The 70,430-nt window shown below is 36.4% G+C and overlaps 6 protein-coding genes across 11 annotated transcripts; 4 read left to right on the top strand and 2 right to left on the bottom strand.

Moving 5' to 3' along the window:
• Positions 1-14,474: 14,474 nt before the first annotated feature.
• LOC117635335 lies at positions 14,475-17,877 on the top strand. Its single transcript, XM_034369668.1, has 3 exons — positions 14,475-14,543; positions 16,786-17,013; positions 17,209-17,877. Exons 1-3 carry the CDS (start codon positions 14,475-14,477, stop codon positions 17,875-17,877), a joined length of 966 nt encoding a protein of 321 aa, XP_034225559.1.
• Positions 17,878-22,000: 4,123 nt separating this feature from the next.
• Positions 22,001-25,719, top strand: LOC117634472 (asparagine--tRNA ligase, cytoplasmic 1-like). Its single transcript, XM_034368605.1, has 7 exons — positions 22,001-22,068; positions 23,192-23,661; positions 23,740-24,330; positions 24,408-24,664; positions 24,754-24,883; positions 25,000-25,058; positions 25,393-25,719. The coding sequence occupies exons 2-7, from the start codon at positions 23,227-23,229 to the stop codon at positions 25,574-25,576; spliced, it is 1,656 nt and encodes a 551-aa protein (XP_034224496.1). The 5' UTR covers positions 22,001-22,068; positions 23,192-23,226; the 3' UTR covers positions 25,577-25,719.
• A 1,437-nt stretch (positions 25,720-27,156) lies between these two features.
• LOC117633991 (serine/threonine-protein kinase Nek6) lies at positions 27,157-32,817 on the bottom strand. Of its 5 annotated transcripts, none has more exons than XM_034367880.1 (14): positions 32,802-32,817; positions 31,882-32,016; positions 31,473-31,539; positions 30,718-30,783; positions 30,537-30,583; positions 29,955-30,000; positions 29,784-29,864; positions 29,664-29,706; positions 29,506-29,555; positions 29,124-29,205; positions 28,983-29,032; positions 28,792-28,865; positions 28,616-28,667; positions 27,157-28,529 (listed from the first exon to the last, which is right to left on the bottom strand). In XM_034367880.1, the coding sequence occupies exons 2-14, from the start codon at positions 31,998-32,000 to the stop codon at positions 27,363-27,365; spliced, it is 1,944 nt and encodes a 647-aa protein (XP_034223771.1). In that variant the 5' UTR covers positions 32,001-32,016; positions 32,802-32,817; the 3' UTR covers positions 27,157-27,362. The 5 variants fall into 5 exon arrangements, with proteins under 5 accessions (XP_034223771.1, XP_034223769.1, XP_034223772.1 ...); XM_034367878.1 differs by lacking the exon at positions 32,802-32,817 and adding an exon at positions 32,522-32,784; XM_034367881.1 differs by lacking the exon at positions 32,802-32,817 and adding an exon at positions 32,649-32,773 and having other exon boundaries at positions 31,882-32,006.
• A 7,373-nt stretch (positions 32,818-40,190) lies between these two features.
• Positions 40,191-43,162, bottom strand: LOC117634455 (chaperone protein dnaJ 6). Of its 2 annotated transcripts, XM_034368582.1 has the most exons (8): positions 42,825-43,158; positions 42,572-42,670; positions 42,371-42,472; positions 42,035-42,094; positions 41,825-41,931; positions 41,662-41,744; positions 40,726-40,816; positions 40,191-40,632 (listed from the first exon to the last, which is right to left on the bottom strand). In XM_034368582.1, the coding sequence occupies exons 1-8, from the start codon at positions 42,951-42,953 to the stop codon at positions 40,428-40,430; spliced, it is 876 nt and encodes a 291-aa protein (XP_034224473.1). In that variant the 5' UTR covers positions 42,954-43,158; the 3' UTR covers positions 40,191-40,427. The 2 variants fall into 2 exon arrangements, with proteins under 2 accessions (XP_034224473.1, XP_034224474.1); XM_034368583.1 differs by lacking the exon at positions 42,035-42,094 and having other exon boundaries at positions 42,825-43,162.
• A 13,500-nt stretch (positions 43,163-56,662) lies between these two features.
• Positions 56,663-58,701, top strand: LOC117633794 (zinc finger A20 and AN1 domain-containing stress-associated protein 8-like). Its single transcript, XM_034367574.1, has 3 exons — positions 56,663-56,853; positions 56,988-57,035; positions 57,836-58,701. Exon 3 carries the CDS (start codon positions 57,849-57,851, stop codon positions 58,365-58,367), a length of 519 nt encoding a protein of 172 aa, XP_034223465.1. The 5' UTR covers positions 56,663-56,853; positions 56,988-57,035; positions 57,836-57,848; the 3' UTR covers positions 58,368-58,701.
• Positions 58,702-65,746: 7,045 nt separating this feature from the next.
• On the top strand, positions 65,747-68,742 carry LOC117633795 (probably inactive leucine-rich repeat receptor-like protein kinase At5g06940). Its single transcript, XM_034367575.1, has 2 exons — positions 65,747-68,059; positions 68,235-68,742. Exons 1-2 carry the CDS (start codon positions 65,776-65,778, stop codon positions 68,594-68,596), a joined length of 2,646 nt encoding a protein of 881 aa, XP_034223466.1. The 5' UTR covers positions 65,747-65,775; the 3' UTR covers positions 68,597-68,742.
• Positions 68,743-70,430: the final 1,688 nt, after the last annotated feature.

Genomic DNA, 70,430 nt, shown 5'->3' on the forward strand with positions numbered 1-70,430 from the left:
GTTTGGGGCAAAAAACGATTCCAGCAGCAAAAGTCCAGCCCGGGCAGCGTGGGGACCACCAAAACTGGGCTGGCCCGAAGGCGGAATTGGCCCGAAGGCTGGCCCGAGGCGTGGGACAAAACAGCTGACGCCAGCATGGTGTCAGCCCTGAATTTTTGAAATTTTTTTTACCGTTGACGCGTGCATTGCACGCGCCAACGTTAAAAAAAATTTCAAAAATGCGCTACAGTGCCGCCAACGGCTCTTTGACACGTGGCGGCCTCTGGTCGCTCCGATTGCAATTTTTTGTTCAATCCAACGGCAGCCAATATTTCTGCCCAAAAAAATTGAAAAAAAATCGAATTTTTTTTTAAAAAATACACAAAAATTACAGAATTTTTTGTGTATAAATACCAACCAATACTCTTCACTTTCAACACCAAATCCTCATATATTTTCTTCTCCTTCTACTATTGTTCACTTTCTCCTCAAAATTTTTTCACTTTCTATTCAATATTTTTTCACTTTGAAGTTGTAATTTTTTTTCTAGCATATTATGGGTTCTTCTAATGAAAATGGAGGGGCATGGAGCATGATAGAAGATGTTAGCTTGTGTGAGGCTTGGGTCCAAGTTAGTCATTGTCCAGTAACGGGCAATGAGATTAAATTTTCTCATATGTGGAAAAAAATTCATCAAGAATTTTGTGAAAGGGCAATTGGTTCTACACGTACAGAAATGGCATTATCCAGTAGGTGGAAAGTTCTTAATAAAGAGTTGGGAAAATGGAGAAATGCTTTAGCAAAAGCGATTGACAACCATCGAAGCGGAGAAAATCTTAGCAGTGAGGTAAATTATTTGTCATTTTTCTTCTATTAATTTATATGTCATATTAATTTTTATTTAAATGTTTCTTGCAATTTATATATTTTGTTAATATGTCTCTATTTTTTGTTAATACATGTTGCATTTTTTTTATTATTTCTTTAATTTCCATTAGTTTTTTTTTGTACATGTTGTATTGCCAATATTTTAAAAATTCTCTTGTATTTCCATTTAATTTTTTTTTATAGATTATACAAGCACAAATGTGGTTTGGTGCTACCGGCCAAGGGGAAAAAAAGTTGCAACCATACCCATTGTTGGGAGGTGGTGAAGACTTGTAAGAGATTCCAAATTATTCCAACCGGTCCGACGGTAGTCTTGAACGAGACTCCACTTCATGAGACGCCGGCATCGGATTCACCTATGGATTCTCCGATGAGTACCGACTCACCCATTGAAAATAATCCAAGGCCTATTGGGAGGAAGGCGGCGAAGGCGAAGAGAGGGAGTAATTCTAGTAAGAATGCATCTAAATTTTTGGAGGAACTTTCAAAGCACCAAGCCATGAGAATTGAAATGGACTTGAAACAACAAGAGCACGATATGGCAGTTCAAGTAGAATATGCAAAAGAAAGGGAGTATGTACGCAAAGAAAGGGAGTATGTACGTGAACAAAACATTGAAAAAAAAGATCGAGAAACCATGGCCATGGATACAAGCCATATGTCTCCTGAAACAAAATAATTTTGGAAGCTAGAACGAAGGGATGTTATGAGACGAAGACTTTTTCGTGACGATGGACCTAGCAACACCGATTGGTTAAATGATGGAAACCATTAAAATAGTTTGTTTGCCTTTAATGTCTTAGTTTACTTTCCTTTGATTTCATTGTATTTTTTTGTTTTGTTTAATTCATGTACCTTTGATTTCATTGTATTTTTTGTTTTGTTTCATTCATGTATTTAATTTTATTATTAGTTGTATTGCTTTTCTTTTAGTCAATAAAGAAAATATTCAACAAAATTCCTTTTTATTCAAAACATTGCATACATAAAAAACAAACCACAACCAAAGCATAAAAAAATAAAACAAACCACAACCAAAGCATATAAAAAAATAACCCACAACCAAAGCATAATAAAATAAAACAAACCACAACCAAAGCATAATAAAATAAAACAAACCACAACCAAAGCATAAAAAATAAACAACCCACAACCAAAGCATAATAAAATAAAAACAACTTCTTCACTTCACTTTATTCACCTTCATTTCATTCATTGCCTTTCACCGCCCATAAATGCTCCATCAAGTCAACTTGACGGTGTTCATGAATATAGGACGATTGCATCTCCGTGTAGCGATCAATCATACGGGGCATGAAACTACCGTCTCTAACCAACGGTTCATGCTGCACTACTTCTCCATTTGGCCCCACTGGTTTTTCATAAATTCGTGTTAGGGCCGTGTCCATGGGATTTGGTTCATACACTTCATCAGCATCGTAATCATATTCATCTTCCACAATCATGTTATGAAGGATGATACAAGTCATCATTATACTCCTAAGCACCTCCTCGTCAAATAGAAGTGCCGCGCCCCTGATAATAGCCCACCTAGCTTGGAGGATACCAAAACACCTCTCAACATCTTTTCTGTACCCCTCTTGATAGCGAGCAAAAAAATTTTGCTTATGGGATCGGGGATGAGGAATTGTTTTCACAAATGTTGTCCACCTCGGGTATATGCCATCAGCTAGATAATCCCCGTTCTGGTAGATGGTATTGTTAATTTCATATGTGATATTTGGGGCTTTACCTCTCAAAACATCATTGAACACCGGGGATTGACCTAGGACATTCAAATCGTTTTGAGATCCGGCAACTCCGAAGAAGGCGTGCCAAACCCATGTATCAAACCCAGCAACTGCTTCCAGGATGATACTTTTCTGCCCTTTTCTATTTCCGTAATCCCCTTGCCAAGCAGTTGGACAATTTTTCCACTGCCAGTACATGCAATCAATGCTACCAATCATGCCAGGAAATCCTCGAGACTCAGCTTTTTGGAGAAGCCGTTGCAGGTCCCTGGGCGTAGGTCTGCGGAGGTAGTCTCTGGTGTACAGAGTTTCCACTGCATCACAAAATCGCACCAAGCTCTCCAAAGCAGTGGACTTCCCCATCCGAGCAATCTCATCCACCTGATCAGTAGATGACCCATACGCCAACATTCATATCACAGCTGTGAACTTCTGCTCTGGAAGAAGTCCCAAATTTCCAGCACAATTTCTCTTTTGAACAAAATATTCATCATAATTGCAAATATCATGCATGATTTTTTTGAACAAATGGGGTTGCATTCTATATCTCCTCGAAAATGAACATCAGAGTATAGAGATTGTGGGATAAAATAATCTTCCATAAGATTCTTACCCCGGGAATGTCTATGTCTGTCCACATTTGGGCGACGGCCTTCTCGTGAACCACGGAGACCCTGGTTTTCTTCCTCCAACAAAGCAACTGCTATGCCAAGTTGCTCATCTAGTTCTCTCTGCGCCCTTTTGCTTGTAGCTCGTCTACGCATTCTCTCTCTAGTTTCTCTCTCTTGCCTCTCCAAAATCTCTTCCATGTCTGCCATTGAGAATGGAGAATGAAATCTAAAATTTGAGAAATGGAAATGTAGAGAAGAACTGGTGTGGGAGGTATGAGCTGAACCTCTGATTTTATAGAAAAATGTACACATATAGATATGACACGTGGCGCAATCTTAGAGGGTGAAAATCTTATCTGAAATTTGAAATTCAAATGAAATTTCAAATTTCAAATTTCAAATTTATCTGAAATTTGAATTCCGAAATGTATCTGAAATTTGACATTTTGAATTTATCTGAAATTTGAATTTTGAAATGTATCTGAAATTTGAAATTTATCTGAAATTTATCTGAAATTTGAAACCGAAAATCTTATCCGATATGAATAGTATTGACACGTAGGAACCCAAAAATCTTATTTATCTTGCCATGGCAAGGGGCAACTGGTGGAAATGCTCTAAGGACCCAAGTAAATGAAAAAGAAAGTAATTATACCATATCCACCAACCACTCTATATCCATCTTAAAATTATCATCTCTCATATTCAATTCTCTGATTGTTTGCTTTTCGACAATGGATAAGAAAATTGTTGATTGAGTAAACTTCCCTAGTGAAATAGGTAAGAAATACAGTCACCTTTCATCATGTTTTCACAATTTTTCATGCACAATATTACTTAATCTCAGAATTATGAATTAGACGTACGAAACCTAAACGAAATGCATGAATCAAATAGTGCCCTAGATTGATGGCACCGCCACACTATCACCATTAACACATCTACCAACCACCACCACACATTTATAGATGAAAATTAAGTTATGTGTTTTAGTGGCATTTCTAGAATTCGAAAGCCGATCGGACAAAATTTATATATTAAATTCTACGGTACGAGTGAATTTCATTAATAAACTTAAAAAGATACACATAGTGAAGGGAGACGTAATGAGCCTTAACCTCAAATGCATCTATATCTACAAATACAAAAACTAAAATCCAAATCAAAAGTAAAATTAAAAGAAAAAAAAAAGAAAAAAATATTTCACATTAAAAAAAAGGAGAAAACATGGGACCACATTAATTTTTTAAAAAAACAACAACAACATCATGGCGCGCTTCCTGATTCCACAATAGGAGACTTCAGTTTAGCCCTCTGGATCTCATCTCTTGGGGTTTGTGTGAGACAAAAAAAATTAATAATCATAATTTTTAATTTAATTTGAAAAGAAGGAAAAAAAAAAAGAGAGAGAGGAGAGAAGAGAGAAGGAAAAGAAAGAAAAAAGAAAGACAGAGAGAGGAGAGAAGATAGAAGGAAAAGAACGAAGAAAAAAAAAGAGGAGAGATGAAAGAAGGAAAAGAAAGAAAAAAAAAAGAGAAGGAAAATAACGAAGAGAGAGAGAGAGAGAGAGGAGAGAAGGAAAAGAAAAGAAAAGAAAAAGGTTTGTATAGGTTTAATTTAAGTAGGCTGGACATATGTAGTGTAGGTAATATTTTTTTGATAAACATTTGAGCCGGGCATAAGCCCAGCCTGCCATAGGCTAGAAACGCCCCTGATGTATTTAATCCTACTTTATTTGAAGGTTAGTCAAACAAGAAACTTAACAAATTGTGCAACATTAACTCCTACTATTTTCACAAAGTAGTCTTAGATTTCCTCATCCAAACGTAGTGTAATGTTGTGCATAATGTTTTCCTTACTTTCTATTAGTTCTTTAATGTTTTCTGGGATTCATTTGTGATTATTTGAGTGTGTTTAGGTATCGTTTAGTATATTTTAGGGTTTATAGGTTTAAGATTCAAAATCTTAAACCTATTTGTTTTAGTTGTATGGGCTATAGCCCATGCCTTTTTTTTTAGTGGTCAATACCCATGTAGTCTCTCTCTCTAGCCCATGCTTTTTTTTTAAATTTTCAAATCCATGTTCTCTCTTTTTCTTATTTTCTTCATCTCTCTCTCTCTCTCTCTCTCTCTCTCTCTCTCTTCCTTTCCTCCTTTCTCTCTTCTTCTTCCTATTTCTTTTTTTTTTTCCCGCCTTTCTCTTGTTTTTTTTCCCCTTCATTTCTCCATTTTTTAATGGTCTGGATCTACTACGAATTGAGCTTTTTCCCCCAGTTTCTTCTTCCTTCTTTTTTTTTTTTTTTGCTTTTCTCTTGTTTTTTTTCCTTTGTTTCTCTTTTTTTCTTATGCGTTTCGCTTTTTTCTCTCAAACGTGTTGTAAAGTCCATTTTGGTGCGATATGGCCCTCATTGCTGAAATTTCCTACGTACGTAAAGTAAATTTAGCCCATGGAGTTTTGAAATCCTGAATTCATCCCTACTTTAATTCAAATTATTTTTGTGTTGTGTAAATCTCAAAAATAATATGAAGTGAGTTTGAGTCGATAGTATCTTGAAAAAAATTTGTTTTAAACTCTTTTTGCACAAAGGAAGAGCGATAAATTAGCCTTAAAGAAAGCAAATTCAATTCGTGCTTTGGCTCAAAATTTTCATTTTCATCTTAGTTATTGCCTTCATATATCTTCATAATTTCCAACACAGTATGATCGCTCAATGTTTATAACGATCAATCTACACTGGCCAAGGACTTATTCTTTCAAACGAAATATGGTGCACATTTTCCAATAAATTACAAAGTGTATGTCCTTATTAGTGACGAGCACTTTCTTCTTCAAGTTTCTTTTAACCTTTGGATGTAAGTAAGGTAAATTTCTTGTTCTCTTGCCAGACATGTTATAATATCCAGAGATTTTCGTTTAAACGCAAATATAATCATTAATTTATTTTACACTAATAAACAAACAACATAATATATAAATTTGTCATGTGTAATCAAGCCATAGATAACTTGTAGAACTTTACAATAATATTCAAATTATGTGATGGTTAATACCAATTAACCATCAAATACAGAGAAAGTAGGATATCGCGATGGTGTTCATATGCCTCAAAATTCAAAAACAGTATATCTTTTCTCCGGATTTAAAGCATACCACTCACCTTATCATTATCATATAGTTTACATATATAAAAAAACATCCCAAAACACACATAATAAGGAAAATGTGTCAAATCCAACAATGTCCATGTATCACAACAGCTCCGCTGCACATCCAAAACTCAGAACTCCACATCCATCCATCCATTCTAGCAAAAAGAAAAAGCAGCTGTAAGAGAGACCAACATAGAAGAACAGATCAACGCCATGGAAACCGGAGAAGCAAACCCGGCTCCGGTCACCGGTAACGGGGCAGGTGGTGTGGCGGTATTCTGTGCCATAGTTTTGGTCACATAAAATAATGCAGCAACCATGACCATAAGAAGTCTAGCTGAAGATGTGCCAAACCGTGCCATTTCTCTGTAAAAAAAAAATTGGCACAGAAACTGAAAGATTTAGACAAAGGTAAAGAAAGGGAATGAGGAATTGATTAATTGAGTTTGTGTTTTTGTTGAGAGCAATGTGGTGCATGAATTTATAGGAGACTGGTTTGTATGTGACCAATTTCTTGGCCTGCCTTTTTGGACACGGCTAATGGGACCAATTAAAGCAATGGCTGGCTCGCTTCACCACTACATGGACATGGGAACTACAGACATTTCTTGATGAATGATAAGAAAGTTGGTATGCAATCACCTTCATGCACTCAATCCTTTTTGCCGTGCCTTAAATTAATTTTAGTACAGACTTGTGAGTGCACACACACAAGTTTATTTTATATATTCTCAAATCAAATCCCCTATGAATTTCAAAGAAAATGGTACCATGTATTAATACAAATTTAGTGTTTAGTTGCGTCAGTCTTAAATCATTTTGTCCATTTTTTTTCTTTCAAACAATCATTTTATACACTTGCAATTATTAGAATTAGTTAAGGCAAGCAGCAATAAGCTTGTAGCTCAATTAATTAGTTACCATTTGCACTCGAGGTCCTGTGTTTAAATACCCCTCCCTAGATATTGATTGTATTATAAAAATAAAAATAAAAGTTAACATATAGCATATACTATGCAATGTTTTGCCATTTGTTGGTAAAGTGATGCTATCATAAAGAGCTGTGGTGATTCGTGGTGTGCATCTAAAAAAGGTTAAGCTGTCCTTGTAAAAGAGCAAACTTGTGCAGAGAGATAATGAACCTAAAAATAATTTCAACCAGATGAGACTTGGAAAATAGAAAACTTGAAATTAACTAAAGCGTGATTTGAGATTTGGGATACGATTAGTGATTTTTCACTTTGCAAATGTTACATTATTAAAAAGTGAAAGATATATGGGCTCAAGTGGATGAGCAGCCGGTTAAGGGGAAAGTCTTGGGCTTGCATTGCTAGGCCTAGACTTGTTTGTTGGTAGTTTTTGTTCAAATTAAAACTAGGATTTTGTGTTTATAAAATGCACCCTACTCTTTTGAAAACCTTAAAACTAAGAATCTGTACCTGGGATGATTTGGTATTATAAAATGCTTTTTTTTTATAAAATTGATATGAGATTTGATATATTTGGACATGATAAGATAACGAGTCGAAAATATGCTTGAAATAATTTCATATTACATGAAACTAATGCACGCTATATATTGAGACACGACAGGTTGCCACGTCTATGGACACACCCATCCTAAAAATTCACAGTATCCCAAAGCAAACCTTAAAATTTTGTCCCGAAAAAACTATTTGCCTAAAAGAATTTTAATTTTATTAATCTCAAAACTTGGAAAAAAGAAAAGTAAAACCTAACAAAATTGAAGAAATACAGACATGAATAAGAATATTTGTATTCTCTCTTACAATGATGATTTTGTGTTTTTTCCCCTTGAAAACACTAGGCTATTGAGATCTAATCAAGAGAAGATTGAGAATCAAAAAGTAAAAAACACCATTCAAATTCCTAATGTCATGCAAAGCCAAACACGCAAGTACGTAGCTAGCTATTCGTCAACTACAACACTTACTTGACCACAAGTGTTTCATATTCTAATAATAACCAAAATTCTCCCTATAAAATTGTTCATAATTGATTTGATCAGTACTACTACTAATCAGCCTTAATCAGTTGCTTGAACCAAAGCAAAACTAGCAAAGTGTTCTCATTATTTTCATCTCTAAGCCAATCAACTCAAAGCTCATATTCATCAAACACCAACCATGGACATGAAGATCAAGATCTCCCTTGCCATCCTTCTATTTGCTGCCTTGATGAGTGTGGTCTTGGCTGATAATAAGGAAGCTCATCCCCCGAAGCACTCAGGCGGCGCACATGCCCCAAAGCACTCAGGCGGTGCCCATGCCCCAAAGCACTCAGGCGGTGGCGCGCATGCCCCGAAGGGCGCAGCTTCTGCCCCAGAGGGCACAGCTTCAGTCTCAGCTGAAGCTCCTGCCGCGGCCAAGGACTCCGCTCCGGCCCCGCAAGCATCAAGCAGTACTATCCCCACTACATTGTCCCTTGTTGGCTCTTTGGCTGGTGCCTTCCTTTCATTTTTCGTTGTCTATTACTTGCAATACTAATTAAGCTCAGAGAATAGGAGATTGTTTTTAGCTATATATATGAAGGAGAATGAGGTAATGACGAGATTTTTATGTACTTGGAAGAACATGATGGTCTATATCTTTGTTTTAGATATATTCACCATTAGATAATCATGGAGTGAAGTTTGCACGACAATCACCTTCTCATTTTAGTTACATTAAGCAATTTACACTTTATTTTCTTCAAATGTTCTTTCCATTTCAGAATTATTTTATGGCTAAATGTCCCTTTTGGTCCCTATAGTTTGGCACTTCAACCATTTTTGACCATGTAGTTTCAATTCTGTCAATTTTGACCCTGTAGTTTCGTATAGTATTCCTGCCAATTTCTTTGACGGTGCAAGGGGCAGTTTCGTCAATCCAAAATCCTTGAGCATAAAAGCTCATCTGAAACTCCCCTCATTTCATATTAGGGCTTCAAATCAGTCATTTGGGTTTATGGTTCTTTAAAAATTGGGATTAGTGGTAAAATTTCGAGCCCTAATATGAAATAAGGAGAATTTCATACAAGCTTTTAAGCTAAAGAGTTTTGGGTTGACGAAATTACCCCTTGCATCGTTAAAAAAATTGATAAGAATACTAACGTGTCCTTAAATTGCTACAAATATGAAACTACAATAGCAAAATTGACAAAACTGAAACTACAAGGTCAAAAGTGGTTGAAGTGCTAAACTACAAGGACCAAAAATGATTTTTGGCCTTATTTTATTATATTGTATATATGTTGAAAGATTGTACAAATTAATTTAATGTTTAACGAATTTATATGGGACCTTTGCATCGATGGGTTTCAAAATTAAGTTTGATCAAGGTTGATCATTAAGTAAACTTGATACTATCGCAAGTGATATTCAATTTTGACAGTGGATGAAATAATACGTGTATCTACTTGGTGATTCTTCATCATCTTGATGAATAGTACGGGAAGTCTACTTGATTGTTTTATTTTTGGCCAAATGCTTGGCTGCTTTTTCTCTAGTATGAAGGTCTCCTCTTTTGAATAAGGATCGAGTATCTCTTAATATGAAGGATTCAACACTGTTAGCTTCTGTTTAGCTAATGTTTTTAGCTTTTCTTGACAAATTTGTAATCTTGTATGTAATCAATTAAGCTCAAGAAATTTAGGGTAGTTTAAGTTTGCATTTCAAGATGATTACAGAAGTTGAGATCAACCTTGTCATGGCTCAAATGGAATCAAGATCCTTGAAGGTAAAAATCATACATTAATGCATTGCATGCATTATAGTGTTCTTATGTATGACTAGTCAAATATGCATGTGTATTCATCTTTAGTTGTCATGTATGTAATTCCTCTTAGTTCATCTTTAGAAATTAGGAATTGGATATTTGCTAGAAAGTTGAAGTACATTAAAGAGCTTTTGAGGCTACAAAACAAAGATAATTTGTGCATTCATTTATAATGGGCATTCTTAGGAAAATTAGCATCTACATCACAATACTTTGTCTAGATGACTATATAGGCCAAATATTTCCAGCACAATATTTTTAATCAAGGCACGTGATTTTGCTTATAATAAGTCCAATAATTGGCTCCCAAGTGTCCCTTTGACCTACTTAAAATGCTGAGGCTGGTATGGACTCATCAATTCTCTCATTTTACATTTTGCATATGGATTTTTAGAGAGAGAGAGAGAGAGAGAGAGAGAGAGAGAGAGAGTGTGTGTGTGTGTGTGTGTGTGTGTGTGTGTGTGTGTGTGTGTGTGTGTGTGTGATGCTGAGGCTGGTATGGACTCACCAATTCTCTCATTTTACATTTTGCATATGGATTTTGAGAGAGAGAGAGAGAGAGAGAGAGAGTGTGTGTGTGTGTGTGTGTGAGAGAGAGAGAGAGAGAGAGAGAGAGAGAGAGAGAAAGAGAGAGAGATTGTGCATAAATTAGGTTAGCGTGTGTGTGCGTGTGCGTGTGAGAGATTGTGCATAAATTCATAAATTAGGTTTTTCCTTTTGGAAGAAAAGTTCATGGGTTCTTGAATTTCTTTTGGGGCTTTCATTGTGTTAGGTTAGCTTTTGCTACTTGTTTAATTTTTGGCTTCCTTAAACAACATTATATTTGCTATTGTAAAATCACCATGCTCAAGCTTAATTAGTCCAGAATAGATTAGGATTGAAGAGGTCTACTATGACTAAGACAAATTATGACTCAGTGCAAATAAAGAGAAAAAATAAAAATCATGCATTGCATATTTTAGCTTAGTTGAGTAAATGTGATGACTAGTCATCCATTTACTGCCAGTTTAGCCAGTTGTGGTCTTTCTATCATAACGATTTCGTATGTCTTATTATTATGCCAATCATTAGTTGACATCTGATTTCCTTTTCTCACCTAGTTTTTGGGGATAAAATGTATTTTTGGCTCCAGTAGCCGTCACAGACTCAGTGTGGAATATTGCGTGCTTCATCGTTCTTCCTTTCTCCGAGGTCTGCATATTTTCCAAAAAAATGAGGTTTTTGAAAATCTACTTTGGTTATCTTATGTCTACATCTAGTCTGTAGGTTATATCATATCATTCTAGTTAGATCAGATTCCTTGTTGGTTTCTTCAAGAGGATTGTTTCTTGAAGAAATCAACAGTTTCTTTTTGAATTTATATCGCATTCATTCTCCGAGCTCTTCTTACAGCTAGAGCTGGCAAACAGGTCGTTTTTACGGGTTACGGGTCGTGTTCGGGTCAACCCATTTTCTTAACGGGTTGACACGAACATGACCCGTTAAACTAACGGGTCATAAATACTAGACCCAAACACGACCCGCATAAATTCGCGAATAACACGACACGAACCCTTATGACTAATGGGTTTGTTTTTCACCCGTTTCGTGAAATGGTCACCGATTTAAAAAATAAACAATATTTTTCAAAAAATCATTAAATGAAAACACCTCAAATTAATCAAACAAAGAAAATAGGAAAGTAGAAAATGCTGAAGTTGGGATTTTGGCTCAGCATGTTTATGGCTTTAAGCCAATTCCTAAAGGATCATCAAATTCTGTAGAGATTGAAACAGATAGAGAAAATGCTGCATCACTTGCCAGAGCTGGAAACAGATTGTTCCAGTTTTTAGGAGAAGAATACTCCAAAGTTCATGTTTCAAAATCAAAAGTGCTGAATGGAATCAGAAAAGCAAAATTGACATAGAATATGGATTGGAGGAGAGCATTGACTTGGATGATAATGACAAGAGAAGTCCCTGCTTTCCCGTCAGAAAGCAATCCTTCCAACTCACTTTGGTATTAATATAATGCATAGATAACAATTAAAACTCTCAAATGACTTGAGATTTTCATACCTTTTCGTTGGAGAAGAAGAAGAAAGGTAGTTGATGCTTGATAGTTTGGTTTGGATCTAGAGAGAGAGAGAGGACAGAGTGAGTGGTGGCGTGCTCAGACTCAGACAGGAGGGCTCCAATTCAAGGTAGGTTAATTTTAGAATTAAAATTACAAAAATGCCCTTGCTCTTAATGGGTTAACGGGTGATTCGCGAATAATACTGATCCAACTCTTTAGCTTAACGGGTGACTAACGGGTCCACCTGTTTTCAACCCGACCCATTAAGCTCAATCCAAATACTGTTATTTTCGTGCGAATTCGTGTCGTGTTAACAGGTCGTGTCCGATATTGCCGGGTCTACTTACAACACTTGTTCTTTCAATTTCAGTTGTATTTCAAGGTTTGCTGGTTTACGAACATAGGGTTTTTGCTATGGGTTCCTAGGTTTGTTCCAAAGGGTTGTGTTGTCCATTCTGTTTTTCAAGGTTGCTGGTTTACAAACATGGGGTTTTTGCAATTGTACACTTTTATCGTACCTATTATGCAAATGAAATGTAGTTGTTAGCTTTTAGTAAGTGGTATAAACAGTTGTTATATTGTTCATACCCTACAACTGAGTTGATTTCTATGACATAGTATTAACACTGTACTTCTATGACATAGTATTAACAAATTTTCAATAACAAAGCATACTCTATATATAGCTGTGCACTTGAAGTTTATGATATGCAGAATGTGATTTTTACTAGAAAGATAGTTCTATGACATAGTATTAACAATGTACTTTTATTTTTATTTTTTTGTAGAAGTATTTCTTTTTGCCTTTGCGATTGTTTCTGGTGAAACTGTAGACAATTGAAGGTGGTTTTTGAAAAGGATATCGGATGTCTTGCTAGGTTTTTTTTGAGTTTTTTTAATGAAATGGTATGAACAATGTTTTTCTATGAAATGATATTAACATTGTACTTCTATGACATTATATTAACAATGTATTTCTATGACATGAAATTAACAATGTACTTCTATGACATGGTATTAACAATGTACTTCGAACTCGCTGGGCTTTTTTTTTTGGTCAAATATGGGCTGGGCTTACTGGTTATATTTTGGGTTTTTTTTTTTTTTTTTTTGGTTGAGTTTTTTGTATTGGGCTTGTTTTAAGTTAATCAATGGCAAATATGTAATTTATAGGAACTTCAACACTCATTTTTTAGGTAGTAAATGGTTTTTGGGTATGTTTCTAAAGTGTATTCCATATAGGGTTTTTTTTTTTTTTTTTTAAATAATAATTTCAGGTCCTATTTTAGGTATATTACTAAGGCTCCCTAAAAAATAATGTACCTACTTTTAAATAATTTACTGATACAATGTAATTAAATTAGCATACCTATTTTTAAAAAATAACATATAGGTAAATTAGTATGATATTTTTGAACTAGTATACCTACAAAATATAAGTAAATTAGTAGGTGAATTTTGTACTTAGTATTGCTGCAAAATATAGGTAAACAATCTTTACAAGTGTAGGTAAATAAACCTAAGTATTCCTACAAATTACTATAGATAAATTAGTGGGATCTTTTGTATGCAGTAAGTGTATTATGATCTTATTTATGTGGGTGTATTGCTATTGCTTGTATATGTAATTACTGCTTACGTCTTTTACAAATTTCATGGTTGGCATTAGTATTGATTAGGGGTGGCATTTTAGACCGAAAAACCGCAAAAACCAACCGACATTTAACCGCAATCGCAGGAAACCGAACCGCATTGGAACCGAACCGCATTTGCGGTTGCGGTATTTTATTTTCACAAATTGCAGTTACCGCAAACCGCGATTATAGTTTTAAAAAAATAAACATTGCATTTTAATGTTTAATCGTAGCCGTTGTATAACAAGACCACTTATCCTGTAAGTGTTCACCCGTTTTCGCGTTTACTCCTGTGACGGAATGGCGTTTTTTGCTTGGGTTCCATGTTTGTTCAAAAAGGGTTGTGTTGTCCATTCTGTTTTCAAGGTTGCTGGTTTTAAAACAAACATGGGGTTTTTTAGAATAGATAACTTGCGCCCCAAGTTACTGACTCCTAAAACAAACGATTGTGAATTTGGGTGAGGAATATCTCCCAAGTAAGTTCTTTTCTTGCCTCAGACTGGTAAGGACTTTCATAATTTATCTCAGTATCAATCTGGCCAGAAATATTTGATAGAAGTTGGGCTGTTTCAGGCAGAACTGCCTTTTACAAAACAATAAATATGCATATCGACTCTAGGAAGGTTAAAAGATGGCTGGAACTTCGTTTCTGCTTGGATGGGAGGTTCCAGTTTGGGCTGGACTGGACGTGCCTGGGCCGGTCCGTACTGCTTCGTGACTTCAGATGCTAGGCTGACCTATGAATCGATACCAAAGTTTGATTTTGGCAGAGCTTTATGTTTACTTCACGCTTTGTGAGGCCTTTGAGTGGGCAGAACTGTAGCTTCTTCAATTTGAAGGGGGCAGAAGTGGCTGTTCTTGAGGGTTTGATGAGCTAGGGATTGCACTACGAGCGTTGTTCTGCTTGGGCAGGACTCTTCATGAGATCGCTGAGGTCTCCACGTCTGTGAAAACTCAAACTCTGCTTGTCTTGGCTTTTGCTGAACCAAATTTGTAACGAGGGATCTCGTTTTAGAAGACTTATTTTCTAAGTTTGAACTTTGGAATTCTGATCTAAAGCTGGTTTCTCTTGGAATCCAAGTGAGCTTTTGGTTGTTTTCTTGTTGTTGTTTTTTTTGATTGATTGATGAATTGAGTGTCCTTTTCTTTCTTGCCTACTTCTGTTTTTATAAGAGACCTTCTTGGGGAGGTGGTTTTAATTTTAATAATGGGCGGCAAAAAGATCTCCTAAAATGTAAAGTAGAAAGGATTTTTATCAATTATGGCAGATAGGCTCTCAGTAGTCACCTCCTAAAGCAATCCCTTCCCTGGTTTCCTGGGTGGCAGCTTTCTATTTCAATGCCATCGTTTGTGTGGGCTGATTTTATGGCGGTTTGGTTTTTCTTTTGTATTTTCTGAACAACTCCCTGTTTCTTGCTTTTGAAAGCGTGACCCATAAATTCCTTGGAAGATGGTGTATTGCTTTGGAGCAAAATCTCTGAATACATATGAGGTTTTGATCTTCTGTTGGCAGTGTTTCAGAGACGTCTCTTCTCATATAAAAATTTTAGTTGGAATTCCTGACTTTTCAAAGCTGAGGTAGCCACGTGGGTGTGTTTTTAATCTCTTGGGTTTGAGCCCAATCAAAATTTGTGGGCTGATCCTTGAAGCCTTAATGACAACTTCCATGTTTGGTCTTTCTTGGGCTGGGCAAGTAACTTCACCATGGGCCCGTTTTTGGATTTCTTTGGCGTGCTAAATTTAGGCCCAAACAGTAAGTAATTAGTTTATTTATGCTTATGTTATTTATGCTTCTTTTATAATAAAATGTACTAAACTTATGTTGTTTTATTTGTAGATAGCATTGGTGCTCAAACAACACAATGGGGTCCTTCAAATCCACTCACCACCACCAACACTTGAGTTTGTAACTTTAGTTTGTAACATTGGTGCATTGCATTTTCCTTTTAGTTTGTAACTTTAATTAACTTTGAATTGGATTTTTCCTTTGGGTTGTAACTTTAATTCATTTTGCATTGCATTTTCCTTTTGGTTTGTAACTTTAAAGTATTTGGAATTGGAATGCTTGAGAAGTTGAGGTTGTGAATGCTTGAGAAGTTTAACTTTAATTGGAATGCTTGGAATTGTAACTTTAATTTTCTTTAGGTTGTAAATGTTTGAGAAGTTGAGGAGGTTGTGAATTTATATATGCTTGAGAAGTTGAGGTTGTGAATTTATATTTTTGGGTTAAAGTATGTTTGAACTCAAAAGGCTTCAAAAAAAATCATCAAAACTAGGCCTAAAATGTGGAAGATTGGATTTTTATGACACAAAAAGAACTTGCGGTTTTAAATCGCTAATTCACGGTAACCGACCGTTTTTTTTCGGTTTCAAAAATCACCATACTGCAAATAGTCGGTCGATTTGCGGTTTGAGCAAAAATTTGCGGTTACCCGACCGCAACCACCCCTAGCATTGATTAAGTCCATTATATATTTATTTTATTTATTTATTTATTTATTTTTTTTGCAATTGCTAATAATTTACATTCATTACTAATTAAGATGGTAAAAATTTACGTTTAAATACCATCTATAGTTGGATGGCATCAATTGTAAAATAGTTAAAAATAATAGGATAGCCTATTTTAAATTTGGGTTTTGTTTGGAGATTATAAAATGGGTGGGTTATTGTTTAGAATATATGAATTATACGGGCTTTTCACCTAACATCTTTTTAAATTATAAGGCTATTTGGTTGTTAATTTTGTTTAAAGCTTTTAGCCTTTCAAAATTGCACCTCTGTCGAAAAATTCTTGGATTTGTCAGTGCCTACGGCAGCAGCTCCGATTCCAGGCAAACGCTGCCTTTGTTACCTTTCCCACTGTGGGGTCTTTTGGTGCCTCCCTTTTGTCTTTCTTTGCCTATTGCTTGCAATACTAAGCTCTTTATTGCGTTGTACAGGGAAATGTGATTATGGAAATGAAGTATATGTGTACCTGGAAAGAAAAATCATGGACTGTATCTTTATTCTGGCATTATACTGTGACTGGGAAGTATAGTGTCAAAAGTGGTTATTGGTTATCTCAAAGTAAAATCTCGAGACAACATGGAGATGTAAGTGGGTCAGCTAATTCAATGGATTTGCTATGGTCGTCCATCTGGTCATTGCGAGTTCCTAATAAATTGAAGGTATTTTTATGGAGAGCGGTACATGATATTATTCCATGTAAGGTGAACCTTTTTAAGCGTCAAATTATTCATGATTCATTATGTTTTAGATGCTCTCAACAGTCTGAAACTTTAGTGCATGCTCTCTAGTTTTGTCGATTGTCAAGGGAGGTTTGGCAGCATTCACCTATTCATGACTTGACTGTTCCCCTACAGGTTGGTACTTTTAAGGAGTTATATCGATATGTTTCCTCGGTTTTGACTAATGACGAGCTAGTCTTCTTTGTTTTTTTGAGTTGGGGATTATGGAGCTCTCGTAATGATCTTTTACATTCTGGTCAAATTACTTCATATCTTAGTTTGTTGGCTCATACCCGAAAGCTTGTTTTGAAATATCAACGGGCTATTGTTTTAATGTCTTCTCATGTTCCGGCAACTAATATTGTGCGGTATTGGTCTCCACCTAATGATAATTTTGTGAAGATAAATGTTGATGGTGCTGTCAATTTGCTTATTGGTTTTAGAGGTTTGGGGGTTGTCATACGAGATAGTATGGGTGATTTAATGCTAGCTGCCTGTAAAGGTCTTCATGGCGTGTTTTCTCCTAAAGCTACTCAACTTTATGCAACAATTATGAGATTACTGATTGCAAGTCAAATGGGACATCGTTCTATCATTTTGGAAATGGATACCAAAGAGATTATTATGAATCTTCAAACTTATGAGCAAAGTTGGTCGGTGGAGGGTGCTTTAGTGAATGAAGTCCGGGGCCTATTTAATCGTTTTGATCATATTTCTTGTTACTTGCTCCTCAGGAGTGTAACCAAGTTGCTCATCTATTGGCTAAGCAGGCGCTCCTGTCTCAGGACTTTCAAGTGTGGTTAGAGGATGGTCCTTTATGGATTTCTGATGTTTTGGCCAATGACAAATTATTTACTTAATTTTATATTAGATGTGATGTAGTGGTACTCTTTTTCCTTGACTGGATTTTCCTCCGTTTGGGGGTTTTTAAAGGCAAGGTTTTAATGAGGTCACACTTGTTACATTACTAAAGTCCAGTCTTCTTCTTGTACTTTGACATTGTTGTTTCAATGAAATTATCTCACTTTGATAAATTAAAAATTTTTATAAAAAAAATCCTAAATGTGCAAAGTCCTAAAGTGACTCTATTTCGAAACCTTTCAGTTTCATTGTGGGGATCAAAGTGTTGTCCTAAACTGACCCTAGTATAAGTATCAAATATCGATAACTTAAAATGTAATACAAAAAGATAAGAACAACATGGCTTTCGACCAATTTCAAAATAGTCATCTTGCACTCCTTAACGGAAAAAAGATATCAGAGAAAGATGAGTAAATGATGACTATTTTAGAGTACTAATAACAATAAATCCTTTAATATTTTCTAAGTCTTAAAGTGAATCTCATCGTATCCCAATATTATCCAAATATGATGCTTGTTTGATATGGTTTGATACAAGTTCAATTCAATAATTTGAATAGGATTAGAATACGATAATCTGCTTATAATGGGATTCAAATTTGGATATATAGGCTTATTTGTTGATAGTTGAGTCATGACCAGTTTTGTGTTTCCCAAATATCAAGGAATGCTTAGTTGCGTCATAAATCTTTATCGCCTTCTCTCTCTCTCTCTCTCTCCCTCCTTCTTCTTCGTCTTTTTTTATGAATCCATACAGTTGTTTATGCTTGTGTCCATATATTAGCCTAAGTGTTACGAAACCATACAACTGTTTATACTAGAATCCATATAGCAGCAACATGGTAGATCTAACCAACCCCATAAAACTAGAGAAATTGTAAAAACGTTTGGCCCAAAAAGAAGTAAGAATGTGTAAAAACGAGATTGATTTGGATATGTTTCATACCACTCGAATGAAATAAAAAATAAAAAACAAGTGTTAACAAAATTCCTGATGACATGCAAAACCAGACACGTAAAGACTTATTCCTAACTAATAGCACAACTGAAGACAAGTGTTTCATTCTAAAAATAACCGAAGTGCTCCCTATAAACCTCTCCAGTATTTCCTCACTATTCCTCACACTTACAACAACTGGATCAAAGCAGAGCTGTAAACAAACAACTTCTTCCATATTCGTCTCCAGGAACTCTAGATTTATTTTCACTTCAAAGTTCACATTCAACATTTATCAATATTCAACATGGACATGAAGAAGATCTCAATTGCTATCATCTTCATTGCTGCCTTGATGAGTGTTGTCTTGGCAGCTGAGAAGAAGGAATCCCCCAAGGCCGCTGCCCCCAAGGCTGCTACCCCTGCCCCGGCAAGCGGCGCCACCGCCACCACCTTTTCGGTTGTTGGGTCTTCGGTTGGTGCCTTGATTTTTGCTTTCTTTGGCTATTACCTTCAGTAATGGTTCAGATCAGAGAATAAGTCATTCTTGTAAGGGAAATTAGGAAAATGAGATTCATGAGATCGTGATGGATTAATTTCCAAGAGAAGAAAGGATCACGTTTATTTCATGTATTTTGACTAGCTATGCTAGTTTCGTTAATTGAATTGCCTCTATTCTTTTAATTGAATTGCCAATCTTATTGAAAACAAAAGTGATTATTGTCCAAAAAGAAATTCTAATTTGGGTCAAGTGGTATCAAAAACATCAGGTGATTTATGGTCTTAACTCGTGGCCCAAAAACTTGTAGGTCCTTGGCCTTTGGAATACGTTTGAATTGAAAATAAAAATAAAAATTGAGGATCAAGTCGTGAGATCTTAAGGGCTCTATCTTACGGGAGTATTTTTGCTCACCTCTTTAATTATGCACTCTCATCACCTTTTTTAAAAGTTGATTCTTATTTTTTATTTATTTGATGACATTATTATGATGAGAGAGAAACAATGTTTTAATAAAAATTTTCCTGATTTACCCTTATTCTATTAATTAACTCAACAAACTTTCTACTTTTCTTGATTAATTTAATTTTTTTTTTTAAAAAAAATCAAAACAATGGAAACTAAAAAGGCAGAACATACGTTCTTATTCCCAAACATGAAGAAGAGAAACACAGAAGTCCCTTCATTTTTTTTTTATGAAGGAAAGTTCATGAGTTTATATATGCTCACTAGAAGTTTTTCATTTTTTTTCTTTTCTTTGTTTGTTCAATCAGTTTTGTTTTTTTGGGTAAATTACTCAAATGGTCCTCAAATTTGTACGCGATTTACATTTTGGTTCCTAAATTAAATTATTAGTCTAAATGGTACATAAATTCTATTTTAATCGCCCATTTGATCCAACCGTTACATTCTGTCAATATTGCTGTTAAATATGAGGGCAAATTGGTCATTTCGTACGTTAAAATAAAAAAATAATAAAAATAAAATAAAAACTCAGTAATTGGAATAGGGGAGAAGAAATCGAAGGGAGGGGGTTTGGGTCTCATGATTTTTCCCTCTCTTTTTCTTCAATTATTTTCTAATTTTGTATTTATTTTAACCCTATTTTATTTGTTAATTATGAAAAGTCGTATTTACCCCTAAATTTTGGTTACATTTAACAGAAAATGTAACGGTTGGATCAAATGAGCGATTAAAATAGAGTTTATGTACCATTTGGACTAATAATTAATTTAGGGACCAAAATGTAAATCGCGTACAAGTTTGAGGACTATTTGAGTAATTTACCCTTGTTTTTTTGGTTCAATGATCAAAGTATTTGATTTTTTTGGGGGTTATGAAGGAGGAGTGGCGTTCAAGAGTTTTGTTTTTGTCAAAGTATTCAACAATGTTGAATTAAAGCCTCTTCAGTGGTAATTAATAGAAAATTAATTAATAGAATAAGAAAATTTTTATTAAAGCATTGTTTCTCTCTCATCATAATGTCATCAAATAAATAAAAAATACTAAAAACTTTCTGCAGCGTCTCTCTTCTCTCTTCTTCTTCAACGTTTCTCTTCTTCTTTTTCTTCTAATTTTTCTTTTCAGTGTCTTCTAATTACGCCCGATAACTAATTCTACCCCTTTAATCATATAATCTTTCCTTTTTCATATACTGATTCTGATATGGGATGAAAAAGAAACTGTGAGGTGCTGTTTACATACTGAGAGACTTGGTTTCCTTCCCCTTATTGACCAAAAAACAAGAAGATTTTCCAGAAAAGGGAGATGATTCTTGTGGAGTCGTGAAAAGAAATTTTTTTATAAAAAAAGGGAAGTTGCCTCTTCCAAAATCTTTCCTTTCCAACACATGAATGATCTAGAAATTCCCAATCAATGGTTGTACGCTTTTTGAAATCAACCCTTGTTTTCGCCTTGGGATGATTTCAGACCACCTTGTTTTTGCTCTGTATCCCTGACATAGCCATGGGCTTTTGAACGCGAAAAAAGAAAAACATTGAATTGCCTTCAATTGTTTGTGGCCCCCTCACAATAAGAAAGGATGCGTTTCTCTTTTCTTTTTTTAATGAAATAGGAAGTAAAAAGACAGGCCAGTTTGGCATTGCTGTGCTGTGAAAATAATCGCTGTCAAATTTGCTGTGAGAGAAATCAACTGTGAGAGAAAGCAGTTTGGCGTTTGGTAAAATTTTTGTTAAAAGTGTTGTTGGTATTGATTTTATGCATAATCAGAAAATGATTGCTGCATAATCATTAAACCCAGCACCTCTTCGAAACTGATTCATGTATAATCAGAAAATGAAAGCACCTCATTAGCTGCTTTCTTTTATAGCTTTCTCTCACAGCAATTTTTTACAATAAGTGATTTTCTCACAGTTTACCAAACGGGTTGAGCTTCTCAAAATTTTTAAAAAATCACTTATTACCCCAAATAAGCAATGCCAAACGGGCACTAAGTGATTTTGGGGCCATCAATATATTAATAAAAAATAAAAACAGTCAATTAAATAAAATTTCAAAAAATCTCCTTTATTAAATAGGATATAGAATTTTAATCAAATAAAAAAGGATTGAGATTTGAATTTTTATTCCTATATAAAGTGACATGAAATTAGCATAAATCAGTCGCACACATCAAAAGAAAATAATTGAATTTGGTTGTTTGCTCTCCAAGCTCTTGCTTCAAAAATTTTAATTCCAGGTTAGATAATTTTACATAGTCATAGTTTTTTTCCTTTGTTTATTTATTTTTTATGAGAATATATTTGTATATGTTTATATGAGTGAAATTTTTTTGCATGGAATATGAGAATATAGTTATATGTTTCGTATCTTATATGAATCACGTCCTTAATAAAATTTGTAATTGGTTTGTAGATGAAAAAACAACCTAGAATTGATAGATTTTGACGACGGCGAATACAAACAAAATTGGATCTTGTAAACTGTACGATTCTTACATGGTGGAAAAGCGAGGTCGGAGAGGGAGAGAGGGTGAGGGGGTAGGCAAAGCCACTTGGGGTTGCTGTGGGGATGATGGTTGGGTTTGTCGTTGTCGGAGAGTGGGTATGGTGGTCCGGTTGCGTGGGTTATGCTTTTCTCTAATCCTAGCACCCATTAAAAACACTAGCCTCGAATTTAATTCCAAATGGTGTGATTAAAACAATGTAGCAATTTTGTGTTTCATATTTTGCCTTTAAATAACAAGGAAAAAAATAGTAAGAAGAAAGAAAAGTTATGATAATAAAAGATGACAGGAAATCAACCAAGGTGTGAATTCGAATTCAAAATTTTGGGAGGGGGGGCAGAAAAGGGGAGGGGAGAAGAAAACGGCGGGGGAGTAGGGGGAGGATGGGTTTGGATCTGTGATGGGGGAGGGGGGTGGGTCTCTGGGTTCTGGGTTCGTTTGGGGGTTGGAGCTTGCTGGTGGTGGTTATGGGGGAATTGGGGGAGAAGACATCCGCCGGGGGGGGAGGGGGGGTTTGGGTAATCTGGGTTTCTTATTTTTGGGGTTACCTTTTTTTTAATTTTTTTTTTTTTTTTGGGTTTTAGTTAATTTTTTGGTTACTTTTGTTTTTTGACCAAATGTCCCTCAATAACTAACAACAAGTTACTCTATTTTGATAGAAATAGAAATTAGAATTTGTCATTGAATTGCTTAAATTAAATTGATCAAATTGAAACGACAGGGATCAAAGTTATAAAAATGGCAAACTATAAAGATCAAAAATAACTTTTTGTCATTTTTTAATGTCTTGTTTGGTTTATTTGTTATTAATATGCAAATAATGTGATACCAAGTTAAAAGTTTGAGCTATATTTAGGGGCCTCTGTCATCTGTCAATCTGCAAGTAGCAAGATGACTACCGCAGTGGAAAGAATGCAATTTTCCGATAGAGTCCTCATCCGATCCATCATTTTGAGGCCTGATGGAGGGTCTGGGTTAGCCGGGCAGCAGGCCCGGGTTGGTGGGTGGGTGAAGACTGGCCGGAAGGCAGACAAGGATGCATTTGCATTCCTAGAGCTGAATGATGGGTCATGCACTAGCAATCTTCAGGTCATTGTGGAAGCAGACAAGGGTGACCTTGGGCAGCTTGTGCTGACGGGTACATGCTTGCAAGTGGATGGCATGCTCAAGCTACCCCCAGATGGGAAAAAGCAGAAGGTGGAGCTTCAAGTCGAGAAGGTGATCCATGTGAGTGTGGTTGACGCGTCGAAGTACCCGTTGCCGAAGACCAGGCTCCCCCTTGAGCTTCTGAGGGACTATGTCCATTTGCGTGCCAGAACCAGCACGGTAAGTAACCCTGTTTGCATTGTAGGACCTGTTGTGCTTTTGATAACTAGTGTTTGATTGTAGTGTATCTGCTTTCAGATGGGCGCGGTTGCTAGAATAAGAGATGAACTGTCATATGCAACCAAGATATTTTTCCACGAGCATGGATTCTGTTACGTGAACACTCCAAATATCACCACCAGTGATTGTGAGGGTGCTGGTGAGATGTTTCAAGTCACTACCTTGATTAGTGAAGCTGAAAAATTGGAAAAGAATCTGATTAAGAACCCTCCTCCGTCAGAAGTAGACGTAGAATCTGCCAAGCTTATTATCAAGCAGAGAGGAAATGATGTTGCTCAACTCAAATCTGTTAAAGCAAGTAAGCAGGAAATTGGCACTGCTGTGGCTGAGCTTCAAAAGGCAAAGGATAATGTCTTGAAGATGGAGGAGAGATCTAAGCTTCAACCCGGTATCCCTCAAAAGGATGGGAAGATTGATTATAGCCAAGATTTCTTTGCCCGTCAAGCCTTTTTGACTGTTTCTGGCCAACTACAACTCGAATCTTACGCATGCGCTCTTAGTACCGTCTACACATTTGGGCCAACTTTTCGAGCTGAGAAGTCACATACTTCAAGGCATTTGGCAGAATTCTGGATGGTGGAGTCAGAAATGGCATTTGCAGAGCTTGAGGTACGTGAAGCTTAAATTTAGTGTAGTTTTCTCCATATATATTTATGATTTTAATGTTTAGTTTTGTGCATATGCAGCATGATATGGATTGTGCAGAGGATTATGTGAAATTTATGTGTCAGTGGTTACTTGACCATTGTATGGAAGATATGGAATTTTTTGCTAACAAGATTGATAAAAGTTGCATCGACCGTATAACAATGTCTGCTAAAACACCATTTGCACGGATTACTTATACAGAAGCAGTGGAGCTGCTAACTGAGGCTGTAAAAAATGGTAAAAAGTTTGAGAACCATGTAGAGTGGGGGATTGATTTGGCATCTGAGCATGAAAGGTAGTTTCATAGCTTTATTCTGTTGTTCTGTATTGTTACAGTTTCTGATTAAATCAGCTTACCAATTTATCTTTTTTGGTTTCGTGCAGATACTTGACTGAGGTGAAGTTTCAGAAGCCTGTTATTGTTTACAATTACCCTAAAGAGATCAAAGCATTCTACATGAGGCTCAATGATGACTCAAAGACAGTGGCTGCTATGGATGTCCTGGTACCAAAGGTGGGCATTATACTCTGAACATTAAATTTATATCATTGACTTCATTGCTCTGTTGTATATACTTGAGCATTGTGTTTAATTTGTGTGTTTTTTTTAATGCTTTTCTTGTATTTCAGGTGGGTGAGTTGATAGGGGGAAGCCAAAGGGAAGAGCGGTATGATGTTATGCTGAGCAGGTATGAGTGGTTTTTGTCTGTTTTAAGTGATTTTTATCTGCTTCTGTTTTTTTTTTTTTTTTTTTTTTTTTTTTTTGGGGATTTCTTGTGCACAATGTGTTTTCTTTTTTTAATATATATACGCGATATTGGGGGGTTTCTCACACATACACTGCTAAGGTACTATGAGAGTTCGAATATAAGACCATTGGCGTTTTCCACTGAGCTAGACCCGTTGGCTTGTGCACAACGTTTTTTTTTTCCATAGCAGCTGTTTTGCCCCTCCCCATAATTTGAGTAATGGATAGTTTGAACTGAGAAATGTATGTATTGTTTGATGAAACTATTATTGCAGGATGAAGGAGATGGGGCTGCCAATTGAGCCATACGAGTGGTACCTTGACTTGCGGCGCTATGGGACTGTAAAGCATTGTGGTTTTGGTTTGGGTTTTGAACGAATGGTTCAATTTGCTACTGGGCTCGACAATATTAAGGATTGCGTGCCATTCCCTAGATCTGCTGGAAGAGCAGATCTTTGAATTAATTACTAGTCTATGTGCATCAAAATTTTTAATTTTTATTTTAGGCGAATTTTGTACCTATATTTTTGGTGTACTTAATCAAACCAATTCTTTTTTCATGTAACTATGTATGGAAGGCCTATGCCAACTGTTTAGCTTAAGTTCTGAATTTTTCATAAGCGACTATGAGTATGCGCTTTTAAAGGTGATAAATGGTCAAAGATATGATTCAATCTGAAGATTTATAAGAATTGTTGATGAAACAGGTAATCCCACATTGGATAATTTATTATCCTATCTAAATATATGATTAAGTTGTCAACGGGTTCTAGCCAAGTGAAAAAGGATATTGATTTACAGGTTAGTAGTCTCATGTTCGAGCCCCCATGATAATGTGATAGTGTGTGAGTGAACAAAATTCGTGCACAAAAAATAAACTCGTATATGATGATGCTAAAAATATAAAGGCATAAACTCCTATAGAAATTCTCAGCCGTAAATAGATGATTTGGAAATTTTTGACATGGTAGAAGAAAAGAAACATTTGTTAACTTTGGATACATCAAATTTGAACAATCGAACATAATCACATCACATTATAGGATGTTCCATGTTTAATCCTTGATAAGTATATATTGAACAGATAATGTAGAAATGCTTTTAGAAAAATGCCCCAAGTGACATTTTTTGTTGTGAAGATTAATAGGGTGCAGGGCCAACATTACACCAAACAAATTAAAATGGTTGTTTCTTAATTTGGTTCCATTTTTCTTGTTTATTTCATGCAAATTAAGACATTTGAATTCGTTTCTGACCACTAATATGCAAAAATACCGTTCAATAATTTCTTATACCGTGCAAAACCAAGCACGTAATGACCCATTTTTAACCAACAACAACTGTTTGATTCTAATAATAACCTAAAATGCTCCCTATATATTGAACTCTCCAATTCATCTACATTCATCAGCACCTGCAGTAAACAAAGAAGAAATAAGAAGTTACTTCATATTCATCTCTAAGGCAGCTGTTGTTGATCAACTTATTCTCACTTCAAACAATTCATCATGGAAATGAAGAAGATCGCCCTTGCCATCATCGTCGTCGCTGCCTTCGTGAGCGTTGTCTTGGCAGCTGACCTCCCCAAAGACCCACTAGCAGCTGCTGCTGCTGCTGTTGGTGCTGCTACCCCCAAGGCCTCAGCAGCCCCCGTGGGCTCAGCTGGTACCACCACAAGCTCAGCAGCCTCCCCAACTCCTTCCTCTGCAACCGGCACACCACTCTCAGCTCATGCCCCCAGCCCATCAGGCGCTGCCTCTGCCATGCCCGTTGTCGGCTCTTTGGCTGGTGCCTTCCTGATGTCCTTCTTTGGCTATTACCTGCAGTAAGCTCAGGGAATACAAAATTCTTGATGAGACTATGAGAGTTAAATAAGTACTTGGAAGATGGGATTCCCAAGAGAAGTAAGGATGTTTATTCATGTTATCAATGTTGTTGAATCTTAATGATTTATTTTGCTTAAATTCAGTTGCCTGTATTCTTTCAGGCCAAAACTAAAAGAATAAATGTAGCATGCAATTACAATGTATATTTAGACAGCAGTAAAAGTTTTCACATCCAATTTCTATTACGGCCAATGTTCAGTTACATTCAGCAATATGTTATTTCCGACTCTAATCTTCAATGTTCAAACACCACTCTGGTTGACAAACAAATTTATGTCAAGAAGATGAAACAAATACCTTTTCTTTTCTTTCTTTTTTAAACAAGATTGAATAAATTACAGACAAATGTCCATCAAAAATTAGGATCCTCCATTAGATTTTTGTGCAGACATGAGACTCTTTGTCAACCAGATGGCTGTTTCTCTAGACGAGACAGCATCTTCTCCGAATGGTCTTAGCACCCCAGCAAGCTCTTCAAGTTTGTCCTGCTTTAATAGCCGCGCGCATACCTCTAACAGAGACTCCAGGGCGTCAGCTCTTTGCTGACTTGGATTTTCCCAGTCACTCTTGGAATCATCACCACCTATTGCAGTTAGTGTGCTCAAGGAGATGTCACTTGGTGCCTGATTAACCACATGAGCATTATCTTTTTCTGTCTGCGTGGAGCAATTATTATTGTCTGCCTTTGCTCCCACTTCATCTTTTTCTTTCTGTATGGAGCAATCATTTTTGCTTTCAGATGACAAGTAATCCAGGTGACCACCTACAGGATATCCATTGGAACTTTCCTTTGGTAAACAGCTTCCAGGTTCCACCTCAGATTTAGCTGATGACGAGCATTTATCATCAGGGGATCCAACTTTGTTGGCACAGCCTACACTGGGCACCACCAATTCCCTACAATTCTCTTCTTTAGCACCCTCTCCTTCTGTTCTAGCTCCTTCAGGAACTTGTTGGTCTCTACATGCCTTTCCATCTTCATTGTTTGGAGTCTTGACATCAACCTCTGGCAACTGTTTGGAATTTGTAGCAGCAGGTTCTTCTCGTTCTTCATTTTGAGAATTTGGTGTGCTCTCTGATGTAATATCAATGTCAGACTCGGTATTTTCCTTTTGGTGTATACTGTTAGTGTCAGCTTGCTTATCTCCATTGCAAACAGATGCTTCTGAATCAGTTGGTCCATCTTTTGAAGCATCAGTGGCATTGGATAATTCCATAGAACAGCCAACCCTCTTCATTTCAAGCTCTTCTGCACTAACTTTGAATACAGGGTTATCAATGTTTGTTATATACCTTTGCGTCACATCAGCACTGCTCTCAAATGGATGGACCTTTTCCAGGTGGTTCAGTGTTCCAGCCTCTTTGTCTCTGTTGTCTTTGCCGCTGCTGGGTTTGCTAGGCGGTGATTTTCTAGTAGTTTTATCTTTCAAGTTGTTTACTGGCTTTACTGGAAGAAAAACAGATGATGCATTGCGACATTGAAGAAGGTATGGTTGTAAGTGCGGATGCCTTAATAACTCTGCAGCCTAACGTAATAGATTATGGGAGTATTAGAAAAAATAATGGTCCTCAAATTCTTTACATCATGCAAGTCAGGGGTTAGCTAACTCACTGTTGGTCTGTGTTCTGGACTCTTCCTGAGCATGCTCTTTATGATTTGTTTCCTGTGATCCGGAGGCCATACCATATAAGTTGATAAATTAGAAAAGAAAAGACAGGAAATATGCAGTTAGAATATTCATTTAAAATAGCACCATTATGTCTGATGATTTTGAAGATATTACTCACAGTGTGGAAGAATACACGATTGGTAGAGGAGAAATGGTGGATCTGTTAATTTTATTGATAAGCCCAGCCATGTCCTGTTTAATCAGGTAATTTATAGGATTTATTTACTCAAAAATATGCCAACAGGTTTAGACGCATCTTTGGCAGCCAATAATATCAATGCAACATCAAATGCTCAAGCTTATACTTACAGGAGCTCTAAATGCAGGCTGATGTGCAGCAATCTCAAACATACAACAACCTAAAAACCAATAGAAAATAAAAATTATATCTATTCAAAATCATGGGCATGAGCCTGTAAAAATATAACTATAAGATTCTAGAGTTCTTACCAAGCGACCATATATCGGATTTATAGCCATAAGGTATATCTGCGAGGAGCTCAGGACACATGTAGTTTGGAGTTCCAACAACCTATGTTGAAAATATAGCGATTGAAAATGAACAGACATAAGTGGATTTAGTGAAGTAGTTGCAGGTTTTAACAGACATTCTAGAAGTTCAGCCACAAATACTGAGGAACTATCCTCTCTAAGATAGGGTGGCCTTGTCAAATGTGGAATGTTTGAATATAGTGCTTGGTGGTGGGGAAGCAAGAGAAGTTTGTAACTATTCTATGGAAGTTTTCATGAAAGAAGATACATACAAAGTTTTAAGAGACAGTTCTGTAGGTGGGCATAAAGACAATTAAATAATGTAAATGCGAGTTCATACCGAAGAAGTAAGATCTTCTGTGTTGAGTAGTTTTGCGAGTCCAAAGTCACCTACAAGGTCCATGTAAGAAATACATATCTTTAAAAAAATCAATACATGGAAGCCAAACCTTATGCAGCAAAACATCGCTTCTCTTAGCAATCATTATGTCTACATACCAAGTCTGATGTCATTGTCCTTTGTAAGGAATATGTTGGAGCACTGCAAACATTATATTTGTATTAAAACAAACATCATTAGTATTTATCTTCACTGCAACTACAGGTACACTATATTACCTTAAGATCCCTGTGAAGTACACGATTGGAGTGCAAGTAGTCCACAGCAAGCAACAATTGAGTCAGCCATTTGCAGAGCTTCTGCAGGGCAAAACAGAATGGCAACAGAGAGCAGTTGGTTTCTACCCTTTACATAGGTACATATACAGGACGTGAAGTTTCACTGATTACCTCCTCTGGAAAAAATTGTCCTCTGGCTTTCTTTACCATCTCAGCTCTGTTAAGAAATGAGTTGTTTCTCATTCATTAATCATGGGAAGTATTGTGATTGATTCTCTAATTCTTATGTAATATTGAAAAGGAAAAATCAATACTCTCTGAAGTTCCTTAAATGAGATCTTAATTCTCATCTATTAGATTGGATATAGACGGTTGAGATGCATCATGGCTGTCCAATATCTGGTCTAAGGACTGAGAAACAAGACTTCATTGAAGGACCCTATTTATGGACTTTAGAAGAACAGGACTGAACAGTATATATACTTAGTTTAACATGTTGACTACGAAAAATATGATACTAAACTTCCTCCTATATTTCGTCCAAAAATCATGTGGATTATCAATGAGTTTCAAGCTAATATTTGGATGAGAATTAAGGACTGAAATAAGTGTTTTAACTCTTTACAGAAGCAAAAGATGTTTTAAAAAATGGCTGTTTCAAATCAATTCCTCATTTAAAGAAGAAAAAGGGCATTCTAGCATACCAGAGAAAACATATCTAGAACAGCAATGATCCACATTGTTGTTACTTACATGTCACCTCCTTCGCAATAGCCTGTAACAATGCATACGCAGTCTCCCTACAGAAAATATAAACGTTTAAGCATGCGTGTATGAAGTGAAATATTGTTACAACAGCTAAAGACTTCTCCAAATTTATACTCTCAAGCCGTATTCAAATATAAAGAACTTTATAAAAGAATCACAGATTTACCTTGTCAACCCAAGCATCTTTATAATCCACAATATATGGATTGTTTAGCTTTGCAATTAAATTCATCTACAAAAGAAATTGAGGGAACACATCTTTCAGTCTCACTTCAAGGACATTGACAATTAAGCTTTTCTTCATATTTGGTGGGTGGAAAACTAGATACAATATCAGAAACACATTAATGAAAAGAAAAAAAAAAAACACTAGTGATACAGTATGGAGCTGGAGGACAAAACAAGTCGTCTTTTCTAAGTGGATATAACAGGGGATTATCCAACCAGAAGGTTACAATCCAGGATCATTGTAGTTATGAGATACATATTTCAAATGTCTGTGCAAAAGCATGCTTGTTTCTTCTGTTTTCATATGCATATCGTTTCAAGAACCCACTTCCCAGTAGATTGTTACATAAACAGATCTTGGTATTTGTACAGAATGAATTGTAGCCCAAGAGGCAGAAATGACAGTACTGATATGGACAAGCAAAGAATAAAGTTGGAGCTTATTGATGCAGGACGCTCATATATCCTATTTTGACTGCCAAGAAAACAGGAAAGATGGATATTTGATGCTACATTTGATTCATTCTCAGAGTACAGCTGATATGTAAAGAGGGAGAGAACAACAAAACAAAACCTAACCCTTTGATTGGTAATGTATCATGTTGAAAAATGGAACAAGTTGAAAAATAAAAAATTGTAGCTGACAGCCAGTTCTACATTTAACAATATGCAAACAGTTTTCGAGAAAGCAACCTCTTGGTGAGCTGTGCGTTTGAACTTCTCTGTTTGCTTAGCCAAACGAATCTTTTTCAACACATACCTATCAAAAGAAAAACTCAATAATTATTAATTAAAAGCAGTTGGCAAAACATAGGTTTAATCAAGTTGAGCTGAGTACCAATTGTACTATCAATCAAATACAGAATTTTGGATTCTCGATTACCTTTCTTGTGAAAATTCATAACCTGAGATGTAAACTTTGATAAAGTGTATAGAAAAAATCAGACAGTTCCTATTACCCCATTATTCAGTTTTCTTGCTAAATTCTGTCTTTAATTACATAATTGTCTAGCAGATTACAAGAATTACATTATTTAAGAAAAGATCCCTTTAAAAGTACACAAAATTATTTAAAAAAAAGGTTTGTAGAAAATACTCTTACTTCTTTTTCTGAGTCTTATGAAGAACAAGAAAAGCAGCTCCAAATGCCCCTCTCCCAATCTGCTCTATCACTTCATAATCCTCCATCTTTGACTTCATCTCACCATCATCAGTCTCCATAGTCACCTAATAAGACCTTCAAAACCCAGAAGATACACAGTTCAGTAAGTCAACCCAGCTTCGATGGTCGAGTCAAAATTGCTACATTCACCCAATTTGGATCAATTTCATAAACTTCAATTCATATAGTACCAAGAAAATTTGCTGCTTTATAGCAAAATTCGACCCAAAATTTAAAAACCCAGAAAAGAAAAACTTGCAGAATTACCAACAAACAAAAAAAAACCGCAATAATCAGCTTGTAAAGCACCAACAGCTCTGTAATGCTCCTCAAAGGGAGAGTCTTGAGACTTTGAGGCTACTAAATTTCCCAAAAACTAGAGAGATCTTATAGGTAAGAGAGAGAGAGAGAGAGAGAGAGAGAGAGAGATAAATGAGTAAAGCTAAATTCCAGAATAATAATGAGTATCACAACAATACATGAGACTGAGACAAAGATAGAAGGAAAGAGAGGTGGAAGGACAAACTCAAGTAAAAGCAACAAGAGCACTGAAATGATGATTAAGAGTGTGATGACTTACCAAAAAAAAAGAGTAGAGAGAGTTAGAGATGAGAGGGTGGAAGGGCAGTCTCAAAGTAAAACCAAATGAGGCAGCTAATTGTGTAATCTTTAATAAAACTATACTTAATTGGAAGTTGATTATCTACCAAATAGAAAGTTGGGTTTGTGGGGAAGAGAGAGAAAGGAGAGGGCTTGGGAAGCCAAAAGCTAAAGTGACAGGTATTGAAGAGAATGAAGACTTAAAAGAGAAAAGCAAAGCATTGCTTGCATTTTCAGATTCATGGGAGAGAGAGTCTCACCAGGAATGTTTTTCCAGCGCGTAGTTATGATGTCACTGTCCTTGGAACTTAAAAATCTATTTGTTTTTTGTTTTTTGGGTTTCTATTTTGGGTTTTCTACAATTCGTGCTGGTCCACTTTAGTCGCTGTGGTTCCATTTAATACTCGGCCTTTAAATTATTTATTACTGAAATTATTCTTTTAATATCTCATGAGTTGTCTCTATAATTCTTTAAGAAATTTGGAGATGTTGTAAACTAAAGAGAAATTGGAGAGGAAATTGAGATAGAGAAAGTAGAGAAACTGATCTCATTATTGAATGTTTTGATCTCAGTAATCAAATAATTGTTACAATGAGAAGGAATCCTTTTGTAGGCAAAGTTTTCTTCCAACGTGTGGGGGCCCCCTTCCAACATGTGGGCTCCACACCTAATTATTTACAACACTCCCCCTTGGAGACCACAAATGGTATGAAATATGTCTCTTTAAAAACCTTGCCAGTAAAAACCCAGTGGGACAAAAACTGGTCGAAGGAAAAAAGAGTACATAACCATGAGTAAAATAAAATTCTGTGTATATGGACATGCGTGCGACACTGCCTCGTTAAAACCTTGCCAGGAAAAACCCAGTGGGATAAAAAACCTGGACGAAGGAAAAAGAGTACAGTGTGGAAAGGTCTGTTTGGATGGCACGCTCCCCCTGATGCTTGGCATAATATCTTGAAGCCATACTGTTGATCATCTGTCTGAATATCATAGTTGACACTGCTTCTGTGAGTCAATCTTTGAGCGACACTGCCTCGTTAAAACCTTATCAGGAAAAACTCCAGTGGGATAAAAACCTGATGAAGGAAAAAGAGTACAGTGTATGAAAGTCTTTATGAATACCATGCTCCCCCTGATGAATATCTCCCCCTGAAAACTTCATGACTAGCTGTTTCTAGTAAGCGTCCATAGAGATTTCCAGAGTCCGCATATCTAATAACACTTGGGCTATTTATAATTTCACCCAAAAATATGCCAGTATATGGTGTTATGCTTAGATAGCATCAAATATGCCTCACATCATCCAAAATGATGGAGTTGAGCTCTATCTGGAAAATACGATGTCCGGTCCAATATACTTCCGGAAAATCCTTCAAGTGTCCAACGAATAATACGCTTAAAAATGCTTCAATACTTTCTTAGTATAAGCAATAATCTCGTTGGCATAATGCTCGATCTTTTAGTCGAGACAAATATTTCTGGAACTCTTGAGAAGCTTTAATGTGTTTACAAACATATTAATGTACTCATTGAGGCAATTTATGCATATTAGTATTGAGTACGGATTTTGTGCTTCAGGCACATGTCATTCAGGGACTTGCTTCATGCAATTTCAATCCTTTCAAGGATTTTATTTAAAGGGATTAAACTTTATGACACATTATATAGCTTTAACCCAGCTATTTATACATCTTTAGGGAATCACTTCAGGTGATATGCTTTGTGCATTTAATAACCCTTAAGGATAACATGTTGGTCTCCGTAAATGTGCAATAAAGGGGGGCACAATTGAATTTTGAAAATATGGAGAAAACCCAACATTCCTTGTTTCTGCCAGAAACATTGTGTCATACAAAGTAGGTATATTCCCTTTTATTCCGAACACCCAAGTATAACTTTCAGTATTAACAAATTTTGGGGTTCGTACTGTGGGTTTGTTCTTTCACGTTCATTCTCATCTATAATGGAATTGCCTCATTCCATTTTGGCCAATGATATTGTCGACATTTAATAATTGAACGTGGTTCCAATCAACACAGCCCATTGATGATTTGAGTAGCTACTCCAAAATCAAAATTTGTCATTCATCAATTCATGATCCACCATTCTCATGTGCATGCGCATGCATCAATTATAAGCATTTCTTTGCTTTTGGGTACCCAAGCCACTGCAGGGGGCTTTTATTATGTGAGAATGTGGATTATAACCTCCAATGGAGCGTTATTTTATAGTAGGGCGTGGATAATCTCCATTTAGGGAGTTGGAACATTTAGAACCATATATCTGGCATGCTGCAGGCATGCCACAGATTAATATATACATGTCAATTAATTTCTGGGACTTTAACCCATACAATTTGCAACGCATTAGGCGTGCACAATATCAATATTGACATGTCAAGGGATTGTCCTTTCGGGACTTCAATCCACATCATTTGCTACGCAACAGGCGTGCATCATATTGATCACTGCTATACCCATATTCTGTTCTTATGGGACTTTAATCTGTGCAGTGTATTATCAATGTATCCAACTTGCAATTTGTAAAATTTGCATTAATAATTCATGGATACATACAAGCCATTCTTTTGGAACAGACTTATCTCCCCATTTGGTTACCTTTCAAGATAAAATATCAAATAAGTATATAAGCATAAAATAACACAAGTATTGCTTACATCCTTAGGTGGGAGAAACTTTTCTCAAGTATCATTCAAGCTTGTATCGGCCCAGTAAATGTAGTGCTTGATGATCTAGTTATATCCTGCAAGAGCAAAATCACAATTCTTTTCTCTGTCAATAACTCTCAGAGTTAGGATCACTTCATGGATTCTTTCTTCAGATGTTCATTCTAAAGAAATAAAATCTCTTATGAACAGAGAGCTGCAAAAGAGAAAAAATGCAAAAAAAAATTGTGATATTGATTGCAAGATAAGGTAAGCAATCAGGGAAGGAAGCTGGTGGGAGCAGACAAGCAGCTCATCAATCAAGGAAGGAAGCTGGTGGGAGCAGAAAACAAGCTCTCAATTCTCCTAGTCTAGAAGGACCTCAGGAGATTAGAGCACAAGGCCGCCTTCACAATTCCCTGATCTTGCAGAAACATGATCAGGGATAGTCTTGCTTCCTGAATGGATGATCAGAGATAGTCTTGCTTCTCAGGCATATTAAGTGCTTAATGATAAGAAAAACAAGTAGATATAGCATCATTTTGTATGGGAAAACTGGATGTCTTCTGCAAAGAAAATTTCGTTAGTAACACATTTATACACAAATACAATGAATAGATAGAACCGGTGAATTTCAAATTAACCATAGGAAAATTGCGAGATTCTCGGGATACTTTTGAAAAAGTAGCTCCGTGAAATCCGTAAAGCAAGATCGGCTTTGAAAATAATACTTGAAAGTGCCGAAAGTGCCGACAGGCATTATCAGAGGCCACGTGAAGTTTTGGACTCTTGCAAAAGAAAAAGATAATGTGGGGATTCGAGAAGATATTGGAATCCTGAAAAGTTGCCACATTTTCGTCTATAGATATTGCCTTTGCAAAACTTGATTGAGCAACTGCGTTTCAACTCAACTTCCTTCATTTTCTGAAACTTTAGTTTTTGTAAGACTTTCTTCGAAACCTTCTTAAAATGGCTTCCTCTTCTTCCTGCCCAAATAATTTCAATTTAAATGATGCTCCCACAACAACCAGTGACGCCCAAGTTTGGCGTCCATCCTTTGTATCCCAAAATCGTCATCTCACAGTTAATGATTCTGTGATGATGAATGATGCTACTGCTGTCACAGTAGCTATGAATTTCATTATTCCAATGGATGAAATGTTGTTGACAGGGAGGTCTGAGGAAGAGGCTATTGAGGACTCAATGGCTTTTAGCATTCAGAGTGCTGCTTCTGTTTCTAACATGGCTGATCGTTTGCGTGCTAGAGCAAACGAGGTTCAGAAGCTAACAACTGAAAATTATTCTCTTCAAAGAATGCTTCATGAGTCTCAAAAAGAGGTTGAGAAACTCAAAGGAGAGAATAATTCCTTGTTGAAACTGGTGAGTTCGTACTCTGCTGATACACTGAGAAAGCTAGACATGCTGCAGGTCTCAAATGAAAGAATTTTGGGAGACCATGAGAGGCTCATGGCTAGGCTTAAGAAGCGCCGTCCTCTTCCTTCAGAGGCTTCCAGAACATAATGTAATTTTATAGATTTTACAGGGCCTGCACTTTCATTGCAGGTGTAAAAATCTATCTGTTGTATGTTCCTTTCCTTTTATAATAATAATTGCGCACATTCTTAAACTTGCATATGTGGTTTTTACGTCTTTTCAAAATGACGGTCTGGAACCTTGTGCCTTATAGGTTCAAATAACCACATCAAATCTCTCATATTTCCATGCATGTGAGCCCAGAACTTTTGGTCTGGGTTAAACCCAAACTCATAATTTATTAGCCATTTTCAAATGGACATGAAATATGAATTGAATAAAAGCTACGATAATATCTCAATATAGTAGTGAAGAGCATTAACTACTATATACCCACAACTTCAAGTTTTAGGATCTCTCATATATTTGGATCCATGGGCTTCCGGCCCAGATATAACAAAATATGTGGGGAGCCTCAATTCATCATTTGAAGTTTATACTGATATTATCCATTTCACGGTGTATTCTTAACAACCGGATTCACAAAATATATTTCTTCCTTGAGGTGTCGATTATAACAAAATCGAACTTTATTAAATTCATCATTCTCTTATGCCAAAGAAATATGTGGTGTACCACAATTTGCAATAATACCTCAAGGGTTGTCCATTTAATTGTTGGAACTTTAGGTTCTCAACACTGTTAGATTTTGAACTTCAGGCCAAAATCACATATTCTCATGGTATGGACATTTTTACAATTTTCTATACATATTTCGGGACTTCAAGCCCTTACATAATTGTCCATATTTTGAGGAACTTCTGGCATCTCATTTAATTGTTTATCCATGAGTTTAAGGAACTGCAGGTTCCATTTTGTATATAGTGACGGTTTACCCAAAATGGTTAATATTTATGCATACGTCACTATTCATGTGAATAGTACTATTCATCAAGTCATGAATACATATCTATTCATATGTGCAGTACATTTGCCAGTACAGTTATTATTCATGTGTACGGCACTTTTAACCAATACGGTACTGTTACATCATTAAGGAAACCAGGTCCTTATTCACATGTCAGGGATCAAGGACTCTTAAGTCCGATCACATGTTTACAAATATAGTACCGGAGAGACTGTCAGCTCTCATATTAATATCATCATCAAGGATCTTCAAGTCCTGATGTAAATGTATGATGAGGATCAAGGAACTTCTGGTCCTGATCTGTATACTGTAAAAACTCATCATACAACACAATTAATCCATAAAATAAATTTACTGTTAAATAAATTACTTGTATGGACGTTAATCCCGCACCATACTTTAAATGTGCGGTAAAGTAAATTCATAAATTAAATTGTTGTATGGACGTTAATCCCGCACCATACTTTAAATGTGCGGTAAAGTAAACGTGCTTGTATGGGCACTAATTCTGCTCCATACATTTAAATGACAGTAAAGGCGTGGACGATAAACCCGCACCACCCTTTAAAGTAAATTTATGATAAAGTAAATGTGCTTGTATGGGCACTAATTCTGCTCCATACATGTAAATGACAGTAAAGGCGTGGACGATAAACCCGCACCACCCTTTAAAGTAAATTTATGATAAAGTAAATGTTGTCGTATGGGTAATAAACCTACACCATACCATAAATAAAATAAATGTGGAGATAAAACCACCACCAAATAAAATAAGAAAAGTGTTAGTATTACTAATGGTCTCCCATTGATAATATCTTTAGTATTACCAAGGGTCCATTTTTTGTTAAGGGTTAGTAATAGAATGGCAAATAAATATAGCATATTATATTACCATCAACTTTTCATATATATATATATATATATATTATAGAAGTATGGCCATCTGCAACTTGAACGTAAGATGAAATACGCACTGAGAGGAAATAATATATATAATTAGAAAGTGGGGACAAACCATAGGGCTAGTCTTCCTATAATTTTGTAAATAAAGTGGATGAATGTGAATCTGCACAAGTTCCTCCTGTACACCTTTAATTAATATAATTATATAATATTAAAATAATAGAGAAGATAAAGGAGCAGAGATCTTATCGCTTATTCTTTCGGTGGGTTTTGCTGTTCTCATCAAAAGATGCTTTAGCACTTTTCCTCCTGTACACTCAAGTGTAGTAATATTGGTGAGCCAGTGAAAGCCCGAGTCTGGTACCATGGAACTGTTGAGGGGATCCAAGCCTGAATTTGATGAGTTACCACTACTGCTCAGTGTGGCAGAAGGGGTCCAAGCATGCTTGGTTCCAACTGCATAGCAAGATGGGGTAGCTGCTAAAGAAGAAGACCCAACAAGATTCTCTTGGAGCTGGTGATGTTGGTGATGGAGATTTGCAAACTCCATATATAATGATATAATTGTTTTCGAAAAAGCTTTGGTGGTTGCTTTTAGCTAAGCTAGCAACTTTTCTCAGTTTCCTCTTTCTTTTATGCATTATCTTCAGGCAGGGGAAAATAGGAGGTTCTGTGAAACCAGCCTTACGCAGTGCCCACCACTCTGTAATTGCAGAGGAGGACGACTCGTTTTTCAAGCTCATTAACCATTACAGGGAGCTGAACAGGACGAGTCGAAAACCCAGTTCGGGTTTCTTTGAAGATAGGAGTTTGCAGAGGTTCATCATCAGTGAATTCAGCTGGTATATTTTTGAGAGCGAATTCGTGCTGATAACGTGTTGTAAACTAAAGAGAAATTGGAGAGGAAATTGAGATAGAGAAAGTAGAGAAACTGATCTCATTATTGAATGTTTTGATCTCAGTAATCAAATAATTGTTACAATGAGAAGGAATCCTTTTGTAGGCAAAGTTTTCTTCCAACGTGTGGGGGCCCCCTTCCAACATGTGGGCTCCACACCTAATTATTTACAACAGGAGAAGAAAAATAAAAACTCACCAAGATGTTTGAAGTTGACCATGATGGCTCGTGTCTTGCAAGATAAATAAAGGGACTTACAATTCAAGTGATTAAGAGTATTTACTCATACACCTAAAGTCCTAAATTCGATTCTCCATTCCCTCAATATCGCTTGTTAAAATAAAAAATTAATCACGTAAACATCCTCAATTACAGTCCAAAAACTAAACTTTGGTGATATTTCACTTTGATCTATGACTCTAATCTAGCATTTTGAAAACCTTGTATTGCGTTCATTAGGTTGACTATCAAGTCAATTGACGTGAACGTAAAATTTGTGAAAAAAGGAAATGGGACAGATAAAAATTTATCTTCTCTTTAAAGAATACTGAAAAATAAAATAATGTTACCAATATTTTGGGTTCAAAGCTTCAAAGCTACACCTAAAACCCCTCTAAAAACTAAAGCTATTGAGAGATGTATCGTTCATCCCAAATTGACGGGTGATAGATACTCCGTGGTTTACCAACTAACACAGAAAAGGAATCAATATCTTCAAAATTTTCAACTGGCTAAGAAAGACTTTCAAGGAGCAATTGGCCATGTAGAAAGTTGCAGCTACCCAACAACACCCGAAACTTTCATTGTAACGCAAAATTCCAACACCACCTAAAACCATCTTTGAAAAAGATAAATTAACTGACTGGTCACAAGCACATTAGCATTGAGAAAATGCATCTAAAACCATGAACAGAAGAAAACTTCACATACAATTTCCATGCGCATTTAGATATCTAACAAAAGGGCATTACATTGTTTACGAAAAGAAATTTGTGCACGTTATCAGAAGGTCAAGTTACTTGTGCTTTGATTTTCTGGAGGACATTTTCCTTTCAAGTTTTTTCTGTGTTGCCTCAAATTCTTCTTCTGAGGGTTCTGAAGCAGCACTACACCCGCCGTATTTGGAAATTAGAGAAGAGAACATAGAATCAAACTGGTTTTTCCTCTCATTTCGGCGCTGAGATATGATTGCATACAGATCCTCTGACTGTTTCTTTGGTCTGTAAAATATTTAACCATAAAGGTTTTTCATTTCTTGATTGAGCTAAACATTAAATTTAAGCAATTAAATAAACTTGTAGCAAAGTACTCACTTGTCCTTCCTCCTTAAAGGACTAGTAGGAGGTTTTGCTTCAGATACTTTCTTTGCCCATTTCGTGTAGGCTTTGGTTGATTTCAGTTCTCCTGTGACACAGAGAGAGAGTTAGCAACATGAAAGATACTCCAGCACACCCTTAAATCCAGGAAAATTCAGTATGCCAAGTACATCAATGTTGTTAACATTACTTGCATAGAAAGTTTGATTTCTGTGACTAAGGATGTGCCAATAACACCCATTGGAGATAAAATGAGAGACCCAACCATGACAGTTAGGCATGTTCAACAATGATTCATACATGCACCAATCAGTAGTGACTTAATCAAGATAGATGATAGAGCTTAGATGAGTAAAAGTAATTATTAAATATATGACAGGATGTGAATTACATGAAATGATTTGTCATAGGACAAAATGGAGGACCAAGATTCATGTAGCCGACTCAAAATGATTGGAACAAGACTCTTATAAAGGTTCATTCGTTGAACCCAAAAAAACTGAAGCACTGTCAAGAGGAAAGAATCCAAATGGCAAGACCACACTAAGGAGCTAACTAAAGGGGGAATCTGAGTGTCTGCTCTTGTATTGTGGACGTCTATAATTTGAAACAATCAAACCATGTCCAACCCCAGATTAAATGACTCTACACAAAGACTATGATGTAAGTTTTGTGGTAGGGCATCTATAAGTTGAAGCAAGCAAACCTGGTCTAAGACATCATTTAAAACAATAAATTAGGATCTTGAATTTGACAATAAGCTTATATTCAGTAATATCATGAATTTGAAATTACTAGGTTTGATGAATCATTAAACCCATGTACTCCTTCAATCACATAGATAAATTTGCATTGTCAACAATATATTCAAGTAATTAAACTAGAAACAACTGAAAACCCTGTTTTGAGATTTAGCTTAAAAGACATCCACACCTGCAGCAATTGCCTCATCAAGAATATCCTTGAAACGGTGTGAATCAAGTTTAGGGTCTGAACAAAGCATTGAACAGAAGAGTCTGCAAGGGAAACACCTGTCAGCACCAAACAGGAAAACAAAAGGAAAAAAGGATAAACACAATGCTACTACTACCAATACCTGTTCATATTACCCTTGTACTTGCTATACAGATCAATCAAATCTTTCTTCTCTGAATCGGATCCTCTATAGTTTGCTTCAAACTCTTCAATATCAGCTTCAGTGACCTGCAATTGATGTATATGTTGTCACAAATCTAAAGAAGGCAGAGAGTGTACAAACAACATTATTACATCAAAAGACAGCATGAAGAGGTGAAAACATTGTGACCTTTTTATATATGACTCGGAAATATTCACGCAGATTTTGAACAACATCACCAGCAAGGTCCTGCTCATGAAAAAAGCACAACCAAAATAAGCACCATTTGATTAGCAAGGCAACGCTGGATTTCCCAAGTATCTAAACCCCAATTTGATCTTCCAAAGTAGTTGAGTGAGGACGAAGTAGTTATTCTAATTAAAGAACACCAGGTTGACACATTTACTTGTCATTTCTAGTAATGCATCCAATTCATCACGCTGCACGCAGCATTGTCTAGAAATGAACGAGTTACAAAGGATGGGTTTTTCTTTAAATTGCAAAACAAAGAAATTACACACTCACATCATCGTCAATGCAACCAGTCTGGTCATAGAGTGCTCGTTTCTCCTCATCCCCAAGAATTGATATCACTTTTTGCAATTGCTGAAACTTCTCTTTAGCTTCCTATAAAACAAAACTGACAAATTATACTTGCAAAAAATCCACAGTTCACAGTTGAGAGAAAATCATCAAACAAAAACACGATTTTTTTTCGACTTTCACCTCATCGCCCGGATTTTTATCAGGATGGAGTCGTAACGCTAACTTATAATACGCCTTCTTTATTTCCTGTTGAGAGGCGCTTCTATCGACGCCAAGAACCTACAAAACAAGAATAACCTAATGCCTTAAAAGCCCCAATTTTCCAAATTAGGGCAATGAAAGCTCGAAAAATCTAATTTTTCTAGCATAAAGAAAGAGATCAATAGGTTAATCAAATCACATCACGCAAATTCTGAATATAATTCTTAATCACCTCGTAGAGGGTCTTCTCGTTGGTGGAAGTGGGGTTGTGATCCACGTCGCTTTGTTGTTGTTCTTCTTCTTCTTCGACTTGTCGTGCTTGCTTTTGCTCAGAAACCCTAGCTCTCTTTCTTTTCCCCATTTTCGAATCAGAAGTTTTGAAATTTGGAGAAATGGTTTATCAGAAGTAGGGGCTGTATTTATATGTGAACTTTCGGGGCTTCGATTTGTTCCCGCCAATTCGATCTCCAATTTACCCTTTTCCCGCCGCGAGAATATGGTGGAAGAATTCCTTAACTCTACTGAAGTTAGTGGACCGAACCCAGTGCCCGTGGGCGGGCAAAAACCCGATCCAACTGCCCACACCAACCAAACCAACTGAGTGGGGTCCGCTTGATTTGTCAAAGAAAATAAATTGTTTCGAACTGGCTACACCATTCAAACTGGCTATTGGCTTAAGTTACGATTTTACGCTAAAAGTATAATATTTGACTGAATCAAGCCAAACTATGATTAGTTTAGTTTGTTTCAGTTTAGAAACTGCACAAACGAACCAAAACCACCTATATTAATTTAGTATCTCCTTTTCTTTTTTCTTTTTTCCAGGAAAAATTTAGTATCTCTTATTGGTTATTATAATTTTCTAATCCTCCACATTGATAACAACCATTTAATGCCAATTGAAATCTGTAACCTATTCAAATTTTACATAATTTGTCAATCTTCAAGCAAATGAGGTCTAACCCAGTGGAAAAAGAATTTGCATATCAATGGTCTCATGTTCGAACCCCTATGGCACTTTAGTAGTGTGTGTGTGTGAAAAACCCTCTCCCCTTATAGTTTAAATTGTCGCTTGTATTAATATATAAAAATTATAAATCTTCAATAATAATAAGTTTTCTCACATGTACAGTTTATGAGTCACTTTGGCATATGTAAGAGGATATAAAATATTTGCTTTAAGGGAAATACATGAACCCAACCAAACACTAAATGATTTGGTTTTGCATTAGTTATGCTACTAACTTGGGGCCTAAACTAAATCAGTTTGAATTGTGATATTGTGTTGCTTTGAAGTTTAAACCGAACCAACAAAACTAGGTCCACCACAATTACAAAGCAAAAAGTCACTTTCGGTTCATGTGGTTTACCAATTTTAGCACTAAGGTCCTTTTGATTTCAATTTGGTCATTTTCACCAATGTGGTTTTCAATTCCAAGCAATTTTAGGACAATGTCCAATTTCTGTCAAATTCTTCTAACTCCGTTACTTATTGAATATGTGCCTCTCACGTGGAGGTGCATTTCGGTCCAAGCTGACTCTCATAATTCACGAGAAATATTGCACTTATCTCTTGGAAGTGAATCACGTGGGCTTCCTTTTGGATTGAAAGTCGTGCAAGCCATGAAAAGCGATTGAACGTTGGGTTGCTTTGGGCAATACATGTCTTCGACATGTTGGTGCCTTGAGGCCTTGCTGTGGTTTCGGCAACGATGGTGTCTTCAAGTGCCTTGATGATTCATGATTTCTTTAGCACGGGTATTGCGAATGGAAAATTAAGAGGTGCTAATCGGAGGAGTGCCGAAGGGCACTGAAGAAGGGGAGAATGATTGAAGCATTTTGTGTCGATCCCCACAAATGACGCCACTGTTGATAACTCTATATTTGTGCTTATTTTCTATACCCTATTCTTATGCTCTGCATTAGTTTCTTTTGTAAAATTGGTTATTTTGATGTGTTTAGTGTGAGTTTTGTAGGAAATCATCCTTAAAGTTGAGTTGGAGTTAAAAAGAGAAAATTATTTTGAAAAATAGCAAAGAAGGCAGAAATTTGGAATTATCAACTTGAAACTCAAGAAACTGAATGTGGAGATGGGTCAACCTTACGGATTTAACTGTATGTGCTCAAGAATAATTACATAACATGCTGTATATTCTTGGAAAGCTCTGGAAGTCTAGTTTCTGGAGAATTTTACGGTTCGTGATTTCGAGTTTTCTGGAGAAAGTTACATCAATTTTAGTACCAGTGGGTCAGTGCTGGAATTTTGCGCGAGTTTTGACAACTTTGCATCACAAGTTAACATTCTTGGTAAGCAGGCTTTTGGACGTACTTGGGCAGTTAGGAGGCACCTAATCTTGCGTTAGGTCAATTATAAATCAACTATAATTGCCTAGATCAGTTGGCGTTTGATCTGGTCAAAGAAGTGCATCAAAAGTCAAGGACTAACTCAACTAGGAAAACAAACTCTCTATTCTAATTGGATTTTATTCGTATTTTTCTCTCCTATCCCGCGCTGACCTATTCCCCAACATCCGTAATGATATTTCTTTTGTTCTTGTTAGGTCAATTGACCTCAACCATGTTGGTAGGACAATGATTATTGTTTACTGTCATGCTCTCAGGCTTATCCATAAGGGTTTGCCATCTACTATCAAATCTTGAATTTGATCTCTAAATTGCACGCAATTAACAATGACATGAGAGAAAGAGTTGTGTCACTTATAGTATGAATTCCCCTTGACTTCCTCAGGCTTTGTGAAAACATGCTTATCATCAAACTGAATCATCTTGGCTCTCATTAGCTCATCAAAAATACTCTCAACCTTGGACAAGTCAAAAGAATATGACTTATACTTCTGCTTATAAGACAATGGCCATGTTAGTATTTATGTGCTCGAGCCCTTTTTCAACCAGTCCCTCTACGATTTCCATATCATGAATTGGATTCTGAGTCTTCAAGTAAGTAGATTTGGAAGTGTTTTTCCTTTGAATTTCTTCTTTTAGCAACAGTTCATACGTCCCTGCCCTCTGAGCTATATCTTGAAGGCCCAGAAACTTAGCATCATCAAACTTCTTCATGGGATAAATTTTGAGTGCATTTTGAGCAAGTTTAATGAAATGTTTTTCCTCCATTGGAATCTTACATTTCATCTTGATCTTCTTGAATCGGGCAATAAAATCAGGATCTGTCTCATGCTTATGTTACTTTAAACAAGTAAGATCATTAATAGTGATTTCGGGCTCGGACCTATAGTACTGGTCTATGAAAACTGTCTCCATTTCATTCCAGTCTTGAATAGAATTTTGAGGCAAATTTAAATACCAAGTAAAAGCTTGGCCCGATAATGAACTTCCAACCAACCTTAACTTCATTAGGGGCTGAGTCTCAATAGCAACACAATGAGCTAAGAAACACCTAATGTGTTCTAGAGCTGAAGGGTAGAGATCTTCGCCGTTGAATAAGTTGAAATTTGGAACTTTGAATCCCCTTGGGAAAGGAATATCATTAATATGAGCTGGATAAGGTTTTTGGTAAATAGACCTCAAGCAACTGGAGCTGCTACTGCAAAAACAGGTAGCATCAGAATCTTGGATTGGTTCAGTTTGTTGTACGTTATTCCCTGTACCTCTATCATTGCCTCTAATATTGCCATTGTTGTTGGCAATATGAGTATTAAAAGCAGGGGGTTGCCTCCATCTCTCAGCATTCACATTTCTCCTTGGTGGCTCTGGTGGCAAAGCTGCTTCACCATGTCTCTGAGCTTGATACCTTGGTGGAGGAATAACAGCAGGCACCTCCACAGCCATAGCTTGATTATTGTTGGTCTCATCTTCAGCAGTTACCACAGGCGCAACTGGTATTATGACCGGGGCCATAATTGCTAGTATAATTAGTGGCATAGGTACATCAAATGGACCTTTCACATGAACCTATGAAGATGGAGAGTTGGCATGACCACTGGTTTGCCCTTCAGTAAGTCTCGTTATCTATATACCAAATGCTCTTGAAGCCATTTCATCACTTTGTGGGCTTCGACTACCCTGTGCTATCTATGTTGATAGCTGAGGAAATATGAAAGAGTTTCACTTCTTGAAGCTTGGCATGGTGTTTTGCTTAGGCGTGCCACTATTGGAACTAGCTGCAGCGCAATATAAATATGGATGTAGTGTAAGATGAATTTATACAGATCTTGACTCCTAATTAAGCCATTGTGCTCCAAGGTAGGGATGGCAAAAATCCCCGCGGGGGCGGGTCCTCGACCCTAATGGGGGGAGATTTCGGGGCCAAATAGTTATCGGGTATGGGGATCCCCGAACTTAAAAGATCCCCGACGGGTATGGGGAGGGGATGGTACTGGCGTCCCCATCCCCTAATCTGACCCGAAAATATATATGTTTATATTTAAATAAATAAATATATAATTATAATATTTATGTTTAACCCTAAGTTAACCTCTCTCTCCTAATTCTTCCTAATCTTTTCTAGAATTTCATATTGATGTGATTTTGAATAGTTGAGTTGAACTTTATAGTTAATTTGGATGTGTTGAATGATAATTTAATATGAAACTTAATGTTAAAATATATGATAAATATTTTTTGTGCAAAAAAAATCGGGGATTCGAGGCGGGTATGGGGGATAGTCCCCCGACAGGAGCAGAGACGGGGATTCCCCGAAACCTATTAAACGGGGATTGGTTCGAGGATGGGGGCGGGGATGGAGAGCGGGAATGGGGATGGTATTGTCATACCCAGCCCCTACCCGGCCCGTTGCCATCCCTACTCTAAGGGTGTACTGGCTCAAATTAGTTCTTTTATACGCCTCAATTAAGAGGACTTCAATATTCTTTTATGTGTGCCCTGGCGATGTAGTAGATATATTGCATATCTAGCTAAAGAGAAACCAGAATTTGGTTAAAGAGCTCCTAGATCATGTTCAAAAACCTAAGAACGGACCCAAAAAAAGCTCTTAATCGGACCCAGTTATCTTGCTTTTGAACTTGGCGCTGAACAACTTGCTTATTGTAATATTTCCTTCAATCGACACTTGCCACCTATATAAAGACCGTTACCTTTTGACCCACGGCGGCAGGGTCAGATTGAACACAATAATAAACAAATCAACCAAAACTAGAGCGAAACACAAATAACACGATTTTAATAAGACAAAATAGTTTAACAAATAATACATGAAGATAATAAATAACTTTTCACGTTCCCGAACGTATACAGTATAAATTTTGATAGGCGTATAAGATTGTTTTTAAATAGCGTAATTATATTAGTTGTATTCTACAAAGAATATTTGAGTTGTAAATTGGTTATAAGAGGAATTTTTTTTTTGGTCTTCAAAACTAATATATATATATATATATACACGCCTCACGTTTTCTTTTAAAAAAGCAAACATACAATAATCGTATTGTGCATTTACGTATGTATTTATAATAATTTATACATGTATTTTTTATGAAATTTTCAGTAAGACACAAAAAATTCACATATTTATACAAATAATTCTCACATATTATTGAATAAGAATAACATATGTTATAAAAATTATATTAAAATATCATATAGTGAAAGATTAATATCTACTTTGGATATGTTGCAAATTAAGATTTATAAGGTACAAACTAATGCAACTAGGAGGATCCTTTTTTATTATTAATTTTTTTTTATTTATAGCCGGGCGGCTATACCTTTTTGACACAATCGGTAGAGGGTCTTCTTTATTTTTTTTTTAAAAAAAGGAGTAAAGCCGGGCGGCTATACTCCATGTTTTTAATATTTTTTTTTAAGACACGTGTTGACACGTGGCGGTTATTGAATGGGGATCCTCTTTTTTCATATTAAAAAATCGTATAGCCGGTCGGCTATACTTATTTTTGACACGTGGCTTTAATCGATGGAGGTTCTCCTTTATTAAAAAAGAAAAAAAAAAGGAGTACAGCCGCACGGCTATACCGGAGCGCGACTATAATCTATAAATAGAATATATTAATCTACATCCATAGGATGAAATATATTAAGCAAAGAAAATCTGAGAATAGATGGCAAAGAAGATGGTTCTGAAATTTCAAAGAAGGTTCAGGCCCCAAAAGGGTCACATTATTTTATTTTTTTGTTTCATTCTACTCTATCATTTGATTCTGCTGCTAATAATTAAGGTTGGTCCTTGTCTTCATCTTGATAGTTAATTCCTTTGTGGCAACATATTTTTGTCATTCAAATTTACTTCAGTATAAAGTAGAGTGATTACCAAATCCTCTGCTCTTTAATTTATAGCTACAAATGAACTCGCAATCAAGCTCACCAATGGAGGAAGAGATGCTTTCATTACAATTGCAGCGACAAACAATATTCTGACCACAATATCTCTGGAGCAAAGAATCCAGGAAACGAAATGGCTGCTGCACCCCCTCAGCTGGAAACAACTCTTGTTGCATCTTCAGAGTACCCCAATACCTCTTGGAAATAAACAAGAAGGCCTACCAGCCTCATATAGTTTCCATCGGTCCTTAGAGCAAGTCCAGCGAGGGAGCCCAGCCCGAGGCAAGGGCAGAAAAAAAAAAAAAAAAATTTCGTTCCACCGCGCAGCCCAGGCCCGGGGGTGGTGTGGGACCCACCAACTTGGGCCAGCCCGAAAGCGAGACCAGCCCGAGGTCCAACTCGCGTTTGCTGACATCAGCTAGCCTTTCGCCAACGGTAAAACAATTTGAATCGCCGACGCCAGCTCGGTACGCTGCCACGTGTGCCTCCCCAGCCTTCCGATCTGCTTCTCCAAATTAATCCTACGGCTGAGGCTTTTTTGGGCAATAAAAATATGAAAAAAAAAAAAAATCGTAAATTTTTTTAAAAAATTCTAAAAAATTCTGATATTTTTTTTTTTTATAAATACCTATCAATACCCTTCACTTTCAACACCAATACTCTTACATTTCATTATACTTCTACTATTATTCACTCTTTTTACTCAACATTTTCCTCTTTTTCATCTAGCATTTTGATTTCATATTTTTATGGCTTCTTCTATCGAAACCGGAGGGGCTTGGAGCACAATGGAAGATGTTTCCTTGTGTGAGGCTTGGCTCCAAATTTGTCATTGTCCCGTGTCCGGCAATGAGATGAAATTTTTTCATATGTGGAAAAAAATTCATGCCGAATTTTGTGAAAAAATTCCGGGGTCTACTCGTACGGAGATGACATTATCCAGTAGGTGGAAAATTCTCAATAAAGAGTTGGGAAAATGAAGAAATGCCCTAGCAAAAGCGATGGACAACTATAGAAGTGGGGAAAATCGTACTAACGAGGTAAGTATTTTATAATTTTTGTTTTATTAAGTTTAATCTCCTAATATATATATTTTGTTAATATTGCTTGCATTTTCAATATTTTGTTAATATTGCTTGCATTTTCAATATGTTGTTAATATTTCTTGCATATCCAATATATTTTAAATATTTATTGCATTTCCATTTTTTTGTTAAATAGATGATTCAAGCACAAATGTGGTTCGGTGCAACCGGGGGTGGCAAAAAAAGTTTCAACCATCATGAATGTTGGGAGGTGGTGAAATATTGCAAACGCTTCATAATTATTCCGACGGGTCCGGAGGTTGTGTTAAACGAGACGCCACTCCGTGATTCAATGACATCGGATTCACCTCTCGATTCTCCTATGAGTCAAGACTCACCCATCGAAAAGGAGCCGAGGCCCATTGGCCGAAAGGCAGCGAAGGCAAAGAAAGCGGGTAATTCAAGCAATCAAAATTCACAATTTTTGGAGGAAATTGCAAGGCAAAACGGCATAAGATTAGAAATGGAGCAAAAACGCCAAGATCACGAGTTGGCCCTTCAAGCTGAGTATGCACGAGAAAGGGAGTATTTGCGCAAAAAAGAAATGGACAAGACAGATCGGGAAACCATGGCGATGGATACAAGTCATATGTCCCCTGAAACAAAACAATTTTGGAAGCTAGAACGAAGGGATGTTATGAGAAGAAGACTTTTCGGGGATGATGGGCCTAGCAACACGGATTGGTTAAATGATGGAAACCATTAAATTAGTTAGCATACCTTTTATGTATTTGTATTTTAGTTGTTTTCTATTAAAGTTGTTGTAATTCATGTATTTTATTTTAGTAGTAATTCGTAATGACTTGTATTACATTTCATTATTTAATAAACAAAGCATTCAATAAATTACCTTTTTATTCAACATATTCCATACTTCAAACAAAACATAAAAAAATAAAAATAAAGTACAAACAAGGCACAATAATAATAACCAACCACAACCAAACCATAATAAATAAAAATACAACACAACCTAACCATAACTAAATAAAACATAACCAAAGCATCTATGCTCCATCATTAATCTTCATTGCCTTTCACCGCCCATAGATGCTCCATCAAGTGAACTTGACGCATTTCATGAATATACGAAGATTGCATCTCTATATATCGATCTATCATTCGGGTCATCAAATGACCATCCCTCACCAACGGTTCCGGCTCAAACGGTTCTCCACTTGGCCCCATGGGCCTTTCATAAATCCATGTCAAGGCCGTGTTCATTGGATCCGGTTCGTAGACCTCTAAAGCATCATAATCGTACTCATCCTCCACAATCATATTATGGAGGATGATGCAAGTCATCATAATGCTTCTGAGGATCTCCTCATCAAACATACGGGCCGCACCTCGAATAATCAACCACCGAGCTTGAAGGATGCCAAAACACCTTTCGACATCTTTCCTGTATCCCTCTTGATATGTAGCAAATAATTTTTGCTTCTGGGATCGGGGATTCGGAATGGATTTGACAAAAGTCGTCCACCTCGGGTAGATGCCATCAGCTAGATAGTATCCCGTCTGGTATACTGTATTGTTGACTTCATAGGTGACATTGGGGCCCTGGCCTCTCAATACATCGTTGAAGACGGGGGATTGACCCAGCACGTTGAGGTCATTTTGTGATCCTGCAACTCCGAAGAAGGCATGCCAAACCCATGTGTCGAACCCAGCAACCGCTTCAAGGATGATACTTTTTTGGCCTTTTCTATTTCCATAATCACCTTGCCAGGCAGTTGGGCAATTCTTCCATTGCCAGTGCATGCAGTCGATGCTACCAATCATTCCAGGGAATCCTCGAGCTTCGGCTTTTTGTAGAAGCCGTTGGAGGTCCCTGGGAGTAGGTCTACGCAGGTAGTCCCTAGTGTACAGAGTTTCAACAGCTTGACAAAATCTTACCAAAGCCTCCAACGTAGTGGACTTCCCCATCCGGGCAATCTCATCCACCTGATCAGCAGATGCTCCATACGCCAACATTCGTATAACAGCTGTAAGCTTTTGCTCCGGAAGAAGCCCCAAAACCCCAGCAGCATCACACTTTTGAACAAAGTATGCATCATAATTGCAAATATCATGCATGACTTTATTGAACAAATGAGGTTGCATTCTAAATCGCCTTCGAAAATCAACATCAGAGTACAAAGAAGTTGGGATAAAATAATCTTCCAAAAGATTCTTACCCCGAGAATGCCTATGTCTTTCCACATTCCGGCGGCGGCCGACTTGTGAACCACGGCGGCGACCTTGGTTCTCTTCTTCTTGCAAAGCCACTGCTATGAGAACTTGCTCATCGACTTGTCTCTGCAACTCATTGACTTCATCTGCTCTACGGTTTCTCTCTCTTGTTTCTCTCTCTTGCCTCTCCAAGCATCTCCTAAATTCTTCCATTCAGAATGAATGAAGTATGAATTCTAAACTCTGAGAAATGAAAATATAGAAAAATGTGGTGTGAGAGGTATGAGCTGAGACTCTGGTTTTATAGAAAATTTTGGCAAGATAGACATGCCACGTGGCTTGATTTTATTGGATGAAAATCTCATCTGAAATTTGAAATTCATCCGAAATTTGAACCATAATTTGTATGAAATTTGAATTTTGAAATTCATCCAAAATTTGAACCCAAATTTATCTGAAATTTGAATGTTGAAATTCATTCGAAATTTGAACCCAAAAATTTATCTGAAATTTGAACTTTGAAATTCATCCGAAATTTGAATCCAAAAATCTTATCCGAAAATTTTATCTGATTATGAATAGTCTTGACACGTAGGAACTCGAAAATCTTATCTGAAAATATTACCCAAATTAATTATTTTCATTAAAAAATAGGAGGAAAAAACAAAAAAAAATGAATAGTAATTGCCCTTAGCCAGGGCAACGGGTGGAAACACAAATTACTATTTGCAAGGGCAACCACTATTCACGTGAATAGTGGTTGCCCTAGCTCCACCCTTGCCATGGCTAAGGGCAAATGGGTGGAGTTGCTCGTATATCACTACGGTGACACACATTTGGACATGATGCAGCAGGACAAATGGAGATTTCTTGGCGATATGCTTGTTCGAACACCATCCCCTGGCCCGAATCTTGATGACTATCAGCAGGTTCTGGCATCAGTGGAAGAAGATATAAGACAGTGCTACTCAGAGACAATCAATTTATGCGGTCAAGATCTAGTTGAGGTGATGGTGCTAGATGGTCTTTTCACTATTGAGAGAGAGAGAGAGAGAGAGAGAGACGATGGTTCCTTGCAGTTTCAAAGAAGATATATGAAGGTGATCAAAATTTATTTTTATATTTGTAAGGTGCTGAATTTGTGTGTGCCTGCAATCCTTTAGCTCTTTTATAAATAAAATATAACAAGCCTACAAAATACACATGGAAAGGATATAGCATTACTCTTGTTGTTTCTTCTTGATGAGACGAGAAACGCAAAAGGCCTCCCCTCACGTTTGTAATTCTCATATCATAATTTCTGATTTATGAATAAATGTCTATTGTGTGTGTTTCCTAATTTCAAAGGGATCATATGATGTGCTCTATCTTTTTGTAATGTATGCATTGAATTGAAAGTTTATATTGGTATATTTGTCAATGGGGTTTGACGCTAAAGCCCCTAACATCTAGCGGAAGCGTGGTCTGGTTTGAGCTAAAATGAGAGGAGAAATCAAACCAAACCAAATCACTATTGGACGGTTCCATTCGGGTGGTCCTGCCTAAGCTGAATCCTTTTTTAATTTTTTTTGTTTTTTGTTTTGGTTGTGATTTATAGACGCTTCGAAATCTAATAGTCATGTGAAGTCAAACAAACGCATAAGGTATTTCTTACTTATAATTTGGGTAGGCATGGTTTATCCCTCTACTCATAATCAACTATCTTCTACGTGACTATATGTCGTAAATTTCGAAAGAACAGCCTAATTATGTACATAAATCGGTTTATTCCTCTATATATAGTGCTAACATTGTCTGTTGGTGTATAAATATTGGAAGTTTAAACCAAAACACACAGCTTGCGATGGAGAAAGGTCAGCAGGCATTTCCTGAAGGCTGAACCAAAGAGTATATAGGGGTCCTTCTTTCAAATCTCTTCCACTCGTTACTTCATTTTAAATATTTTTCTCTTGGTGTCATTGCATTTGAGGACTTGGAACACAGCAGTAAAACAAAAATGGCTCTTAAGTTAACACCTCAAAGGTTACTGAATAAACTAGTAGTGTAGGGATTTGAACACTATCATAAAAGTAGTTTATTTTATTAGGAAGTTTTACTCTTTACTGCTACCTTACATATACAAATAGATTTTCCGCCCAATTAATGAGAGGACGAAAGAAATGCACAATAAAGTAGGTGAAGATACAGTGGAGCAATTCCCAGAGGAAACTGAAGACGGTTCAAGAAACTCCCCTTCCCTGACCAGGCTCTTTTCCTTTCCGCAGTTATATAAAAAATTCATGAGCGAAAGGCGATTTGAAGAGCTAATTTTTGTGCTCAAAACTCAACTAGATGCCAATGATCAACAACAGCTGATTGGACAAGTACTGGATCATTTTACTGTGGACAATATCCAGAATACCCCTGAGGAAACAGGAGATACCATAATCAGAACATTCACAGAGCTGGCTAGGGACCATGCTGACCATGTTTATACGCATCCAGCTTGGGAAGATATTAAAAGACGCAAAAATACATACAAGGTGCGAAAAAAGTGTCAAACATCCTAACATTATTGCTACTCTAGCGCTTCCCTCAAGCCCCAGATGGACTGGCTTATTTATAAACAGTAAAGAAGGTCTGAATTGCAGTGAGTAGTAGGAGTATAACAGCAGCTAAAGCAGACAAGAAAGACCATGGAGTACCAAAATACTTGGATCTAAAACCTTCCCATCGCACATGCCACATATTTCTATGGTACTCATTCACCTCTTTGAACAGCTTCCTTAGATAACTCTTATCAATATCAAACGTCACACCTTTGCCAAGGTTTTTGAAGAAATGAACAACCTCCTCATCAGTTCCAAGATAATTCTCAACAATTTGATTTTAAAAATCTGAGGCTTTTAAAAATCTGATTTTGCAAATTATCGTTTTACCCCTCGTAGTATTTTAACCGTATTTTCTTCATTAAAACTCTGATTCGAGCCCACTTCGTGTCTACGGACTCATTTCGTCGTGCTCTACGCAACGGTGTGCGTGAAATTGTCAAATTCCTTCTCGGTCAAAAAGTCAACCTTTCTTTTATAAATTATTCCAATGGCAAAATTGTCTTTTCTTCTTAATAAATTACTAATTAAATATTAATTTAGGTTTGGGTTATTACACGTACGGCTATACTCAGTTTTTAAAATTTTTTTAAAAAACGTATAGCCGCACGGCTATATTATTTTCACACAGTAGTGGGGGTGCTCTGTAAAATAGTATAGCAGTGCGGCTATACTTTATTTTTTTTCTAATTTTTTTTTATAAAAATAGTATAGCAGGGCATTGTTACTAGTTTTTTTTTTCTTTCTAAAAATTGTCTTTAATAAATAGTATAGATGAGCGGCTATAGTCTTTTACATAAAATTCTTAAGGACTGTCTGGACTTGGCTTGGCTTAATATAAGTTGGATAACACTTATCCTATGTTTAGTGTATGCTTAGACAGTCATGTGTAACAAACGAGACCTAAATATTTTAAAGTCCTTATCATTAAACTCATGGAACACACGAAGTGATTTAAAAGTTCGAGGACTCAAACAATAACTATTGAAAAATTCAGATACCATTTATGATAAAATACTGGAAAAAAAGAAAAGAAAAGGTTATTGTCATTTGACACGAGTTTGGCATTGCTGTGCTGTGAAACTAATCGCTGTCAGATTTGCTATGAGAGAAAGCAATTTGGCGATAAATTTTTTGTTCAAAGTGTTGTTGGTATTGATTTTTGCATAATCAGAAAATAATTGCCGCATAATCATTAAACCGAGCGCCTCTTTGAAACTGATTCCTGCATAATCAGAAAATGAAAGCACCTCATTAGCTTCTCTCCCTTATAGCTTTCTCTCACAACAGTTTTTTAACAATAAGTGATTTTCTCACAGTTTACCAATGGGCTTCCCAAATTTGTAAAAAATCACTTATCACCCCAAATAAGTAATGTCAAACGGGCACTAAGGGCTAATTTGGCATTGCTGTGCTGTGAAAATAATCGCTGTTAGATTTGCTGTGAGAGAAATCAGCTGTGATAGAAAGCAGTTTGGCGTTTGGTAAATTTTTTGTTAAAAGTGTTGTTAGTACTAATTCCCACATAATCAGAAAATGATTGCCACATAATCATTAAATCCAGCGCTTCTTTGAAACTGATTCTTGCATAATCAGAAAATGAAAGCACCTCATTAGCTGCTTTTCCTTATAGCTTTCTCTCACAGCAATTTTTAACAATAAGTGATTTTCTCATAGTTTACCAAACGGACTGTGCTTCCCAAAAAATTTTAAAAATCACTTATCACCCCAAATAAGCAATGCCAAACTGGCACTAAATAAGTCGCGGTTTTTTCTTGATAAATTGGTACACGTGTCACATTTAGGCTAAGCCCAACATTTGTACGAGCATGGGTCCAGCCTAGCCCAATCTCAAGCCCGAACTCTGAGACAATCCGAGTCAGATAATGAAATGGCAACACCGCAATTACGCGGTCCTCCAAGGGCGGTTATCGCAGCACCACCGACTCAGTGGAGAGCGTTCGTTGGCAAAGCGGAAAGCTAAAGTTTTAAATACCAACGGAGAGACCCCACGAGCCTCCAAAACCAAAACCCAAAGACCAACCTCCCTTTATCTTCTTCTCTTTCCTTTTATTTTTTATGTATTTAAATTTTTTATTTTTTTCTGTACAATTATCTCGCAATAATCTCCTCGATTAGGGTATCCAAATAATCCCCTCTCTGCGTATTTGATTTTTGTTGTTCCTGTATATTTATTTGATTTTGCTTTCTGCAGAGGTTATTAATTTATTGGTTTTTGAATTTTTGAAATTTTTTTTTTTCCACGAGAAACAGGAATCGCCTGGTTGGATTGTGTGACTCGAGATCGGCCAAACCAAGCAGGTGTGGAATTTGTGTTCTGTATGAAATTTATTAATTATTTATTCGTTTTTCGGGGTTAATTTTTTGCACTTGAATATGAAGCTGGTGAGTTGCATAAATTTATTTTCATTATGTGTTGGTTGATTACGTGTATAGGGTTTCAATCATCGTGTTTGATAAAATTATGTAAGCGTTCCTCTGCTGTTGAAAACGTTTCCGGTTGAAAGTTCAGATTTTTCGTTGCATGACTGAGCTCGTTCAGATTTTATGGGATTTTTTTTTCAAGATTTCGGTATTTACAGAGCAAATTATGGAAGTTTTGTGTGTTTCCTGCATTTGATAGAACTGAGCTTGTTCAGATTTTGTCCCATTTTTTTGAAGATTGCGGCCTTATAGGGAAAACTTTAGAAGTTTTGTGGGTTTTCTGCATTTGTTAGAGTTATGTGGTTGAAATCGTAATCTTTGGCCTGAATTAATCAACTGAGGGATTTCGATTTGCATAACAGAGCAAGTGAAATTGATGTTTTACCCAGGTTGAAAATCTCAAACTTTTCAGGGAAGGAGATAAATATCTAGAATTGATGAGTTGAAGTGGATAAGAGTTGTTTTCTTCTCTTTTCTTTGGTTATGTAGTTGCTTTATTCTCTAGAATTGGTTATATGTGTTCACTATGCTGGGCATTTGGAGTTGCCCGAATTTTATAGTATGTGTGTATTTGTCGAAATTTGTCCTTAATTTGTATGTGTATAATGGTTTGATATTTTTGCAGTGGGTGAATGGAAACGATGAGGTGCTTTTTCTTGTTCTTTTTTCTCTTGCAGATAACTAATAAAGATGGAATCTCACGATGAAACTGGATGCCAAACTCCAGACCGCCCTATCCTTTGCGTTAACAACTGTGGATTCTTTGGAAGGGCCGCTACAATGAACATGTGTTCTAAATGTTACAAGGACACACTCCTAAAGCAGGAGCAAGCCAATTTTGCTGCTTCATCCATTGACAGCATTGTGAATGGCAGCAGTAGCAGCATTGGCATTGGCCCAGTCGTTGCAGGTGTTGTTGATGTGCAAGCTGGACAAGTGGAGACAAGAGTTGTTTCAACAGAACCATCCATTGACTCGTCTTCGAGCATGGTGTTTGAGGTGAAAAAAAAAGAGGGACCAAGCAGATGCACTACTTGCCGAAAGCGTGTTGGTTTAACTGGCTTCAATTGCAAATGTGGAAACACCTTCTGTGCAAGTCATCGTTATTCTGACAAACATGACTGTCCTTTTGATTATAGGACTGCTGGTCAAGATGCTATTGCAAAAGCCAATCCTGTCGTCAAGGCAGAGAAACTTGATAAGATCTAGTACTCATGGGCTGAACTGAAGATTTGTGTATTGAAAGATGATGGTACTCCTTCTTGGTTTCGTGTCTTGTTAGGTCTCCTAATGGTAAAAATGCTTAAGTCATGATAATGAGGACATGATTTTATGGGAACTCTATTCCTAGTTGGTGAAGTATTCCTTTGCTGGCTCCAGTGTGTAAGTCTTTATTATTGTTGGTTTGATGGATGTCTTTGGAGCAATGTTTCAGTGTGGTCCTCTGCTTGGTATGCATTTCTTTATTGCAGTACATGGAAATATGAAAATTTCAGCCTTCAGTACAATTATGTTGTGCAATTAAAACTTCCTTAAGTTGTTTGTTTTGTATTTTCATTCTGTACATGTGCCCGGCTTGTTTTGAAATTTGAAATCATGTTGTTAAAACACTTTTGTTATGCTTATATGAGTATTCCTTGACAATCAATTGTATGTGGAAATTTCTGTGTGACATGGTTAGGGGCTTATTGGGTGGGTAAATGAATTCTCGCTTAGGACTTGTTTGGTTGCTTTTATCTTCTTAATTTTGTTTATGGTAGTGTTTCTGTACATGTATGAGGCGGTGCCTCTTATTGATGTGTGTGATTGCTAGGTGCAAGGTCCAGGTCAGGTTATTCTAGTCCTAGATAAGAGAATTTTGGGCTGTGATCTTCTTGTGTGAGTATTAGATGCCACTGGGCTCCTCCAAAACATGACTAGTGGGGAGTGCTGGTTTGAATTTATTTTCATTCTATTTTACCATTATACTTTTATCTTGTGAGAGAGTCCCTCACATAAACAGGGTGCATTCTTGAGATTTCGAACTTCTGGGATTGGAACTTGAGTGAATCAATGGAAGAGTGTGAGACAGAAATATAGTCATTGCTTTATACATATTAGTATAGATTTAGAAAAAAGAAAAAAGAAGAAAGGTGTGCATAGATAATATTGGCAGGTACTGAATTTGATTTTTTTTCATTTTAGCTTTTTAATGATTGAATAAGGCTCCCACTTTTTCTTGTAGCTAAAGGGGGAAGGGAACACAACACCACCCGAAGTATCTGCGACTGTAATTCTTCCTCTGGTGTTGGATGCTAATTTTCTTTCTGATGGTGGAATAAACAGTCATTAGGTAGGACCATGCTGAGCAAATAATACTCGGTGTTTTGGGTTGCATCGAGGGATGGTATGTGTATATAATATTCAGTAAGTAAAACAGTTGATAGTCCTATGAATCTAGTAAATGTGTTACTGGGTTAGCTGTGTGGAAACTCTGTCAGGGTTTTTAAGCTTGGTGGGAAGTTGGGTGCACCTTTTGGCAAGAAGGTAAACGGATTGCACCTGGAAACAACTATTAGTAGCTGTTATATAGGAGGGGAACACATAAAATTCTGGCTTTTTGTTTCATATTTTTGTTGCTCTGCAATTTAGTCTTTCAGGATACTGCTATGTAACCAGAGGACTGGTTATTTATCGATGCCAGGTTGAGGGAACTTTTCTCTTCTTTTATTTTCTTCAGCTGTTGTAGCTTAAACAGGTGGAGGTCTTGCTCATTTCTCTTGAAGCAACCTGTTTTGAGGTTCATAAGAGTGGATTAAGTTTATATTTGATCATTGGTATGCCTTCGAAAACCGGCTTGAAGCATTTTAGCAGTGAGTGAGATCTGACATTTGTTTGGACAATCAATTTATGATTTAAGACGGTGTAATGGCATCAAAATTCAGCAAAGTTCTGGAGGTTATTATAAGACCAATTAATTTATGGTATGAACTAAGCTTAAAATACAAAAAGAAACATTTATGCACGCATCTCAAACTGTTGCTTGTAGAAACTCACTCAGCTACGATGGAATGCATATTTCTTGACTTCTTATGTGTTTACTAGAATATTGATATTAGAATGATTCCAATTTATGACTTCCGGTCTTCTCTTACATCTACTAACACACAAGGAATAAAGAAATTATGTGAATTCTACATTAACATCTGTAATCTAGTACTTGAAAAGCCGGAATAAATTTGACCATGAGAATCTAAAGATATGCGGGTTTTACATTAAAAATGGTAATCTAATACCTGCAAGACAAAAAATTAGACTGATGAGTAGTTAATGTCATACTCATTCCTCTCCCCAACTTTTGATTTCTCAGAACTTTGACTTTCACAAATTCCAGATAAGTAAATCCAAGTATTTTCTAGCTCATGTTATGTTCTTCCAAAACCAAGCAATCTCTGTGGAAGTCATAAAAGGATCACCAAAGGAGTGTCAAAACATGGCAAGCAACATGAACAACCAAGTGTCCCCACTCTCCACCGTCTGCTGAAAGCAATGTCATGTTGGTAGAGGCTATGGAGTGTGGTGCATTATTGCATACTGTGTTTACCCCATTACCAGCACCATGGCTATTAGCTACCTTTCTTTATTGCAATAAGTGGGTATTTGATAACAGCAACTTTCGACTCCCCCACCACCCCCATGCTTGTTTTCTTCATCAAAGACAAAAAGGGGCTCCCTTCAAATCCTTTTTTGGGGACTCGGAGACAAGTTTTCTAGGGAACACATTACATGCAAATACCCTTTCTCTCTTTCTCTCTCTCTCTCTCTCTCTCTCTCTCTCTCTCTCTCTCTGACATGTAGGTGATTAAACAAATGAAAAATTGCAAATGATGTGCATTATTTTTATGTCATTGGTCTTTGGATGCTCTAAAAGCTAAGACTCCTTTGAGCTAAACCTTATCTAGATGCTACATAGTCAATTCATAGGATTAGATTCACGAGATCACATGTTTATTTTAGGGTTGAAAACAGACATCGTTCTATTGGTTGACATTCTCAGCTCTGAGTCACAAACCCCTTTTTTTTTTCTTTTTTTTCTTTTTTTTTTTTAATTTAATTTATTTAAATTTAATATGGTACAATTTTGGTGAGTAAAATATGTTATAAAATAAGATTTAATTTCGAGGCATGCATAGCTCGATGAGTTTGAACGCCATGATCGATGTATAGATTACAAAAATGCATGGTTGACTGGTGATACTCATGGTTTTGGGGAGGAAAGAAAGAGAGAATAAACAAAATGGTAACAAGCCAAGCAGTAGAGTTTACAGTTGTAGTTTGCTTTTAACTATTGTGGTTTTGGACTTGCAATTTCTAGGTATGATTAGGGGTGGGGGTTGTTTGGATTGGATCATTAGAAATAGCCACCACTTTTTGGGATCTCCTCGTGGCTTATATCATGGCACATTGACCTTTTAAATGGAGAATTATTGACAACATCCACCTGATGATACTGTTGGTATGAGGTATGAACATTGTAGCTTTCTCCGTCCTTATTTTCATCATGTTTTACAAATAATACGACTCAAAACTGACACGAACGTAACAAATTTAAATTTATCGTTATTTTAGACAAATACAAATAGTGTCAAACTCGGTAACCTAAGACACAATAAACAAATTTACTATCTTATTAATTCAATAGCTAAAATTATAGTGTTACGTTGAAAAACTATGTGTTCAATTAACGAGTTGTCTTATTTAAACGAAATAGGAGAAAACTATGTATCTTTTTCCTATTGGCCAAAATTTCTTGACTTGTGTTGATGTGATGAACAAGCTATCAAGGGGATTAACAAAGATAAAATCAAATTAACCATGCAAACATCCCACTAATGGGAAACAAAAGGCCAATTGAACTTTAATGACTTGCTCCACCAAATCATTGACATAATGCACAATTTATGAGTAATGCATGAGCATTTTCTTTTCCTAGTCAGTGTCAAAAGACAATATCATGGAAATGGGGAACTTTATGCACATCGAAAGGCATCTTGTGATGATAGCATCCTCCTCTGTATTCAAATCTTTCCTTGAAACTTATCTTGCAAGCCGGCTATGTTTGTTTGTGAAGTTATGATGAGAAATGTGGCATTGCGTTACTATAGTTTTGGTCTTAACAGCTGTATCTGCTCAGTTTAATTGATTGGACATTGTTACTCATTAGTGTTGTTTGATTAGAAGGCAATATAGGGTGCCTCAATAGAAACAGCACCACAGAAAGGGATGACGAATGATTATTTACCCTAATTAATTGATTATATATTATTTTTGTCGGTAATCTTCTATATAAACTATTGCCGAAAATCTACTATCTTTCGTTCTAATGCTATTTCTCTTTTCATTATTGGAATAAGTATCGGTTCATTATGTAGAAAACGCTTCCATATTGATGACCAAAAATATGTATCTCTATCATGCAAGGAGGAATATAAGTGAATGCAATTTTCATTAATGAACCATTTTCTAATAGTTGTCTGATATGTGTTCAATTATGATTAGCTTATAAAATTAAGCTTTGTTTTATGTGGTTCTGACTGTAAATTCCTCTCTTTTTCCTTCTGTATGAGTATCGTTAATATACCTCTCTTTTTTTTTCTGGTGAGAGGGGAGTATCGACCTTAAATCATACAAAATATGAGAAATTTGAATATGAGAAATTTTTTAATATTAAAAAAAGACGTATTATTATTAACGTGTAAGGAAAAATGTACAAATGTACGATTTGACTCCACCATTCTTCTCAGCATGGGTGAAGTCATAGTGTCGAGGCTGAGGTTCCTCACATGTGAAAAAAAAGGTTCCATTTCTTTCTTTTATGTATTTCTACATGTCCTCTGTGAAAAATTTAGAAGTAGAAAAGGTGTTATTTAAATCTGCAAAATGAGGCATCATTTTAACCATTGAATTGTTTTGAGCAGCCAGAAATAACTCCTTTTTTTCTTCGTGGGTCTTAAAGTTGACAGAGGGAACATTGTAAAATTTTTTAATTCCTCGTTATGTTGTTATTCAAAACCTTCAAACATCAAATCAAACTAAGGAGCAGATATCATGTAACGTCACTTGTCTTCCCTTTGGTCTCTCCGAAACCAGAAAAGAAAAGAAAACAGTTGGCAATGTCAACTGGGCTGGCCTGCCTTCGGCAAAGCCTATGGCTTTTAGGGTTTACTGGTACACACACAGAGAAGCCTTCCCTGACACGACAATGAAATTTCCACTAGATTTTTTGCCAGGCCACTGCAATTATAACACTTGTCCGTCAACCTTTAATTTTTTTTTTACTTTCAGTCTGAAAAGTCAAAACCCTCTGAAAAATTGTCAACTCGAGCATCACCCTCTTGCATAGCAGCCAATTGAAATTTACCAGGGACAGGACCCCTTTTGCTGTTGCTGCTGCTGTGTTTTACACTTTTACCTAAACCTTCGTCTTTTCATCAACTTCTTTGAATTTCACGCTTTCCCGATCACCTAATACGTTTACGTTTTTCTTTTCCCTAATACGTTTGAATTTCACTCTTGCGTAAATGGTATATTCTAATTTGAGACATGTTTCAAAATCGAGAAGAGAAATACTATTAGATTAATAACTAATCAATGATAACTTTATAATATTAATTAAAAAATATTTAAGATTCAAATTCATTTTCTTTTTTCCAGTAATTATATTTTGTAGATAGATAGATCATAGAACTGTGTGCGTGTGCTGTGCGGCATCTATGATCTAAGATCTCGGTTGTCACGTGAGAAGTGGACTTTTGTCTCATCTTCTCAGTCCCTATTTGTCGTCACTCCCATATTCCCTCTCTGCCTCTCACTCTCACTGACAGTCTTCCTTCACGAGGACACCAATCTCTCTCCGCTGACCCTGCCCTTTCTTTGTTCAGATCGGTCTGACTTTGAACACCCTTTTACAGTTTACAGTTTACAGTTTCTATTTTAATGTATTTTTCTTTCAACTACTTTTTTCTTGTCTCATTTAACCTTTTTACCATCTAAAATTTACAGCGACAGTGACCAAATGGGCAGTGAGAGAGCTGCTTCACATGGAAATTTTTTGGCAGAAAAGGGTAAAATGCATGTGACAGTGAATGTAGCTTTTCTTTCAAAACAAGGTTTTCTGTGTGGTTGGTAGAAGGTCAAATCCTGTCCTCATTCTGTAAATTTTATATGGTTTTTTTATTTTTTATTATACAGAATATTATATGTTTCTTTGGATTCTTTTTATCTAATGATAATATTCAAAAGGGTTAAAAAAAAAGTAAAAAACACAACAACAAAGTGGAGTTTTGATGGGTTCATTTGAATTTTTGTTTTGGGTGGGTGTGTGTGTGTTTCATTTCCTTGCTAAATCTCAACTTTACACCAAATTAAAGGTTCTCACTTTTTGGGGACTTATGTGTAGAATATTACAATTTTTTTTGTTGTTGCTCTGTTGTGGAACAGTAATCAATTTAAAATATCTCTCAGTTCATGACTAAGTTTGATGCGGTCATGATTAATCATGTTCTTTATGAGCCTAATTTGGTAGCTGACTAACCAAATTAGGATATTATTAAATTTGCTCTGTAGACTCGTGATGTTAATTTTTAATTTAACGTTTTTCCACTGCAATGAAACATGTTTTCTTATTTGAAATAAAAAAATTTAAGAATATAAGAGAGAAAAATTGCTTATAGGATTAACCATGATCTATTTCATAGTTTCAGGTATTAGCTTGCAGATTGTAACGTTGAATATCCATAATTTTTGATTCCGTTTATGTTAATAAACAGAATCACAAATGCAAAAGATAGTACACTCCACACTGCTATCTTGCCTCTCAGCACTATAAGTTCACCTCAACCTCACATTATTTAAAGAGATAAAAACATTGTTGTCAAATGTGTAGCAGCATTGAGAATGAACTAGGAGGTTTTGTGAAGAGAAAATAAGAGCAGTAGGTTTCTTGAATTGAAAGAAAAAAGTAATCTGGTAATAGAGTGTAAAGGAGTTTATGTTTTTTTAAACTTAATATGAAGAGTGGTGGATTGTGTGGGTGTGTGTATAGATGTATTAGAATTAAGTATTCAGTTGGATAACTTTTTTTGTCTTTTTACACGATAATAAAATTTAAAGGCTTAATAATTTAAATATTAAGAGAAACAAAAAAAAGTGTGGAGTTTAAATAAAAAAATTCTAAAATTTTCAGTCGTTTGCATTACATATGCATGAAGTAATTTTTCAATCTTTCTTTTTTTCTATTTTTTTATTATATAAAATATTTATTTTTTCTATTAAATATTAGTTTGGTGAATTTACTTTACATTAATGCATGCACTGTTTGTACTTGTACCTTTTGCAATAAATTTTGACAATCCTCAAAAGTTAGGATGACTTTTTGCATCTTTGCTGATATTTGCTGATATGCCCTTGAACCTACCAAACATCCAGCAATTCTTCACTCTTCTGTTCTGACTCATTCACTCACACTTTCTCCCTTCACTGATATATAGAAAAAATTGAGAGGAACACAACCAAGCTCTCTCTCTCTCTCTCTCTCTCTCTCTCTCTCTCTCTCTCTCTCACAGAGTCACCTCCTCCAATGGCTACCACCTGCACATTTCCTTTGTTTCTCTCTCTAATCTCCACATTCCTCATTCTCAGTTCATCATCTTCTGAGGCAGACATTCTTCTCACCTTCAAGGCTTCCATTAAAGACTCTAAAAACTCTCTCTCAAGCTGGTCCAACTCCTCTCTCACTCATTTTTGTGAATGGACTGGAATTACCTGCACAACCACAACTCCACTCTCTGTGACTTCTCTCAACCTCCAAAGCTTGAACCTTTCAGGTGAAATTCCATCTTCAATATGCGAGCTTCCCAATCTGTCTCAGCTCAACCTTGCTGAAAATCTCTTCAACCAGCCCATCCCTCTCCATCTCTCTCAGTGCACTTCTTTGGAGACTTTGAATCTCAGCAACAATCTCATCTGGGGTACAGTCCTAAACCAGATTTCTCAGTTTGGTTCCTTAAAAGTGCTTGACTTGAGCAAGAACCATCTTGAAGGAAACATCCCACAAGGCATAGGCTCACTCAGCAACCTCCAAGTTCTCAACTTGGGAAGCAACTTGCTTTCAGGTAGTGTGCCTTCTATCTTTGGGAATTTAACTGAGCTAGCTGTTCTTGATCTGTCTCAAAATTCAAACTTGGTGAGTGAGATTCCTACTGATATTGGTAAGCTTGTGAAGCTTGAGAAGTTATTCTTGCAAGGCTCTGGTTTTCATGGTGAGCTTCCTGAATCTTTGGTGGGTTTGCAAAGTTTGACTGTTTTAGACCTTTCCCAGAATAACTTAACAGGTAGGGTTCCTCAGACACTTTGCTCTTCTCTCCAGAACTTGGTGTCTTTTGATGTATCTGAGAACAGGCTTTCTGGGCCATTCCCAAATGGCATCTGTACTGGAAAAGGCCTTATAAACCTCAGCCTTCATACCAATGTCTTCAATGGTTCAGTACCCAACTCCATTAGTGAATGCTTAAAGCTAGAGAGGTTTGAAGTTCAGAACAATTTATTTTCTGGGGATTTCCCAGTGGGGTTATGGTCTTTACCCAAAATTAAGCTTTTGAGAGCTGAAAATAATAGATTTTCTGGAGAAATACCTGATTCAGTATCAATGGCTGCTCAATTGGAGCAGGTTCAAATAGATAACAACAGCTTCAGTAGCAAAATTCCTCAGGGTCTTGGGTTAGTCAAGAGCTTGTATAGATTCTCTGCTTCTCTGAATGGTTTATATGGTGAACTACCTCCAAATTTCTGTGATTCCCCTGTTATGAGTATAGTAAATCTCTCCCATAATTCACTTTCGGGTCGAATTCCGGAGGTTAAAAAATGCAGAAAGCTAGTATCATTGTCTTTGGCTGGCAACAGTCTTAATGGGAATATCCCATCATCTCTTGGTGAATTACCAGTGCTAACTTACCTTGATCTTTCTGATAATAAGCTTACCGGTCCAATCCCTCAGGCGCTTCAAAACTTGAAGCTTGCACTCTTCAATGTTTCTTCTAATCAGCTATCTGGTAGAGTCCCCTACTCTCTTATTTCAGGCCTGCCAGCTTCATTTCTTCAAGGAAACCCTGACCTTTGTGGTCCAGGATTAATCAATCCTTGTTCTGATGACCAACCAAAACACCGTTCTTTTGATCTCACAATCTTGACATGTGCCCTGATCTCTATAGCTTTTGCTGTTGGAACTTTCATTGTTGCTGGCGGGTTTATCGCATATCATCGATATCGCAAGCAGAGAACCCAAGTTGGCATTTGGCGGTCGGTGTTCTTTTATCCTCTCAGAGTCACTGAGCATGATTTGGTGATGGGAATGGATGAGAAAAGTGCTGCAGGAAGTGCTGGAGTATTTGGTAGAGTTTATATCGTAAGTTTACCAAGTGGTGAACTTGTTGCTGTAAAGAAGCTTGTGAATTTTGGGGTCCAGTCCTCGAAAGCTTTGAAGGCTGAGATCAAGACCTTGGCCAAGATCAGGCACAAAAATGTTGTGAAAGTTCTGGGGTTCTGTCATTCCGATGATTCGATATTTCTGATATATGAGTTCTTACAGAAAGGGAGCTTGGGGGACTTGATCTCCAGACCTGATTTTAATTTGCAGTGGAATGTCAGATTGAAAATTGCCATTGGTGTTGCCCAAGGATTGGGATACCTCCACAAGGATTATGTTCCTCATTTACTGCATAGAAATGTCAAATCGAAAAATATCCTTCTGGATGCAGATTTTCAACCAAAGCTCACAGATTTTGCTCTTGACAGAATTGTGGGAGAAGCTGCCTTTCAGTCAACTATGGCTTCGGAATCTGCTTTATCTTGTTACAATGCGCCAGGTAAGAGAAGTGGAATTGCAATGAATTCTTAGATTTTTTTTTTTCAGTTCCACTACTAATATTCTTATGTGTTCCACTACTTTGATAATTAAATTAACATCGTATCTGTATCCTTAAAATGTTCTGTTGGTAATTGAAGAACGAATTTTTTATGACATTTATTTGTTGTTTGCAGAATACAAGTACAGTAAGAAAGCAACTGAGCAAATGGATGTTTACAGCTTTGGTGTTGTATTATTGGAGCTAGTTACAGGCAGGCAAGCTGAACCATCTGAGTCTCTCGACATTGTAAAGTGGGTGCGACGAAAGGTCAACATTACGAAAGGCGCGGTCCAAGTTATCGATCCAAAGATCACGAATTCTTCCCAGCAAGAGGTACTTGGAGCTCTAGAAATCGCTCTCCATTGCACTTCTGTGATGCCGGAGAAAAGACCACCCATGTCTGAAGTTGTGAGATCACTTCAGTCCCTTGACTCAAGGACTGACAGTGCTGTTATTGACTTCTCTACCTTTGAGGAACATTCTGCTTCAGTCTGAACAAGTGACTGCATTTTTGGTTTCCTTGTATGTAAATTAAACTTGGTTTTACATATTTACTTCTGATGGAGGAAAACAGATAGGGTTGGGCATGGTTTTTTTTTTGTCTGTTGTTCAACAGAAAGTGATTTGGGATTTGGTTAACAGTAATGAGAGTTTTACAGAATGATGTGAAAAAACCACAGAAATTGTGATAAATACATGGAAATTTTTAATGAAACTTTAGAAGAAGTTTATTTAGTCAATCATATATTATTTTGACACAAAAAATTGGAAGGAAATGCATTGCATAGTGGGTTTGAGTGATTTAAGTTGATTATATTGCAAGCTGACAAACTCCGTGACTTAGAAAATATGGAGTAATTAATGAAGAGAATTAAACCCCCCATAGTAATTTATTTATCATTTTTTAGTACAATATTTTACACTTTATAAATTGCATGATAAGATACATGTGTAACCTTATTTGACATTATTCATTGGACATGGTACACGTTCTTATATTTATTATTTATCAAAAATTGAAAAATAATTAAACCAAACTTGACTTTTCATGAAAATTAGGCACTTTACCATACTTAAAAAATAATAGTGAAGATTGAAAATTAACTAAGAACATAAATAAATTTATCAAAGGAAGAATTAAGTAGTAAACAAAGAAAATAATTATAGAGATTTAAGTACTTAAGCAACAATTTGAAGGGGAATTTAGTAATGTAAGTACTTATAATGAATAATAAAATAATCAATAACATTAAATGGATTAAATAGAAAAGAAATAAATTATATTAAGTAATTAAGTAACTGATCAACAATATAAAACAATAAGTAATTATGTTAATCTCTATTTTGAGAAACAGCTCGCATGTATTATAAATATATTTTCCATAGCTTTTTATCACAAAGTGATGACTGCCATGATGGTTAAGTGGCTGCAAACCTTAGAATGGGGAAGGGGTTCGAACCTCTGCATGTGTGAAGTGAGTTTTCTTTAATTTTTGAAAGTTCATATCGCGATAATATCGATAATAGCGCGATATTATCGATAATATCGCGATATATTGACCATTTGAAGTTGCCAATTGAACGAAAATATCGTGGCCTAAGTATCGTCGAAATTATCGAGGAAATTATCGATATATTGACGATATATGGAAGGTTTTGTGCGAAAATATCGTTGGACGAAAAAAACGATAATTTCGCCGATATTTCGGCGAAATTATCGAAATTTAATACTGTGTTAATAATGCAGAATCCAGATTGGTTGATGGGGAGGGGAGGGGGGCCGTGATGGTGGCTGGTGCAAAACCAGGTTTAAGAGATGGGGTCTCATCTAAGAGTCTCGGATAAGGCCTTAACTATAAAATTCTTGATTACTGTGTGCGTGTTCTTGTAATGGAGCCGCGCACTCTGCCTAGCTTGTACATGTTATAGGCCTGGCCTGAATTTAGCAATTGGTAGAGATTCGAATTGGGCCACCAACTCCCAAATCTCCACTTCGCTACCCACAAAACAACTTACATGAACATACACAAGAGACCAAATCCTTAGCTTCGGATTCAACAATGAACCTGTTAAAAACCCAACTAGTAGCCAAATTTTCAAATTGGAAGCATTGGAAATTTTCAAACTGAAATAATTATGATGAGGATGCAACAAAAGTAAGGACATTTTCGTACTTCACTAAGTTACCAAGTTAGTTTTTCCTCTTCTTTTTCTTAATGGAGAAGAAGGACAAAAGCTTTAAAATGCAGGGTGGAAAAATAGCTGCAGAACAAAAAATGGCAAGCAGTTTTGTATTTATTACCACAACTGCTTACGCAAAATAGAATAT

The sequence above is a fragment of the Prunus dulcis genome, chromosome 7 (assembly GCF_902201215.1).
Source record: "Prunus dulcis chromosome 7, ALMONDv2, whole genome shotgun sequence".
NCBI lineage: Eukaryota > Viridiplantae > Streptophyta > Magnoliopsida > Rosales > Rosaceae > Prunus > Prunus dulcis.

What these genes read in the sequence shown, in the direction of transcription:
- LOC117634472 (XM_034368605.1), top strand. Translation starts at nt 23,227, where the DNA reads ATGACTACCGCAGTGGAAAGAATGCAATTTTCCGATAGAGTCCTCATC. An exon ending in TTGGCATCTGAGCATGAAAG is followed by an intron (nt 24,665 to 24,753) that starts GTAGTTTCATAG and finishes GGTTTCGTGCAG; the next exon opens with ATACTTGACTGAGGTGAAGT. An exon ending in TATGATGTTATGCTGAGCAG is followed by an intron (nt 25,059 to 25,392) that starts GTATGAGTGGTT and finishes CTATTATTGCAG; the next exon opens with GATGAAGGAGATGGGGCTGC.
- LOC117634455 (XM_034368582.1), bottom strand. Translation starts at nt 42,953, where the DNA reads ATGGGGAAAAGAAAGAGAGCTAGGGTTTCTGAGCAAAAGCAAGCACGA. An exon ending in CTGGTTGCATTGACGATGAT is followed by an intron (nt 42,095 to 42,370) that starts GTGAGTGTGTAA and finishes TTTCATGAGCAG; the next exon opens with GACCTTGCTGGTGATGTTGT. An exon ending in CCTTTAAGGAGGAAGGACAA is followed by an intron (nt 40,633 to 40,725) that starts GTGAGTACTTTG and finishes AATATTTTACAG; the next exon opens with ACCAAAGAAACAGTCAGAGG.
- LOC117633991 (XM_034367880.1), bottom strand. Translation starts at nt 32,000, where the DNA reads ATGGAGACTGATGATGGTGAGATGAAGTCAAAGATGGAGGATTATGAA. An exon ending in TATTGCGAAGGAGGTGACAT is followed by an intron (nt 30,001 to 30,536) that starts GTAAGTAACAAC and finishes ATTTCTTAACAG; the next exon opens with AGCTGAGATGGTAAAGAAAG. An exon ending in GTCCAGAACACAGACCAACA is followed by an intron (nt 28,530 to 28,615) that starts GTGAGTTAGCTA and finishes CTATTACGTTAG; the next exon opens with GCTGCAGAGTTATTAAGGCA.
- LOC117635335 (XM_034369668.1), top strand. Translation starts at nt 14,475, where the DNA reads ATGGCTGGAACTTCGTTTCTGCTTGGATGGGAGGTTCCAGTTTGGGCT. An exon ending in GACTGGACGTGCCTGGGCCG is followed by an intron (nt 14,544 to 16,785) that starts GTCCGTACTGCT and finishes TGCGTTGTACAG; the next exon opens with GGAAATGTGATTATGGAAAT. An exon ending in GAGTTCCTAATAAATTGAAG is followed by an intron (nt 17,014 to 17,208) that starts GTATTTTTATGG and finishes GTTCCCCTACAG; the next exon opens with GTTGGTACTTTTAAGGAGTT.
- LOC117633794 (XM_034367574.1), top strand. Translation starts at nt 57,849, where the DNA reads ATGGAATCTCACGATGAAACTGGATGCCAAACTCCAGACCGCCCTATC.
- LOC117633795 (XM_034367575.1), top strand. Translation starts at nt 65,776, where the DNA reads ATGGCTACCACCTGCACATTTCCTTTGTTTCTCTCTCTAATCTCCACA. An exon ending in ATCTTGTTACAATGCGCCAG is followed by an intron (nt 68,060 to 68,234) that starts GTAAGAGAAGTG and finishes TGTTGTTTGCAG; the next exon opens with AATACAAGTACAGTAAGAAA.